Here is a 72,089-nt window from a genome sequence, read left to right on the forward strand (position 1 = left end):
ATCTCAAGTTTATGCCAGTCAGAAGGATCAATATATACTATATTTGGTTCAACTATAGTATAAAATAGCTATTTGAAATATCAGCCATCAACACACCATTGTAAGATAGCAGCAACCTGTCAGGTGTTGCAGGACCGCCCTCAGCTAATAAGGCCATTAGGCTGGTAAGGAGTCATGCTATTCCAATGCCATCACTGGAGTGCATTTCTAAGCAGAAGTGATTGGATTCTGATAAATTAGTGAAATACATTAGCCATAATATGATGCAGATCTTCCTACAGCTTGCCCTTAGCAGATTAGCATTTAGTACAGTGTAGTACAGTACAGGAAGAAAAGAAAAGGTAAAACAGTCTAAGGATAATGAACTTTTTTTAAAAAAAACAGCACAGTGGCATGGATCAGGAAAGTAGAGGGAAAGCCAAGAGAAAAAGACTAGAGGTTCTCCCAAATATGGGTTTGCCTATTAACTTCCAATCCTGATAGCATCACTGCTGCTTTTCTTGAGCATAATAAGCTTGCATTTGAACATATCCAGGTTTTTAGTAGTTGCAAGAAAGTTGTATGAATGTGTAGAATGTGTAGAGCAAGATGATATTTAGCATCTTCTATGATGTGAAAATAACTCTAGCTTGCAAACAGGGAAACCGGGAGCAGATAAAACTTTCTCTTGGGCACTTGTTCTGTAGGTAGAAAAAAAGGGGGTGGGCATTTCTTTATTAGTTCTTCAGTAGCTAAGATTGTAATCCTGTTTATTGAGATCTAACTGGAACTGGGAATAAATATTGACCTACAAGATTAGGGCTACAAAAATTCAGATAACTGGGAGGAAAAAAATACAGAAAACTCTATTCTACCATTTAGTGATTAACAGATTTTTGGAGCATCACTACAGGAGAACTGAAGGCAGGAGAACTTTTTTCTCCCTTTTTAATGTGATTAGAAAGCATTCATACAACCAAAGAGCAAATGACAAAATAATAAATAGTACTCAAAAGCAAAGGAAGTTAACACAATTTTGCACATATTTACTAAAATTAAGATGCAGAATGTTCTATGGTGTTCATTCAAGTTATGTGTTAGTATGATTGCAGGCTAAAACCAAACAATATCCAGGTTTATTGATCATGCCGTTGATTTTAATTCATGACTTATTGAATAAAACATAGTACAGTTACTCAATAGTGGGTTCCACTTACTGGTTCAGAACTGTGAACATGCGCATGCGCAGAGCATCCATGATGACATCCAGCAGGTGGGCGGAGCCTCCCGCCACTGCCACTATCGGTTCTGCCACTATCGGTTCATCCGAACTGGGGTGAACCAGTAGAAACCCACCACTGCAGTTACTGGATCTGCATAATCTGGTAAATACTGGTAAACCATGTTTCACAATCATGGTACCTACATTTATATAACAAAGCTAAAAAAATGAAACTAATTAGATAATTGTTGATCATAATGAGTGAATCTGGCCAGTGTTATCCTAACTGATAACAAGCATAACTTGTCATGCTTATTAAAACATGTTAATCTTTATTACACCAAGGTGTATATGTGAATAAAACTTATTTTGACTATAAATATCATCAGATTTATCAGACCCATTTAATGTGATTGAAATGTAATAATGCTTAAGTAAATATTATGTAGATTAAAGTGGATGTACTCTCTCTCTCTGCTTGGGGTTTGTACTGTGTTTTTAATTTTAATCATTTTAATGCTGATTTTTCTGTTTTATGTATGTTTTTATACATGTATTGTTCTTTACCAATTATTGTACGACACCCAAAGTCACTTTTCATGAGATGGGTAGCTATATAAATTTAATTAATAAATAAAGAGATATTAATTGCACTAAATTGCAACACAGGTGCTTCTAGGCTAATTAAAAGATTTTGTAGGCATCTGTAACCTACAGTAAGACCAATTCTATCTTGCTACTCATGCACTAAAATTATGTCTTATTTAGGATGTTTCAGATCTAGTTATCTTCATTACAAAGGTAATGAAGTTTAAGAAATTATTGCTAACAAATCTCTCTTTTTTTGTCTAGGGTTGTGATGCCATTCATAAGGTCTATCCTTTTGATCTTGCCATCTGTGCAAGCTGTATGGAAGAGCTTGACAGATGTTTTCATTGCACCAGTGTGTCACAGCATGGGACGGTGCTTTTCAGCAATCAACATACATCTTGACCAAGAGTGAACAATTTGGATCCAATGCTATTTTAGTCCTAAGTGCTATTAAAGTCTCCTTATTGGTATAATATAGAGACACATAAGCATTCATTCCAAAGCTACTGCTACTTAAAGGGATGACATTTCTGCCCTTCAGCTGGGTTGCACTTTTTATGGGGAGAAAAGCTTGCTCTGGGGACAGGGAAGATACTTATATTGTAACTAAAAGATAGCAAGTGACATTTAACAATGTTAAGGTAATGGTACTTCTAATGCTTGGTTTCCATAAATGTGTTGTGGATAACTAAGGGAGGTCATCTTGAGGTGTATCAATCAAATTTTCATCTATTGTATTACTCAAATTTCTTAGAAATCATTCCACCAATAGATTTGGTGATCTATTACTGATCCGTTTGGGGGTACACTGTCATAATTTTAAACTGTTTTAACAGGGTTGCTGATTTTAATTTTATTTCATTGTAATTTGTATTGGAATTTGTCACTTTGTAAGCCGCCTTGAGTCCCCAGGGAGAAAGGCTGCATATAAATCGCAATAATAAATAAATAAATAAATAAATGTTAGGCTATACAGCTCTTAGAAATAAGAACATAATGTAAAAGGTTACTTTTGAAGGATTTTCTTATCTAAATTCTGCTGGTCAGCATTTCTAGCCACACAAACAGATAGCTCTGTTTGTATCAGGGGTGAAATCCGACCGGTTCAGACTGGTTCAGGTGAACTGCTGGGAATTATTGGCATTGGTTCGCCGAACCAGTAGTAATCACCCCTCATTAGCCCCACCCACGCCCGGCTGGTCGCCGCTCACCTCTTCCAGCCGCTCGATAGTCCACAGAATTCAATGTTAAATGCAGCAGAGAGAATGCTAACTTTTCTCCCTCCATTCAGATCGGAGCTGCTGCAGCCTGTCCATTTAAGGTAGTCCCCAGAAGGGAGGGGGACTGGGGGAGCAGCTGGAATGGAACTGTTTTCATGAAAGGCAGGAAAATGGGGAAGGGGATTTTCCTGCTTGTCCTCCATTCCTCAATCTCAGCACAGACTGAGGGAAGGATGGTGGGCAGAAATATTCCCCTCCCCATTTTCCTGCCATTCGGAACAAGGAGTGGCTGGGAGGGGAGGGGCCGGTGAGGAGCCCCTCCATGTGAGTGATGTTGAGTTGGCCACGCCCACCCAGTCACATGACCACCACCCCCAACAAGCCACGCCCACAGAACTGGTAGGGGAAATTTTTTAATTTCACCACTGGTTTGTATATAGATTCTATAATATATCAGCTTCTTAAACTGTATAACCTCTTAATATACAGGTAGTCCTTGACTTATGACCACATTGAGCTCAAAATTTCTGTTGCTAAGTGAAATATTTGTTAATTTTGCCCTATTTTGCCTTTCTTGCCATAGTTATTAAATGAATAACTGCAGTTGTTAAATTAGCGACATGATTGTTAAGTGAATCTGGCTTCTCCATTGACTTTGCTTGACAGAAGGTCACAAAAGATTGGGACACTGCAACCATCATAAATATGAGTCAGTCATCAATAATCTTACTTTTGATCACATGACTATGGGGATGCTACAACCGTCATAAGTGTGAAAAATGATTGTAAGTCACTTTTTTCAGTGCCGTTGTAACTTTGAACAGTCACTAAATGAACTGTTGTAAATCGAGGACTACCTGTAATTCATATTTCAAGTATTGACAGTTTCCAAACCCATGGATTTCCAACACAATAGGATCTTAAAACCTGGTAGAACCATGCACATTCATCTTCAGTGAATACTAAAGGTAACATTTCGATGCTTGCTTAGAGAGCAGCAAGTCAGAAATATTTATAGTACAACACAAGCAAAAACAGGTAAATACTTAGGTGGGCACAGCCATTTGAGAAGCTTAATACAGTATTGCCTGCAAGTGATTTTTTTTATTATTTATTATTTATTTTTATTTTTTTTATTTTTTTAAAAAAATTGATTTATGTGCCGCCCTTCTCTGGAGACTCAGGGCGGCTTACAATGTGCTCAGCAATAGCCTTCATCCTTTTGTATACATTGGGGCCTTTTTCTCCGTTTTTATGCTTAAAAATATTTTGGAACATATATACACATATCCTTGGATTATTGATTAGTTCCAGCCCCAGATCATAAAAGCCCCATTTCCAAAGTTGACAGTGAGGTGCTCAGCTGTACAAATGTGCTCCAAGTGCAATTTCTAAATAACAGAAGAATTCATGCAACCATTTGTTTTCATTTGCATGAATGCCTATAGGAAAGCTCTTGCAGGACTTCTGTGAATTAGAGCAGCATGTAAGGACTCCGAGCTGGGTAACCAAGTACATGCCTCATGGGAGGAGGGAGGTTATAAGGGATATATGTTAACAGGATTTGAGGGTTTCCAAAATTCTGTAAAAGTTGTGAATTCAAAAGAGTTGTAGAACAAGTAGACACAAAGCTTAACAGGTAAAGGATACTGGCTGAATACTTTTTATCAGGGGTGAAATGCTCCCTGATCCAGTAGTGATGGCGGCGGGTGGTTCGGAGAACCGGTAGCAAAAATTCCTGCCCCCCCCACAATGCCCAGCTGAGCTGTGCGATCATCAGAGGGTGTTTTTTTAACTTTTAAAAGCATTTTTTCTACAACCTCTTTGACCAAAAAAATGCTTTTAAAAGTTTAAAAAAAAAAAAAAGCCTCTTGATCATCGTGCAGCTCAGCTGGGATTGTCAGAGGCTTCTAAAAGCATTTTTTTCTGCAACCTCTTAAGGTTGTAGAAAAAATGCTTTTAAAAGTAAAAAAAAAAAGTTGGCCACGCCCACCCAGTCACATTACACCCCCCACCAAGCCACGCCCACAGAACCGGTAGTAACAAATTTTAGATTTCACCCCTGCTTTTTATATTGCCCTCTGTGCATATTCCTAAGTATCAGAAGAAAAACAAAACTTTCCCAAATTCACTCTTTAAAATGAGATGTTGATCTGAGAGGAAAGAAAATCTTTATGCTATATTTAATTAAATTTATGACTTTTTTGTATATATTGTGTTTTGTATGTAAATGACAAAGTAAACGGTTATCTTGAAGTATTATTTTTATGATCTTGCCAAATGGTTATTCTAAAAAAAATGGTCTGCTCTAGAGATCTGCCTTGCATGGAAAGACAATTTCATGTATGCAAGATAGAAAGAGCAGGATGTCCAATGAGGTTGAACTCTATACAAAGAACCAATTACAGCATTTACTGTGCTTGGGAACTAAGCATCTGACATAGAACTAAGAAATTTGTAGGTACTCCTTTCTACCCTAGGATGTGCAGATACTTAATCTACAAGCTGTGTTCTTACTTTGTGCAATATTTATATACATTTTAAACACACAAATGTTCAATTAGCTGTATTTATCAAAGAGTCTTTGATTAAGTTACCATATATAAAACTTCCATTGAAATGCTCAGGCTCAATTCCAAACATACACAAGACCTCTTGTAATTTCCCTTTAATGCTTTAAACAACCTAGGCAACAATTCTATAGTATGTATTTTAAAGATTATTTTTATTAAAGTGGTTGATACAACATTCAATTTTTTTCTGTCTTTATGGTTGAATATAAATACTTCTCATAATAAATATATTACTGGTATAGTTAGAAGGATGTTCTCTTGCAAATAACATTTATTTAGTTAAAGTTTATTATAGTCATAGACAAACATTGCAGAAAAAGGTATGTCAATTCAATTGCCAGGTGGACTCATTTTTAACAAAGTTACATTAAACCATCAATAGGCAATATAATGCTCATGACCACCCATACCGAAGTATCAATAGAATCCTGGGCATCTGCCAGGATCCTTTTTACATCTGACTTAAAACAAAACAAAAAAGTGAATGGTTGCAAGAAAAAGACAAAATTTACAAAATTTCATTTTAATGTATTCTGATTAGTACATTCAAAGTGACAATTATTCTAAGTCTAAGACAGTGAGGTATGGGATGACAGGCCAGTCCATACCGCGCTTAGCATATATTAACATAAGAATCTAGATGTCCAGGCAGTCAGGTTTCATGCTTGCAACATGGATTGTTCTTTCTTTTAGGCAGTTAGATGTCCTGGACAATCTTGTCCAGTCCTAGGTTATAGTATTCCTTTTACTGTCACTTGACATCTACTTTGCACATGTTGCATTGAATCAGCTGGCTGTTGATAAAAGCACAGTATAGGCCAAAGGCACCTTGTTTTACAAATGCTCATATATACCTGCATTTACAAATGAAACTCTTGGCACCGAAGACATTTTAAGTTCTTTCAGCACCTGAATCCCCAAGTACCACTCCTTAACAATAAAAAGTATCAATCAGAATAGAGCTGGAAAGGACCTTGGAGGTCTTTTAGTCCAACCGCTGCTAAAGCATGAGAGCCTATATCAGTGTTGGTGAACCTTTTCGGCATCGAGTGCCGAAATGGAGTGTGCGCATGCGTGTGTGGGGGAGCACCAGAAACCAGAAGAGCAGTTCCCCGACATGCATGTGCATACCGGGAAGCTGAGCTTCCAGTTTGAGCCAGGTTTCGTCTATTCTGTACTTGTGCCTTTGGTCTTTCTTGCCTAGGTGTAAAAACTTGCTTTTCTCTACATTAAATTTCAAGTTGTTGGCTAGGACCCATTATTCAAGTCTATCAAGATCTTTTTGGATCCTGACAAAGGATCCAAATCCCCTTGTCTTCTGGGGTGTTGGCTATTCCTGCCAGCTTCGTGTCATCTGCAAATTTGATGAGTTCCCCTTCTATAGTAACACATTAAGTGATTTACCCTTGCCTTTCATGGCACACCAGATTGGTGCTTGAGCAAGAATAATTGGGCAAAAGGACTATGATTCTAGAAAAAAGCAATTCGTGTGGATATCACAAAGCAGTGTATCACAAGGTCTGCTTTGTTCATATGCTGCAAAAAAAAACTCTATACAGAATGTTTTAAAAGGCTTTAGAAAATCAATCAGATTGGATTTGACCTCCACATCTAATGTAGATGTGAAATGTGGAGTAATTTGTATTTTCAAAATCCTTTTAATGAGAATATAAGTTCTCATTAACTGCAATAGAAGGTTTTATTTATATATTCGACAAAGCAGACACCAAGTGAAGTTAAATTTTTAACACAGGACATTTATATCCTATGCATCCTCTCTATGTGTTTGAATAATGTGTATCACCTTCTTTGGTTTCTGGGATAATTTAGGAAATAATGGCATGTCTTCAGAATCATCTCTTTCTGTCAAACTAATCACTGTCATAGAATGATATAAAATGAGACATCACCCCTTTAAGGAAAGTCAAACTGAATTTTTTAAAAAATCAAATGTTGGTATCATTTCTACTTATGGCCCTCTGAATGTTGCTGAACTACAATTCTACAACCTCAGCTAGCAAAAACTACAGTAAGGAATTGTAGGAGATGAAGTTTAGCTATATCTGGCGAGTTATACATTCTTCAATCCTTTGGGGCCCTAAAACTTCACTGAGAGTAAGACTTTCCTACAGCATGGTGGCGATGTAAAGAGATCAGGAGAAATATGGGCATCTGGTATAACATGTTGTCTCCAGGCCATGAGGAGTACAAAATATATCAGTGTAAATTTGCTCTTACAACAATGCTGACAGGCTGCACAGGCTGGGTATCATTTAGCTGAAGCAGGAGGATACTTTCACTTAGCCAATGTTGCTGTCCCCTTCCTGTCCACCGTCTACTGATGCACTTGCCAACATGCCACACACGGAATCTGATATTGTAGCTTCCTTCCAAATCTTCTATGCAAGCCGTTGACTTGACAGAGTTTCTGATTCTCAGTAAGGTACACTTTAACAATATCAAGTGAAAGTGAAGTTTATTTCTGTGTTTATTTATTTATTTGTTCCAAATTGAATAACTGGATAACCTTTCACCAGACAGAATGGAAAGGAAGGGCGACTGCATCCTTGCCACCATTCCCTTCATAGAGCTTTTTTCTTATTTGAACCCCTTCATTCTCTGTTCTAATTTAGTATTATTTTATTAGCCATACCTGTCTGCTGAAAGAATGGTATTCATCAGAGAAGAGAAAAGTTTGGAGGGAGGAACCTGTAAGTGATTTGTTACAGTCTTTTACTAGGAAATTCTTTCAGCTCCAGTCTACCTTATTCTCCTGATATTTCTTGGTGCTCTCCCATCCAACATAACCAGTGCTAATTCTGCTATCTCCAAAGCCCAGATCGGATAATCTAGAATCTATTACATGTTGCAGCTCCATCTAGTAGTCAATGCTATTAGGACTTCTATTAAAATCCTGATCAAAAATGCTTGCCACACCATCTCTACAAGATTCCTAGGCCCACATCACTGTTACCGGACTATCTTCTAAGTGAATGGTGATGTAGAAATGTGGTAAACAAACAAACAAATATGGCACCTCATGACTCTATTGTGTTATCTAGTAGACAAAACCATTCTGTCAACTGCATCTCACAACTCTGTGCAACATATAGCAAAGGGGCTCCAGAGATGGACTTACTATATTGTAGCAATTGTTTGACTTTGCTGGATCCAAAGAAGCTGACACACAGTTTATTGAAGAAAGGACAGTCCATATTCTTAGTCATATTTTATTCTCTTTTCAAGGACGTGTTATATAGCTATTATTTTTCTTTCAGTATATAATTGCTAGAAAAGAATGGAGGCATTTTCATAAAGGTGGCTTTACAGGCATTCCAGCTATTGTATTTGGACATAAATTGAAATTTGCTCCAGTGAGCATTGTGTTGAACATGGAATACATGGAAGCTAAATTCATATCATGGTGCCCGCTCTGTCCATAAATAAGGAAGCTGAAAGGTATCATTTATTTCAGAAGGGAATTTGCTCTACTTCCTAGATATAAAAATGTTGGTTAATTCAACTATAACTGCAACTGCTTTTCTAGGTCTTAGTGATGCATTTCATTTATCACAAATTGTTTCAAATATCTATATTTCTTTTATATCCATATTTCACAACTGACTTTAAGTAGCTATATATGACCTCTTTGCCAGACATCACAATTCCTCCTAGCATGTTCTGGAATTCATCTGACCAAATATAAACTGTGCCAGCATGGAACATTCCATGAACTGTGTCTTGCAATCTTGCATGGTTATTACAAAATAAAAACACACCAAACAAAAAACAGTTACATAGGATTTTAAAGTTCTGACAAATATTAATGTTTACTAAAGAAACAGACAGCATTTTTATGCCTAATGCAAATAGCAAATAAGGAAGGAAGGAAGGAAGGAAGGAAGGAAGGAAGGAAGGAAGGAAGGAAGGACAGACAGAAATTCAATGATTTGAGATTAGGATGAATGAAGGTTTGCCTGCCATCACATTTTGCCAGTGACCCATCAAGCTCTTCAGGGAAAGCACTGCTTCAGATGCTCCCTGTAAACTAAGGATCAGGTAGCTTTTAAGGAGGAAAAAAGACATTTAAATATTATTTTCATAAAGAGCTTATCTGGCAGCAACTTTCTGGAGCCAAATCTTGGCCATTTCATCCTCCTAGCTCTTGGTTTTTAACTATGGTAAACTATTTCATACAGCTCTTTTAACAAACTTTGCTGTTCATGGATTATATGTAGGTCTTTTTAAGGTATCCTTGCCCATGGGAAAGGACTTGAAATGTTTATGATAAATAATTTTTCAGTATTTATTACTGAATATTTGCATCTGAGATGTGGCAAAATTCTCCTGCTTAGGAGTCTAGAAGAGATCAAGTTATAAGGGCGCTGTCCTCTGGACAATTCTGATAACTTTTTGGGCTAAAACTCTTCAAGTATGAACCTGCCTTTAGAAGTTATTTAAAGATTACCAGAAAGGCTTTGCAAACACAGTTTTACTCCCTGCTCCCATGATTTATGCAGCCTTATCCTTTGGGGGTGGGTGGGAAGGATGAGCATAGCAGGGCTGGGTTCAATTGAGGTTGGCTACTGTTGAAATACTGTTGAAATTCACAATCCTTCTGTATCCACTCACTGGATTCAATCTTGACACAAAGAAAAGGGAGCAGTGAATCTGAAATACCAACACTGGAACAAAGGAAAGGGGTGGTCTTCTAAAGAATGAGACTACTGGAACACATTGAACGAATGAAATAGAGATACAAAATAATTAGTGAGATCTAATGTTAGTCTTATTATCAGCAGACCATTCAAATCAATGGTGCATGTGTGTTGTTTTGTATGATTTCTGTTCAATTTTGACTCCTGGTGACTATAAGTGTATCCATGTAGTTTTCTTGGCAACATTTTCAGGCATTGCCTTTTTCCTGGAATTGAAAGAGAAGGGACTGACTCCCAAATCACCCAGCTGGCTTCTCCATGCAGGACTAGAATTCACAGTCTCCCATTTTTACCCCAATGCTTTTAAGACCTGTACCAAAGCAGCTCTCATTACAGCCAGTAGAATGACTGAATCCTGAGCAGCTTGTTTATCCTAAGCAAGATCAAATCATTGTCCAATCTATATGCTGGACAACCAGATATTTGATTAAATTTCCAGGATTTGGCTGGAGGATTGGATCCAGTGCCCCAACTGTCCCATTCTAAGTCTCTATTTATTTTGACTCTCTGCCTACTTTACTTTCTTGAAGCTCCTTCTTACACTTTTTATTTTGCTGCCAGCAACCACACCCTGGATTCCATGCTTTCAATATGAGCAAAACAATTTGGAGCCTCTCTTTCTTTTTTCTCTGCCATTAATGCCCTTTAAAATACCTGTGCATTACCAGCCAACCCCATATGCCCTTTAAATCATCATTTCCAATGCCAATGCAATCCAGGTGGCAATACCTTTGTAGGCAACACATTTGCTATTTCTATTTATGGTACCATGAATAGGTTATGTTTTATGAAACACCATGAAGAACAAACCAGCTCTTTAATATAATTATATGCATACTGTACTAATTATGACACAGTTTTGGGGGGGATGGGGAGGGAGAGAGAACCAAGCAAATAAAAACATTTTGAAATGTAGCAGCCGGGAACAAAAGGTCCTCACTTAGCACAGAGGGAAGCCCAAGTTTCCAAAGCTTGGAAGGTTTTTCATGCAGAAGCTTCGTAATGACCATCAGTTTTGATCCGGCTCGATGGCCAACTCTTTCAATCGTTCCGCATGATTCCTCGTCTTGAGGCAGAACCCCAAGGCAGCCCCGTGACTTTTGCATCACAGCTTTGACAGTAGGAAAGAGGCAGAACAGTAGAAGCCTCTCTTTTTTTATATTGATTTAACTGTTAAAGAAAGACCGCAATCCCAGCGACGAGCAATTGCAACCGGTGTTCGGTTTTTTGTTTTCTCTTTAGCTGGAGCAACAAGACCGCTCAAGAGGTAGTGCCAACGCATGGACCCGGGGCCTTTCAGGGTTGCTGGCCTAAAAACAGGCATCGCCTCCGGCTTTCAACTGGGGAATAAAGAGGCCGGTGGTGGACGTGGTTAGGGTGTCCTGTAGTGGGTGGCATTCCCCCGCCCCTCGCGTCCCTGCCTCCTTAGGGATGTGCCTCAAGACCTATCAACTCTGCCCCAGAGATAGCAGCAGAAGGAAACTCTGGCGGGCGGCCAACCCGGCCACTTGGAGATACCTCCCACTCGGCAGCCGTCTCTGTGTGTGCGTGCGGGTGCGGGGGGGAGGGGGGAAATCCTGTGTTCTGCCAGCCTCAGGTCCCGTCCTTCGGATCCTGCCATTTATCCATCAGAAAGATTTCTGCAGCGCCTCAAGCCAGCCCAAGACAGCATGTCTGGGAGCAAATACGTAGATTCAGAGGTAGGAGCTGCTTTGCATTTTTAAAAACTGCTTGACATTCCTGGCAGCCGGTACCTGCTCCAGCCGTCTCGCGAACCCTCTTGGCTAGCCTCTTATCTCGTTCTCTCCACCTCGGAGCCCCTTCCCGAGAGGGGAGGAAATCCGGACTTTTCCGGGCAAGGGGAGGGTATTCTCTCGGTGGTGGCCGGTAACTCGATCTCCTTGGCAGGGCACTTCTCTTTCCTTCCCCCTCCCCCCCCGCCCCGAGCTGGGTTGCTCAGTTTCTTTCGCCCCGCAGCAGTCGAAAGACCGCACCAGTTCGGGCATCTCCACCCTGAGGCCAGCAGGCAAACGACTCTCGGCGCGTAAGTGTGGGGCGGGTGGGGGAGGCTTTGCCCTCTGCAAAATCTCTCGGGTGCAGGACCCCAGGCACACACACACACACACACACACACACACGCAGCCCGCGTTGTGGTTATTAATCAAGGCGGGAGAGAGGATTTCTGGAGAACGCTGTCCCAAGTCCAGCGGCCACACGTTCGTAGATGGATCTTTCGCTCTTAGGAGGAGCAGATCTGTTGCACCCATCCAGAAGAGGGAAGCGAGGTTGGGATTGCCTTAGCAGAATGCCTCGGGTTGGGCCTCCGCCCGAGAGTTTTCATGGCTGACTACTGAGGTTTCGGGACTTGTTTTTTTTAATCCTTTGAAGTAAAACCGACCGGGCATCGGAAAAGCCGATTTCCCGTTCATTTTAGGAGCATCTCCCCCAAACTCAGCAAGGTTACAAAGCTGGTTTCCTTTTTCCCGGGCACCATCACCCCAGGCAGCCTTTCCGACGCGGTCCAGTCTAGATGCAATGACCACGCTGGCTGCGGGCTGGGTATTAGAGTGCCAAGATTTTTGACATGCTCCAAGTTGGAGAAGGCTTGAAACTTTACTTTTCATTGTCACTTTACTTCAAATTAAATCTTTTGAAGTCTCCTTCATCGTTCCGCGATTTAATAGTAATGAATAGTTAGCTATCGCCCTCTTCGTCCCAAACGTCCCTGAGGGCCAAAACTGTTGCAATTTTAATGATCGCTGCGTGGCCTCTTTCCCACCTACCCCAATTCCTTGGGATGCTCAACTAAGGCGGGCGAAGAGCTTTTATGCCAACATCAGATCCTGCCTGGATAGTCCAAGGAGCCACTTTTGTAGCAGATCCTAGAACGAAATAAAAGGAGACTTTAGGCGATGCACCCGTGGAGAGCAACTCTATTAAAGGGGAGCTCATGCAATGCGCAAATTATCGTGGGCACTGAAGTCAAGAACCTCCGTCTAACCAAAGGATCTGTGAAGTTTTGTCTGGTTTTCTCCCGCGGAGGGTGGGTAATTCTGGCAGCGATGACATTTATCGGCGATTTCGGCGCCCGGAGCTGGAAGCGCCGGAATTCAAGGGCGAGGTAGCCGCTCCCTGCTCCGCGGAGCTCGCCTCGCCCTATTTCTGCCTATAGAGGCCACCTGGCGGCGCGAGGTGGAATTGCAACTCAGGCCGGTTCCCAGAGGGGTGTGTTGGAGGTACTTTTTAAAAAGCCGAGCCTTGAGGAACAGTGGCCGGATGAAGTTCCTCCTGGCTTGATCTGCTCCCCGATTCAGCCAGCAGGTCTGAATCGTCGCGGGAATCTTTTTCCCACCCCTCCCTCCCTTTCTTTTCCTAGGGACGCTCAGTTCGGGCAGTGCGGCGGACTGATCGTTTTCCCACCCATCTCCGCTTCCCTCTCTAGGATTTTCTCTATACGGGGCCTATCCGGGAGCAAGGCAACATCTACAAGCCCAACAACAAGGTCATGGCTGACGAACTTAGCGAGAAGGAATTCCAGGACGTCCACACCAAAGAAATCGACTTAGTTAACCGGGACCCCAAACATCTCAACGACGAAGTGGTGAAGGTAGGAGTCGGAGATCCGTTTCTATGCCCCCCGCTCCCCCCCCGGTATCGGAATGGATTGAGGGAGTAAGAAAATCCACGGAAGGTGCGCAGGAATTTCCCCCAGGGAAACTCATGACAGTTTCTTTCTTAAATTCGGGCAGTGTTCTTAAGCTTCTACAGTGCTAGACGTTTGCATAATGTCGCTCAGTACTCACTTTTTTAAGGACGGTGGGTAAAATCTGATACACGAACTAGCTGAGAGATGAAGGATATACACCTTTATCTCGGTTAAGCAATTTTGGTGGCCGAATGGTTATCAAATGGTCAGTTAACATGTTTAGAACGAGAAAAGCACTCTACTGCACGCATGAAGCTTTTTAATGTTTACCTTCGTAATGGATTTTTTGAATATATTATTACCTTTTACAAATGTGACTTGTTCTGTAAATAACCATCCGGCAAAGCTGCATGCAGCTGAATGTGGGTCTCTGTTTCCCAACAAGATAATATTTGAATAACTTGTTGATCACCTGTAAAATGAAACCCTGCTTGTGACAAGAGTGCTAAAACTGTGAAAAAGTAAACTATCACAAGATACATAAAATAGAAGAACAGTAGATCTTGTAGAAAAGTGTTTTGGCTTTGGAGTTTTGGAGGGGGGGTTGGCCATCCTCCATAAAGTTTTTGATTTTCTACATGTGTTTATGTTTAAGATGCCATGTGATTCTGGATTTTTTTTTTTTTAATACTGGGTAATTTTAATTCTACACTCACTTCTCACTGTTGAATAACCATTGCATTATTTTGCAACTTCTGATCATAGAAGAGAAAACAAGTTGCTACCTAGAATAAGTTTGGGAGGTTGTGTGATTAAGAGGAAACATGCATTTGAATATTTTCTCATTAAACATAACACTGTTCACAAGAACCTGCCTTCAGAAGATTGGAAGAGTTACAAAAGGGAGGAGGAGGGGAGAACCACAAATCATTACTTGGTAAGCTAAACAAAAGAGTAGGTCTGCAATGTTTAATCTCTTTTGGATTATTTAATTCTAAAATGATGAAATTGGGCTAATTGTTTTTCAAATAGATAGGTATTTTCAACAACTGCTAATATGAAGTGCCGCTTTAGAAACTTATTCCCCCTTTTCTGTGTCACAGAAGGAAATGTCAGTTCTAAAATGATGTTTATTAAAGGAGGGAAAGCATGGATGTTGGGAAGTGTATGTAGACTTTTATTTATTTATGAAATTTCTGTACTGTCCATCATACTTGCATGAATGAGTGCTTTACAAATAAAACAATAAAATCATACAAAAGCCACAGTCAAAAACAAAGTTAAAAACAAGGTAAAATATAGGAGTTAAAAAGAACAATTGCAAAACTGAAAGACATACTTTGAGATGGGTACTGGAGGCCACACATAAAGTAGACAGGGCCTGCCAAGTCAAAAACAAAATTTGAATTAAGTTAATTCTCAGGACACCTTTCACTTCTTCACCCTTTCCATCTGGTGGCAACTTCTGGAGATGGTCTAGAAGTTTCATATAAGTTTTGGGGGATTGCATATGGCCTCACATTGAAAGCCATAAATGTAACAGTGGTGACATTTTGTTCTGAACTATTGCCCAGTACAAGTAAATTTAGAATGTAATTGCATGCAGATTGGCTTTAGAATAAATCTCACCAATTCTGGATGCACAGTACTAGACTTCGATTCAGAGTTTTTCAAAAGGTTTTTTTAAAAAACTTCACTCAAATGCAGTTAGCAACAACCATATTAAATTTTCTTTAAGCATAAAGTGGGACTTGTATTCCCACAAAAAAAAAATGCCATGGCCTCCATTTTGTGCTCAGAGATTTCATTAAGTTTGTTGATGATTAAGAGGTTATGCAGTTTGAAAAAAAATTGCAAGCCCATGCTCTAAATCATTAAAGGATGGTCCAGATTTCTGTCACTGAAAAAAAATAACTAAAATAATGGAGAGAGAGTAAAAACAATGAGAAAAGCAGGGTTTCCCAAAACGTGGTTCTAAAGGAGTGTCAAACTGGCAGCCTGCAGGCCAGATGTGTCACACGCAGGCCACGCCCACCATAGCTCCAATGGGAAAAACATCGCAAAATGTCACGTGATGGCAATATGATGCCGCAAGTTTGACACCTGTGTTCAATACTAATGCCCATTAAAAATGGCAGCGGTAAACATTTGCACTCAGTAGAGTAAGTCAGAGGAATGGTGTCATTGTAATAGCTGCATGGTCTGTGGAGGAAGCAACCAATATGGTAGGGGTGGGGGAAGATAGAAAATAAGGACAATAAGGATAAGGTCCAATCTGCCCTTCTTCCTCACTTTTCCCCCTCTGATACCTGAAGCAGCCAATGTACTATAGGCCTACAATAATGTCCAGGTCAGCCCTGGGACCATGCAGTAGAGAAGGCTGGAAAGGGTCTGGCTGGATTCCATACTGTCAATTTGTGCTGTAAGTCCCATCTGGCCTGCACTGCTTCCATTATGTTGACCTGGATTTCATGCAAGAGGTTTTGCAAAAGAACCATTTCCAGTTTCATCTCCCATCAGTACTGACACCTTTTGCCTGTTAAAAATGTCTCCCCCCAAAAAAGAAAAATTACAAGTAATTATGAAATAGATGGACTCTTTTGAATCTCTTGTTGCCTTGTTAGTCAGACTTGATCCATTCCAACAAATGGAATGGCCAAGGGAAATTACTTGGGGGGAGGGGATTATCAAAGAGAATCCTGGGTATTTGCATTTGGAGATATGTCTATTGAGGGAGAAGGGAATATAATTGAAATCTTGGGACCCTGTCCTTCTGAAGTATACTTGACTTAAAACCGAGACATGTAGTAACTGAAAGTTGCACTTGGCTTTTCGGTGGAATGCCAGAGACTGTATGCTGAAGAACAGACCAAAAGTGAGGAAAGCTAGAATAAAAATGGTTTGGTTTCTATTTAATGTAATTAATTAAAACACATTGAAACTAATTAAATACAGTTAAAGTGATTCCTCTTAGTGTATTGTACCATTTTAATCTTTTTCCTATGAGAAATTGCCATTTGGTGGCAAATTTGGGAAGAACTTGGAAGTCTCAGTTAAGGTTGTACAGCACTATCAGGCCTGAAACTTATAAGAGAGAGAAATCCATGCTACACACCAGTGTTGCCTAGTGGAAGTTTTGTAAGAGGAAAAAAACTGAGTTTAACACTATTGTTAGAATATTGGAGTGGGCAAGATTTTTCTAGTATTTCTGAGGAAGGTTGATAAACACGAGAAAGCTTTGTTGAATACTGCCCAGAGTCACTTTTTTTGTGAAATGGGCAGCTATGTAAATTTGACAAATAAATAAAATAAAATGTTTTTTAGCCAACAAGCAACTGAATTTGTGCTTCTGGAATTTAAATTTCCAAGTTTCTATGAAGGACTTTTATGAAATTGAAGGGGACTCAAGTTGATTCTGATTATTTATGTATAGAATAGAATAGAATAGAATAGAATAGAATAGAATAGAATAATTGAATTGAATTGAATTGAATTTTTTATTGGCCACGTGTGATTGGACACACAAGGAATTTGTCTTGGTGCATATGCTCTCAGTGTACATAAAAGAAAAGATACAACACTTAATGATAGTCATAGGATACAAATAAGCAATCAGGAAACAATATCTTTTTAGTTTTAGTTAGCTTTATAAAATTATAGGTAATTTGTAATAGAACAAGAGTATATAGATACTGACATCTATGAGGAAGTCAAATAATCAAATGGTGGTTATGACTACATGACAGAAGCGCCACCACATTTGACATGCATGTCACATCAACACATATACCAAAACCTCAGGGCTTTGATTGCACAGTTGTGACCTTCATCTTGACTTCTTTGACTCATCCCTGCAAACACTCCTGGTGCCTGGGTATATACAGTATATGGAGCATCCATTACAATTGAATAAACAGATGGTTTATATTTGGGATATATGACTAGAGTTTTCAAAGTAGATTTTTTTCAACTGAGGTTCAAAATCTAGTATACTCATATTTCATAGGCTTGAAGCAGTTCTTAAGCTACTTCATATCCTGAAAGGAAATTATATCATTCACAGTGTTTTGCTTACAATGTTTTGCTCACAGTGTCTTGCTTGCTTTATTAACATTTCTTTTGTCTCAAAGCTAATTCAGATGTTTATAGCACAAGTGGTTCAGTGAACCTGGTTAGGAACATATATTACTTAAGAGATTGTATATTTGGATGTTTCTGCCTGTTGTATATTTTCTAATGCCAGAACTCACTTCCCCGAGATTCTCTCAAGGATTTTCTTTTAATTGATTGCCAAATGAGGAATCATCACTGTCTAGTATATCTGTACTCTATAGTGGTGCACTAAAGTGAGCATTGTCACATTTCTCCTGTGGGTTTCCATTAGTTCTTAATTTTTACCAAAAGGATAGGAAACTTTCACTTTCTCCATTAAAGAATCATTGTTAGGCTAGACCAAAGGGCCTTCTAATCTAGACCCTTCCATCAGTCACTACTATGTAGGTACCTCTTCTAAACCCAACAATCATCCAGCAGAATTTTTCCCACAAGTCAAATATTCTGATTTCAGCCATTGCAAATACAAATTGAGAGATAGACTTAATTTTGAGACTCTAATATACTTTTAGGTAGAACTAAGCACTACTAAATACTGAATTTCTTTTGAGGAACAACACACTGAATTGGATTTGCATAGGCAATGTTGTCCCACAGTACATAAAGTTAAGATTTCTTGCAGAACAATGCATGAGAAAGTAGTTTAATACTGCAACATAACTTTCTTTTAATTTGGGAAGAGAAAATAGGCTTGGGGTGTTTGGGGAGCATTTGGGGAATTCAGAGAATATATTTCTTAGCTTGTTCTTCAGAGCAGCTGAAGGTCGCAAAGCAAAAACATCTTACAAGGCTTAGTGATATAAAGAAGGCAGAATGGAATCTACATTGCTCTCTAACAACATATCCAAACAGAAAGAGATGGATATACTGGGAATAAAAGGCAGCTCACAAGAAAGAAAAATAAGGGCAAAAATGCATATTTTAGAGGAAATGTTTGCGAACTTTCCTCTAGAGAGAAATCAAACATGTCAGTTACATCCAGTGTCCTAAAGAAAAATGGGAATGCTACATTGTTACAAACAGGCTCAAATTATGGACCCATTAAATACAAAAGATTTTTCTCTCCCATCTCCATGTTCCCACATGCTACTGGTGAGGCATTTCAAAAGTATAGATTCATCTGCTGCTTTTTTAAAAAAGCTATCATGTTGGGGGATGGAGGTTTGCAGCGTTTTATTTTGAAGATAATTGTTGTTCTTTCATTCAGATAAAACAGCAGGCAACTTTTCATCACTTCCAAGAATACTTTAGAGACAGACCAAGTTACAAGTATAAACTGGGTGATGTTATATAAAGGTTATCTCAGACTGCAGTGACTAGGGGACAGATCTAATTTGTAGTAAAGTTTTGCATCCAAATTGAAAGTTGCCATTCTATGCAATTGCATCCGGGGCAGGGGAAACTTCAAAACCAGCAAGACGTTAGACAGAAATAGAAGGCTGGCCACATTTGCACAGGCAACAAAAAGGGCACAACTTGAGTCCAAATGCTCTGTTTGCTATCTTGCTGATACACACACACACACACACACACACACACACAGAGAGAGAGAGAGAGAGAGAGAGAGAGAGAGAGAGAGAGAGAGAGAGAGAGAGAGAGAGAGAGCAATGCAACTGGTTCTGCACAAGCAATTGATGAATTATGGCTAGACATAACATTTGCAGGTTGTACTTTGACTTTTCCTAAATTTTAAGTCCTTCTGGCCAGAATCTGGTGCAAAAGATGCCTATGTAAAATTAAATTTTGGATCTCTTTAGAATTCATTGAACTGAACTGGATGTTATATCTTTATTACATTTTTTAAAAAAGATTACAGCTTTCCTTTGTTGATTTGTATTCTTTTGTTGCTTCTTTTAGGAAGATCCATTTTTTTTACTGTTAAACAGCTTAAGAGCAGAAATCCATGCTGATTTAGAACAGATCACCAAAGATCTACAGGTGGTTGCAGACTTACTTTCTGCCCAGTCTAATAGGGATCTTGAAGTAAATGTTACATTTGAACTGCAATTGTTTAGAATACCAATAAATCAGGGGTGGAATCCAGCAGATTCTGACAGGTTCTGGAGAACCGGTAGTGGAAATTTTGAGCAGTTCGGAGAACCGGCAAATACCACCTCTGGCTGGCCTCAGAGTGGGGTGGGAATGGACATTTTGCAATATCCTTCCCCTGCCATGCCCACCAAGCCACACCATGCCCACCAAGCCATGCCCACAGAACCAGTAGTAAAAAAATTTGGATTTCACCACTGCAATAAATACTTTCAGTCCTTATGTGAAGGACAGAGAAAAAATTCTCCTACCAAAGTCTGGAACAATAATAGGGCAAATTTGCTTTCTTTTCAAATGTATTTCAGTTTCTCAGTTTAGCCATAGCTATGGTTTTTTCTGGTTGTCTCCTATCCTACCAGCAGATGCCATCTTTAAACATTTACCCTGTAATAGTTTAACTCATGCTGTAACTGACCAGGCACAATCCTGCTTCGCTTTCAAGCCCAGACAAGTTAGTTGGGTGTGGCCCATAGCTAAGTAGCTGAATGTGCATAATTTTCTGCAAATATACCCATTTATCTATCTATTTATTTATTTTGTCGCATTTCTATGCCGCCCAACTCCCAAGGGACTCTAGGATTAAGTTTCTGTGAAATGTGTTCCAGTTTTAAATGAGCATGCATGGGATTGTTAATTAAGCAAAGTGATAATACAATACATAATTTTCAAAAATAAAGTTCTAGCAATTGTCACATATCTCATTGACTTGAAAGGAACAATTCCTTTCTTGTGAGAAGTTTCTATCTATATACCTGTGTCTTTTTTTATGCAAGTACACTTCTTTTAAATAAACATGGATCTTTAAGACACAGAGTAGACTCTTATGTGTTTTCTTGTGATGTTCTTGATTTCCTTGAATGTTTGATTCACCACAGCCATTTTAGGGTTTTCATCCCAGTTATAGGGGCAGCTTTTGAAGGTATTCCTGTCAATTCATTCTTCATGTTTCTTTCATAGGCGTCCATTATAAGCTGCAAAGTTGTTTCATATAATGACACACACATTATAATGTCATGATGAGAAATGATGCAAGTACATTTATTTATTTGTGTCCTGTCTTTATTATTTTTATAAACAACTCAAGGCAGCAAACATCTAATTCTCCTTTCTCCTCCTTTTCCAACAGTCCTGTGAAGTGAGTTGGGCTAAGAGAGTGTGACTGGCACAAGGTCCAGCAGCTGGATTTCATGGCTAAGACAGGATTAGAACTCACAATCCCTTGGCTTGTAGCCTCTCTCCCTCCCTCCCTCCCTCTCCTCCTCCTTTGCAAGATGACATAAGCATGCTTGTAATATTATTTGCTATCGCTGCTCTCCTACCAGTAGATGCCTCATTTCAGCAAGTGATAGCTCATAAGGTGTGGGTACCCACAGCTTCTAAACTGAAAGTAGGGGCCCAATGATGACAAGTTAGAGAGCTTGTCGAAACATTGCCAAAAAGAAAACTTTTAAAGTGTTGGTTAGGATTTTAGCCAGAGTTTCAAAAGACCTTACAAAGTGTTTTGTTGGGATTTTGGAGGATTTTAAACTGGGATTTTAGCCAGGATTTTAAGTATTTCAATTAACAGACTTTTAATGACGCAGGAAAATACCCGAGATTTTAACTTTTTACATACACACACCCGCGAAAACTTGAGAAGATATATATATATATATATATATATGTCTTTGGTTATTCGGGTTTTCTCCCGCGTAAAATTGGAGGTTTCTTGGCAACGTTTCGATGAAGTCTCATTCGTCATCTTCAGGCTGGTGTCTTCGGCTTCATGCTTCTAGGAGCAATGTGTGTGATCACAGCTGTTTCTTCCTTTTAACTGCCAGTGGGGTGTGAACTGGCAGTTAAAAAGAAGAAACAGCTGCGATCACACACATTGCTCCTAGAAGCACGAAGCCGAAGACACCAGCCTGAAGATGACGAATGAGACTTCGTCAAAATGTTGCCAAGAAACCTCCAATTTTACGCGGGAGAAAACCCGAATAACCAAAGACCTACAAACACCCGCGAAAACCTCAGAAAACATATATATTCTGCAGCCCTAGCTCAGTAGAATCACATCCACTCGATTCTGGGCTTTTTTCTTTTCTGGCAGCCAGCAAGTTCCTCTCACCTGGCAGCTGGAACTTGCTGGCTGCCAGAAAAGAAAAAAGCCCAGAATCGAGTGGATGTGATTCTACTGAGCTAGGGCTGCAGAAAAACCTTGGTTATGTAGGAAAAACCTGGCTAGAGGAAAAACACACACACACACACACACACACACATATATGTGTGTGTGTGTGTGTATGTATGTATATGTATATATATAAAAAGCCATACAGCATGGTGAGAATTATAAAATAGCAGTCCCACACCTACCTGCCTCCTACCAATGACCGATGGTTACTGTCAATAATTGAGTGCTTGTGAGCCAATGTTTTCTCTAAGATGCCTGGTGGGGGTGCAAGGTCTTTTTCCATGCAAGTAAGTTTCTTAGAGTAGAAACCTGTTTCCAGGTTTCCTTGTATGCATACAGGGGAAATAAATTGAGTAATGAAGAATACATTGAATACTGCTAATAGATGTACACTATTCAGAGTCACCTTTTTGCATGTATGAGATCCCTGGTTTATTCCAATTATTTGGTTTATTTTTATTCTGTGCATTGTAGCCATTGTTTAGGATTTTTGCATTGTGTTTCCCTAATGCCAACATCTACACAAAAGCACAGCCGAACACGGACAGATGATTAAGCAAAGGCCAAGGAATCTGCCCTGTAAGCAATTACTTGCAGGGCCTCAGTATTGTTTCACAAAGTGCCTCATAATGTTATGTATTGGTTCATTATTTGGGGCTGTCAGTGTGTCATGTGCCAAGTGCATAAACTTCATACCAAAGGGGACAGAGATATTTACAAGGCAGAAAGTAACAACCACGCAGAGGGAAGTCTCAGAAGGACTAAATTTCATGTTGCTGGATAAATGTTGCTAGTTTGCATGGACAATGTTGAGTTGCTGACACTGCCTAAGCTCCTTGACCTTCCAATGGAATAACACAAGAATAATTCACGCAAAATAAAACAAGTAAGCAATTCTTCAGATGACATCAGTATTGCTTCCAAAAATCTTTTGCAATCTGTGAAAAACAATAGGTTTTTATAATTGTATTATTTGCATCCTCTGTATAAATAGAACAGATATTGGATATGAAGTTTTGTTATGGTAAACCAGCAATAAGAAACTTAAAAGCAAGTCAGAAGATGCTCTGAGCTAGTTTATGGTAAAATCACTGACTTGGGCTTAGAATTGTATTAATTTACTACATTTGACCTATAAAAGTCCAGTCAGTGATAGTGGAGTTAGAATTTTCTGTTTCACTTGGTTGCCATCTAGCAATTATCTGGATTCTTACAGACCTCAATAAACCCGAATTGGGAAAGTTTCAGTGACCAGATTGAGAAACCCTAGCATAGATAATTGGCAATGGAGTGTGGGTTCTGAGATGGTAAAGAGAAATTTGAGCTGCATGCAGCCCTTAAATCTTAAATTTCCATATATGCACTAAGCTATATCTTAATAAGAAACCATTTATTTCTACAGTATTTTGCATTTAGCAATATGTCAAAGCAAATTGGCATTTTTAATCCTGCTTTTTATGGACAGTTACCTTTAACAAATTATACAGGCATGAATATAATTGGAGAAAACAGCTTGGAGAAATAAAAAGACAATGAATTAAAACATTTTTTCCAATATTCCCTCTCCTTTATTGCTTTTCCATATTACCAATGAATGTTATCTAGTTCACATTTAAAGATGCTCTTTGAAAAAGTTATATAACTTTAAGAAATGTGGACTTCAACTTGTAGAATTCCCCAGCTGGGTGGAGAATTCTGGGAGTTGAAGTTCACACATTTTACAGTTGCTTTGAGACACACTACTTTAAAAGAGAGGCTTATCACAACTATGCTGTAATAACTCAGTATAGCCCAAATGGAATCCAGGATCAAAGACAGCTACTTGTAAATAATCAGAAATTTGAGATAGAGGGTAGGAAAGGCTGTTAATTTTAAGCAATTTTTGGAAACCCTGGAATGATCTGGCTGACAGGGTTGGAAGCAGGTATTTGATCAGTCACTGTACAAATAGCTCATGCTGAGAAGTTTTCCTTTGCTGTTCAAAACTCTTAAGAGAATTTGAAAGCTTGCTCAATTATAAGATGATGGTTAGTTCCCCCATAAGTAAGTCTACTGACAGTGCATTTGCCTTATAAAGCAGCATAGCCACTTCACTTTTTATATATTTTACACAATCATAATATACAGTCCCTAGACCCACAGACCTGCTTTAGAATTGGAGAAAATGAATATTTGTTTATTTTTGTCTGAACTTTTTAGCATCTAATGCCAGCATGAATAGTTGAAAGCTGCTGTTTAAAATTTTTAAAAAATCTAAAACAGACATGATCTAATGAGTAACATGGGAATTTTTTTTTAAAAAAAACAGCATTAAAATTGTAGTATGAAATATGTAAAGAGTACACAGCAGAGAGAGAGTGAGGGGAGTTAGTTAGTTAATTAGTTAGTTAGTTAGTTGCTGGAAGAATCTCATTACACAGCATCTAGAAGCTATGTGCCATCTCACATGTATAAAACAGTTGTGAAGTTTATGCACATAATTCTATATGTTAGGGTGGATGAATCCAGCTTTTCCCCCAATGCTTTTTTGTTTCTTCCCCAAGTGCAGTCTCTCTTTACACCCACTCATGGCCTTTCTCTGAATCGGTAAATATTGCCACAGATGCACTAACGGATTATTGTTTTCAGCCTGCTTGAGCACAGCCAGTTAAATTATGCTGCTTCTGAAAGGGTGCGGCCGAGAGAAAAGGGCCTTGTATATGTGTGTGCCCTTTGCCAACTCCTACTCATGGTTGTCTATAACTTGTTTCTTCTTAGTTGCTTTTTAAACTAAAGTTATAATCTTATGCATCTTACTGGGAAATAAATGCCTTGCCAATTGGTTCATATTAACTTGCAGAGAAGACCAGGATCTGGCTATTAGACCCTTCACACATTTGTTTTCATCAGAAGCAATCAAGCCATTAAAAGCATGTGTGGAATGGCTTGGTATTACTGAGCAAAGATCAGCAACATTAAGCCGTTGCACAAGGGCAGTTTTGTTATTCAGGTCATTCACTTTAGCAACTCTTTCAGCAGTCTGGTATTAACTCTCATCAGGATTAGACATAGTCCAGATACTTAGTTTGGAGATTAACAAACTCTTGCCAGCCCCAGCTAGATATGTTGGCTTCTGGAATGATGATATTAGTTATACTTCAGTGCTGATCAGAAATGTTGGATTATACATTTTAAGAGAATAACTGCTGAAGATGAGTAAAGTCAGGTTGAATGGTTCAACTGAAGGCATTACTCACATTAAAATAATGCCCAGAAATACCGTTTCACATACATTGGGAATGTAGAGCTGGTTTATTATTGCTGTTGGAATTACTGATGGGAGTACCTTCAAAGTTAGCCTTTGCATTTAACTGATGGGCATTTTCTCAAGATAATCTCTTGGAAAATAATAAATTAGTTGGATTGCTATAGCTCTGGCCTTACATATGGGCTAATAAAACTAATCTGCTGCACCAAGAGCCCATTCAGTTTCAAACTCCTTTGCAATGCACCGTAAATCCAGCCAGCTTTTCTTTCCCTTTGCTGTCATCTACTGCAGATCACAAAAACTTTCAGGCTCCTTCTGCCATGACTGAATGACAATCAAATCAAATTAAATCTTAATTACATTCATAGTTGACATAAATAACTAAGAATCATGAGTTGGGCAGGCATGGATGTGGCAGGCAGGCAGTGTTTCCAATGAAAAACAGCACACTGGAGAAACATGCTAGAATGTGCATTCCATCTGAGACAGCAGCACGGGATGCAGGAAAACACAGTTTCCCATAATAATAAAGTAAGCTATTTATTTATTTGCTGCTTGCATTGTGCCAGTGTTAGAACACTGCTGCACTATTGTTGATGGGGCATATGTTGCAGCAAATAAGGTATAATTCTACATGTGAAAGACACATTTCCCTACTTGGCTTCCCCCTTCAGTCAGATTTTTCTATCCTAAAGCCTCAATTTTAACGATAGAATTCAAAGATGCATTATCCATTGTATATAACTCTAAACCTTACAACCATAATCAAGGCAAAAAATTATGTTGCTAAGCAAGACAGTTAAGTGAATTTTGTCTCATTTTACAACCTTTCTTGCCACAGTTGTTAAGTGAAACATTTCAGCTGTTAAATTAGTAACCTGGTTTTTAAGTGAGTCTGTTTTCCCCATTGACTTTGCTAGTAACAGGGTTGCAAAAGGTGATCACATGACCCAAGATACTTGCAACCATCATAAATATGAGTCAGCTGCCACCTATCCTCTGCCTCAGCATGTCTGTTAGACTTACAGTAAAATAGTGGCAAGAGAAAAGAGAGCTGTGCAGCTCTATGCATTTCTGCTTCTCTGGGATATCAGTAATCTCCCACAATCAGATTCTGGATTGTATAGATCCGTGATGGCGAACCTATGGCACATGTGCCCAAAGTGGCATACGAAGCCATGTCACCCGGCACACGCAGCCTTGCTTGTTTGTCTTCCAGGTTTCTAGTGCACATATGCGTGCAAAGATCAGCTGTCTGTGCACACGGCAGTACCGAAAACCAGCCTGCGCATGCGCACTGGCTAGCTGATTGTCGGGCGTGCATACGCACTGGAACCCAGAAGTTCGGCTTTTCTGGAGTGCAAGCCCGATGAGCCCACGTACACATGACATTTCCGGGAGACCTTTTTGGCACTCGGTACTGAGAAGGTTTGCCATCACTGGGATAGATGAAAATATATACAGCTGAGCCTGTACTTTTATTCAACCTTGGGAGTGAAGGAATACGTAAATTTACATTTCCTTTCTCTACATTTGATTTGGCATACTGGCTCACCAACCTCATTTAGACAGGGTCTATGGAATATGTGTAGGGCAGACCAAATAGATGTAATAGAACATAGAATAATAGAATTGGAAGGCACCTTGGAGGTCTTCTAGTCCAACCCCCTGCATGAGCAGGAGACCCTATACCATTCCAGATAAGTAGCTGTCCAGTTGTGGGGAACACCCACAATTATTGAAGGCAAGCTGTTCCATTGGTTGATTGCTTCTATCATTAGGCAATTTCTCCTTAGTTCTAGGTTGCTTCTCTCCTTGGTTAGTTTCAATCCATTGTTTCTCGTCTTCCTTTTGGTGCTTTGGAAAATAGTTTGACCTCCTCATCTGTGTAGGAGCCCCTCAAATATTGGAGCACTGCTATCATGTCACCCTCTAGTCCTTATTAGTCTAAAGAAACTGAGACTGATTAGTCTAATGAAAAGTCCTTCTTTTCATTAGTCCTTCACTAATGAAGCTAAATTTTCGCTAACTTTTCACTAGTCCTTTTTTTCATTAAACTGATCTCAAAATGCACAGATTATGAGTATGTATTCCACTCTCTTCTAATTCACAGATATAAATAGATATCCTTCAAAACGGTAGGGAAACAATATATGAGATGAACACATGTCCGATGGAAGGGGATTTTGTAACCATTAGCACATTATTTTCTGATATCAGAAAAAAAAGATTAAAAAAGTAATTTAAAAGTTACAGGACAGTACATCAAGCAGTGTACATCAGTTTGCTCTTCCTTTCAGGATATTTCTGTTCACAGATTTAAACTGTGACTTTGCTTGAGTAAAGACCAAATTCATTCATGTTGTAGAATTACATGAATTTGGTAAGAATTACATGAGAGATGAAATGATCCAAAGCTCTATTTATATCTGATGCACTTGCTTCATTTTCAACAAAGTGGGACTGATAAGGTCAGTTCCTGAAATAGGAAAGAGAAAGATTCCATCACAGCTAAGAGTGAAATTGCTGCATTCTTTAGTAAGCCTGCTTCCTACATAAGCAAAGATTTTTAAAGGACTTCTCCCCCCCCCCTTTTTTTTCTCTCTCTCTCTCTCTATGCAAACTCTATGGCAAAAGTATACATTTGCAGCAGGCTCTGGATAATGCATCCTTTGAAATGACAGCATATACGCAATTTTGGCTGATCACAAAAAAAAGAGAGCGGAGATGGACTTGTCCTTACAAATTTCAGGGCTTCAGGCTAAACTGCAAAGTCAAACAAACTATACTGGAAAAAAGCAGTGGCTTTTGTACTGTTGCTAAGAAACAAGATGGGCGTGTCCATGAAGTCACCACGCATCAGACTCAGTTGGAAGGAAATTTACTTACTTACTTTATTTACAGAAGAAAAAAAGAGAAAGAAACCATTGACATACAGCTCTTGAATCAAGCCCTATCCTCAAATGTGCACCTAAGATCTTCTTGTAAGATCTAAGATCTTTATGACTGCTGTGCTTGCTTCTGATTTAACACTGCCCATCAACTGAAGCTAGCATAGTCTCATTGTTTGTAAAAATGAGATTAAAAGGACTGGAAAAAGATTAGTGATGTAATAAGATGTCTATAAAACATTTTTGGGAGATGTTGATGTCTATTTATGGTAGTTAAAACTTCCATTTTAACAATAAATGATTACTCAGCAAATAAATGTCCACATAATGAAAACTATAGAGCGAAAATTGGATGTAGGATAATCCATCTTCTCTGCTGTGACCTTCTAAATCCAATTTAATATTATGATTTGTTCTAGCTTAGTGTGATGTGCATACAGTACTTGAATCTATAAGGCTAAATTGTGTTATATGCAAATTATATCACTCAAACCTTGATTTAAAAATCCTACTCATCAGTGTAATGTGAACAGAACAGAACAGAACAGAATAAAATAGGATTCTTTATTGGCCAAATATGATTGGATATACAAGGAATTTGTCTTTGGTGCAGAGTGATGGCATTTGGGAAAAAACTGTCCATGTGTCTAGTTGTTCTGATGTGCAGTGCTCTATAGTATCGTTTTGAGGGTAGGAGTTGAAACAATTTATGTCCAGGATGTGAGGGGGCTGTAAGTATTTTCACAGCCCTCTTTTTGCCTTGTGCAGTATACAGGTCCTCAATGGAAGGCAGGTTGGTAGCAATTGTTCTTTCTGCAGTTCTAATTATCCTTTGAAGTCTGTGTCTGTCTTGTTTGGTTGCAGAGCCAAATCAAACAGTTATGGAGGTGCAGATGACAGACTCAATAATTCCTCTGTAGAACTGAATCAGCAGCTCCTTGAACAGTTTGAGCTTTCTGAGTTGGCACAGAAAGAACATTATTTGTTGTGCTTTTTTGATGACATTTTTGATGATAGGTGTCCATTTTAAGGCTTGAGATATGATAGAACCTAGAAATTTGAAGGTCTCTACTGTTGATATTGTGTTGTCTGGTATTTTAAGAGGTGGTACTATAGGAGGGTTTCTCCTAAAATCCACCACCATTTCTATGGTTTTGAGTGTATTTAGTTCAAGATTGTTCCGGTCGCACTACAATGCTAGTTGTTCAACCCCCCCAGCTGTATGTAGATTCACTGTTGTCTTGAATAAGACCAATCACTGTTGTATCATCTGCAAATTTCAATACTTTAACAAAGGGACCTTTTGAGATGCAGTCATTGGTATATAGAGAGAAATGACGAGAGCAGGGGGGAGGGCTGTGCTAATTGTACAGGTATCTGGTGTGATTTTGCCTAGTTTACCTGCTGCTTCCTGTCTGTTAGGAAGCTTATGATCCATTTACAAATGTGGTCAGGTACAGCTAGCTGATTTAGTTTAGTTAGAAGAATAATTGGAATGATGGTATTGAATGCTGAGCTGAAGTCTACAAAGAGGACCCTTGCATAAATCCTTGGAGATTCAAGGATTTAAGGAGATTCAAGATGTAGGATATAGTGCAGAGCCATATTAACAGCATCATTTGTCGATCTATTTGCTCAGTAGGCAAATTGCAAGGGATTTGCCTACAGTGGATCTGTGATGGTTTTCAGGTGGACCAGCACTAACCTTTCAAAGATTTTCAAAAGTATGGATGTCAGAGCAACCATTAGAGCAAGTCATTCGGTTCCTTGATGAGGATTTTCTTTGTTACTGGGATGATAATAGAACGTTTAAAGCAAGAAGGAACATAGTACATCTCTAGTGATTTATTAAAGATGCAGACCAGTTGGTCAGCACAAGCTTTTAAGCAAGAAGGAGTTATCTTGTCTGAGCCTGGTGCTTTTCCTGGCTTTTATCTGTGAAATAGACCTTGCACCTCATTTTCTGTAATCACCAGAGGTGGTGGGCCCAGTGGGATGGGATTAGTTGTAGGAGGCTTGGCTGTTGTTGGTGTGTCTGAGATGGGGATTTTGGAGATAGGTGGCAGTAGTTTTCTCTCAAACCTACAGTAAAACACATTCAGGTCATCTGCCAGTTGTTGATTTCCTTCTGCATGGGAAGGAGGTTTGCTGTAATCAGTGATATTTTTAAGAGTTTTCCACATGTTTACTGGTTCACTTGTTGAGAACTCATTGCTTAACTTTTCAGAGTAGCTTCTTTTTGCTGCTCTGATCTCCCTTGTTAATACGTTTCTGGCATGATTGTACAGCATTCCATCGCCTTTTCTGCAGGCTTCCTCTTTGGTACAATATAGCTGCTTAAGTTTAGCTGTGAACCAAGGTTTGTTGTTACTGGATATTCACATAGGTCTTCACAAAAACTGACATAGGATGTTACAGTATCTGTGAGTTTATATAAGTATTAATTAGTATCAGATGAGCAAAACCATTTCCAGGAGCAACTATGACTGGGATCAAGAATATTTAGATATGGCTGCTCAGTGTGTTGAGCTCCTAGAACAGTGTTTCTCAACCTTGACGATTTTAAGATGTGTGGACTTCAATTCCCAGAATTCTCCAGCCAGCCTTTCATGTCTTCCTATTGGTTAATATTATGTCAATTGGATCCATCCACTCAGAAAGAGTACACAAGGTTTCCTTGTGCAAGAAAATTTTCATGGCCTCTGTATATTCTTTCTATCTTAATCCCTTGAATCTGTTCCTGGCACTGCTTCAGCTTCCTGATACTGAGAGTTGTCTGTACAACTTCACATCCACTTCTAAAAGATAAAGGAATTCAAATAGACACTTGTCTTTTTTGTTAGCCACTAAACTATAGAGTAGTATTGCTGACTTGGGAGAGAGGAGAGAGGGAGAGATGTTTTTGTGTGTGTGTGCGCACGCGTGCGCGCAAGCATATCTACTTGCATACATATACGCAGAGAGAAAGGTATGTGAGAGATATTGTGCAGAGATTTACAAGGCTCAGTAATATTTGCCTGCCCCAAATTATTTTCATCAGATAGTTTAGCACTAAATGTTTTAGACACAATCAGACCTATGTTTGTCCTAAATGTTATCTCTTGCAGCCATGTGGACAGTGACCTATCATGGTTTTCCTCTTCAAATGCAATGTTTCTTTGATATGTGGAGTTAATGTCCGGACGTCTGTGGGTTACATGTATATTCCAAAGGAAGTGGAAAAGTGCTGGTCAGAGAAACTTTGCTGGCTCCGTATTCCTCTATAGCTTTTTGAAAATGGTTTTACAAGTTAGGTCCAACTTGCAAGGTTCTCCAAATATTTTAATGTCGTCATCATCGTCATCACCTCAGAGTTTATGGATGAATGTAGTGTCCATTTGCCTCTTTTAATCTGGCAAAATTAATTGTTTGGCATAATTGTATATTTGGTGTTTTCCTCTCCTCCACAAATGTAGCTTTGTAAGAGTTACTCATGATCATTTTATGAGCATTGTGTATTTGAACCCTTTTAATTGTTAAAAAAAAGGGAAATAGAGCTATGTGAGAACATGACTATGCTAACAAACTTTCTCTATTGTGATAAACCTATTTGTTTTCAGCTGTACTGTTGGGACATTCAGCATTCAAAGATACTGGCCTTGACGTGACCTATTTGTATGATTTCCAAAAACAAGTTTGTGTCAAGTCTTTAGATAGATTCTCATTGATACGCAAAAATGAATATTTAAACAATTTACATGATCATGTCAGTAAAGAGTTGGATACTCATTTATGAACAATATCAGTCCTCTGAACATGCTTATTAAGCACTTTAATAATGTCAATATAACATTACATAACCTTTGTGTTTTCTCAAACACATGTCCCAAAAGGCAAATGGTGTTATTCCAAGATAAGTAGATACAGGATTGGAGGCATAAAACTGATTAACTTCCCTTAGTCAAATTTACTAGGGACTTCATGTTGCCTCAAAAAAGTCATATTGACTTGATAACATATAACTATCTAATTATATGTTATCAAATCAATATGATTTTTTTGAGACAACATAGATCTTCTGCACAATTTCATGATTCCCAGTCTGCCCCTTCAGGTTTTCCAAAGGTTTACCCATTGCCACTATAATCAAGTTCATCCCATTCTCTTTCCCTTCACATTTCCTACAGTAGCTATATGGACTTCACAAGGGAACTAAAATTGTGCACAATATGTTCAAAAGATTATAATTTCAGCCAGATCATTTGGGCCTTAATTGAGATCTATAGGATGATTTGTTTTTTGATTTATTCATTTTATTTCTATTTGTGGTATTATCAAGTCTCTCTCCACCACCAGCGTACAAAGGCATCAATCTTTCTTCTATTGGGCATCTTTAATGTTCAACTTTGTTTTCTATAGGGTTTTATGGAGAAAATAATTGTCACCCCTATTCTGATCCCTCTCTCTCTCTCTCTCTCTCTCTCTCTCTCTCTCTCTCTCTCTCTCTCTCTCTCTCTCTCTCTGTGTGTGTGTGTGTGTGTGTGTGTGTGTGTATGAGAAGATCAGAATATATCCTTCTATGACTGGGGCCTTGATGAGGTGAAGGAGCTTGTGTGGGCTATGTCATCAGACATGTATATGTGCAGAAGGGTTTCCCAAGGCAAACAGACCATGATGGATAAACCAGACTAACACTGATCACATCTGCCAACCCGCATTAGACCAGTGTGGCAGATTATGGTCTATTTCTTCTACATGCCAATACAATCTCAAAAACGGCTCACATTCTCCAGAGGCCCTAGGGCAACTGTCCACAGCAGCAGGAAGACCTGCCTGAAGGCAAAGGGTGCTAAGAATCACTGGGTTAAATCAGGCTGCCTTTGGACATAGGAACAGTCAACATTTGAAAGTATATCACAAAGAATAGCCCAATGCATCATTCAGTTGAACAAGCAATATAAGCTTACGTGCCAACAATAAACTATAGTGATGATGTGGTCAAAAGAGTTTTATGATGATGTGGCCTGCCTTCAAGATGAAGAAAACTGCCAATACAAAATATTAATTGGTGACTTTAATGCAAGAATAGGAAGAACAATGCCTGGAGAAAAAGTGACTGGCCTGTATGGAAGTGATGAAGAAGATAATAGAGGCAACAGACTAATAGATTTTGCTGAAGGATAGGAACTTTATATCATGAACTCATCTTACAAGAAAAAAGCTAGCAGAAAATGGACATGGAAGAGTCCATCTGGGTACACAAGTGAAATTGACTACATCATGTCAAATGATAAAACCATATTCTGCAATTGTACTGTCATCAATCATTTTAACATTGGAAGTGACCATAGAATGGTACAAGCTAAAGTGAAGATAGATTGACAAAAAGAGTGTATGAAAATGATAAAGACGTCACAAAAAAACATAAAAAAGAGAGTGATAAACTGTTAGAGGAGAGCACTGATTTTGAGATTAATCTATCAAATCACTTTGCTCTATTGCAAGATTTGGAAGAGATTAACATTATGGACCAAAATGAACAAATAGTCAAAAATGTCCTTGAATCTGCTACATCTATAGCACCACCAGAAAAATACTTTTTACAGTGAAAATTCTCTGATGAAACTATTGATTTAATGGAAAAACAATGGACAATGAAGAATACCAGAAGTTTCACTAACTGGAGAATGTTGAACTTTGCAAGACGATAAGAAAAGGTATCCAAGAAAAAATGCATCAGTTGAATGTGAAGCTTGTGAAAAAGGCAATTGAAAAAAACAAAGGGATTAATAGAGAAAAATGCAAGCTTATAAATACAAAAAAGAAGGTTTTTGCATTAAAACATGAACAAAACAGGAAATGTTAGAAATAATTTGAAAATTCTATTCAGAGATAAACAAAGATCAAGATCACTCAAAAGTAACAACACCCATGAAAGAAGAAATGCCAGATACCCTAGTGGAGGAAGTATCAATGCCACAAAATCAGGGGTGAAATGCTCCCGGTTCGGACCAGATCCACCCGATCCAGTAGTGATGGCGGCGGGTGGTTTGGAGAACCAGTAGCAAAAATCCCTGCACCCACCCCCACCATGCCCAGCTGAGCCGCATGATCATCAGAGGCTTTTTTTTTTACTTTTAAAAGCATTTTTTCTACAACCTCTTCCGACGAAAAAATGCTTTAAAAAGTTATTTTTAAAAAGCCTCTGATGATTGCGTGGCTCAGCTGGGATTGTCGAAGGCTTTTCAAAGCATTTTTTTCTGCAACTCTTGGCCAAAGAGGTGGTAAAAAAAATGCTTTGAAAAGTCTCTGATGATCCCAGCTGAGTTGCCTGAGGCTTGCAGAGAGGCTTTTCAAAGCATTAGAAAAAATGCTTTGAAAAGTTTTTTTTTAAAAAAGTTGGCCACGCCCACCCAGTCACATTACCCCCACCACCACCAAGCCACGCCCACAGAACCGGTAGTAACAAATTTTACATTTCACCCCTGCACAAAATCAATGAAAAATGGCAAAGCTTCAGGAAATAACTGTGTTACAAGTTGAAATGCTGAAAGCTGATGGTCACAGTTTACACAAGATACCAGCAAAATTATACTCGAGATGCCTCAGAGAAGAAAAAAATACCCGATTCATGGAAAAATGCTGAAGTGATTCTTATACACAAGAAAGGGACCCAAGATAATTTAAAGAACTATTGCCCGATAAGCCGCCTTTCAGTCATCTATAAGGTTTTTACCAGTGGTGGGTTCCTCCCGGTTTGGCCCGGTTCTGCCAAGCTGGTAGCGGTGACGATATGACGTCACTGAACCGGTTCTCCCACCCACCCCACCCCACCCACCCCTGCGTTATTCTTACCTTTTATTTGGCCCCACCTCCAATCTATTGCTGCCTCCTGAGTCCCAGCTGATGGCTAGAGGGAAAAAAAACTATTTAAACTCTTCAAAGGGCTTCAAAGGGCCGCCCTACAGCTGATCAGTGTTAAAAGAAAACAAATGCGTAGACCGGTGCCTGAAAAAATACATGAGTAGATCAGTGCCTGCAAAAATAAATGGGTAGATCGGTACAGCTCTTCAAGCAGTTAAAAGCCTGGTAGACCAGTAACTCTGCTAAATCCAAAGAATTGTCACATGACCATCAAGCCACCCCCACAAAATAAGCCATGCCCACAGAACCGGTAGTAAAAAATTTTAGAACCCACCCCTGGTTTTTACCAAGATAATAGAAAAAGAATATTAAGAACATTAAATGATTCACAGCCAAAGGAGCAGGCAAGATTCAGAAGTGGCTACAGCCTAATGGATCACATCCAAATTGTTCATTAAGTCATTGAAAGACACAATGAGTACAACATGCCTCTGTGCATGGTTTTCATTGACTATGAAAAGGTGTTTGACTCAGTATTCCAACAAGCAATAATGAATGCATTGCTCATCCAAAGCATAAACTTATTACAATAAATATACTCCAAAAAGGCAGCAATTTGCTTTAATGATCTTAAAGTGGGAATCAACATAGAACGAGGGCACAACAAGGCAATACAATATCACCTGTCGTTTTCTCAGCCTGCTATAGAAATATTTCACAAAATAGACTGGGCAAAAGATGGAATAAAAATCAGTGGCATCTACTTAAATCACTTAAGATTTGCAAATGATGTTTTCTCACAAGACACAGAAGACACATACAAGAACTGCACAAAGTAGGAGAACTATTTGGCTTTAAAATAAACATGAAAAAGAGTCAGGTTATGTTTAATAAATTCACCAAAGAAAGATTTTTTTTTTAAAATCTAGAGATGAACTAGACATAGTAGATACATCCACATATACCTTGGCCAATGGATCTCAATGGAAGGCAATTCAATAAAAGAAATTGAACATGTTAAATGTGCAAAGCATCTTCCCTTCTTGGAGGGTTTCATGCTGTGGCTTTTTGGTAGTGGAATTCCAATTTGTTTTCTCTAGAGGCAGTGGTGGCTCAGGAATTCATGGCTACCATGGCAACCATGGAACTGATGTTCTAGAGTTGTGTGATGACCCAGTGTGTGGCACGAAAGCAACACAGCCAGAGAATAGATCTAACTCCCCTTTATTGATCCAACTTTGCTCCCAAATGTCCTCACATTTACTACACGTCCTGGAGCAAAGCTCTCACATGTGCCTTCAGCAGCCTCTGGCTGCGAGTAGTCCAGTAAGCAAGGTTAGCCAAACAGTAACCAGGGCCAGCAGTCCAGTAAGCCAGGTTAGCCAAACAGTAGTCTTCAGGCGGCAGCAAGTGCACACAAGGCTCCACAGATTCAATGCTTGTTCCCAACAAATGTCCCTCCCACTAGCACCTTTTTACATCTCAGTCCCTAGGTGTGCCTTGTGAAGGGGGGCGGGGCACTCTCCTCCCTTGTAGCCAGCTCAGTCTGCATTGTTCTCGCCTTCTCTCTTCTCTGCATGCTCTAGGAGCAGGAGTGGATGGTCCTTGCTGTTCGTCTGAGCTCTGTCTCTCCTTCTCCTCCCTGTTTGCAAGCCTTTCTAATCCTGAAAAGCCTTGCCCAGACTGACTCTGCCCTTTCCCAGTTTCCTCCAAGGCCAACAGAGCTGCCCTCTCACTCTCTGTCGGCTCTTGCTTAACTTCCCCCGCAGATTCAGACTCCAATGGGAGCATGACAAGTTGGGTGATGTTATCATTACCGTATTTTTTGGACTATAAAATGCTCTGGACTATAAGATGCACCTAGCTTTTGGGAAGGAAAACAAGAAAAAAAATCTGCCTCTGCCCCCCAGCAATTTGCCTCTTGCATCAAACAGCAAACAGCTTGGTTAGATTCAGCACAGCCTGATTTAGCACAAGCAGCTGATTGGCAATTGGATCCGCCTCCCAGAATACCATTTATCAGCTGTTCCAGGCTGTGGGGATCATCGCCACCGTTGCCGCCCATCACCACCGCCACCTATCGCTGCCTCCACGTGCCCCATTTTCAGCCTCTGCACGTCCTGTTTTCAGCCCTTTCCAGATGGCAGGCATCACTGCCACTGCTGCCTATCCCAGCCGCCTGGAACAGGCTGAAAACAGGACGTGTGGAGGCCGAAAATGGGATGCAAGGAGGCCGAAAATGGGACGTGTGGAGGTTGAAAATGGGGCATGTGGAGGCGGTGATAGAAGCAGTGGCGATGGATGGCGATGGTGATCCCCGCAGCCTGGAACAGCTGATAGGCGGTATTCCGGGAGGCAGATCCAACCGCCCATCAGCTGCTTGTGCTAAATCAGGCTGTGCTGAAGTTGACTAGGCTGTTTGCTGTTTGCTGCAAGGAGGCAAATTGCTGGGAGGCAGAGGTTGGGGGCTGGTGGGTGGGTGGGGCTTCAGCAACATTCACTCTATAAGACGCACAGACATTTCCACCCACTTTTGGGGTGGGGGGGGAAATGCATCTTATACACCGAAAAATACAGTACTTAATATCAAGTATTGTCATGATCAGATTAGTGGTGGGTTTCTACCAGTTTGCCCCAGTTCGGGCGAACCAGTAGTGGTGGCGGCGGGAGGCTCTGCCCACCCACCCGGATGTCATCACAGGCGCTCTGCGCATGCGCAGAAGGTTCTGTATGTGCAGAAGTACTGCACATGAGTGAAGCAAGCACACATGCACGCACACTCCTGGTTCTGAACTGGTAGCAAAGGTAAATGGAACCCACTACTGGATCAGATCACCTTCTGGTAGTTGGGAGTTTTCTGTAACTGCTCCTTGCCACACAGGGAAGAATGGTGGCTAGGACTGGTGCTCAGAGTTCTATTCACTGCAGCCCCCCCCCCATCACATGATTGTGATCAGGGTGCTTGGCAACCCATTTGTTCTTACAACAAGTTGCCAAGCACCTCATGGTCATGTGATTGCCATTTGGAACCTTCCCTATTGGTTATAATGGTATGTGGGAATTATCTCAGGAGATGGGAAAGAGATGCTGCCTTGGGAATGATCAGATAATGAGAAATACACCTTTCTTGACCCTCCCTTGTGCAGCCCTATCCATTCCCTGACTCTGTTTCCCATCCATACTAGCCATATACTTGCTTGTAGACCTGGGGTTGTGGGAAGCCAGCAGGAAGTTGCTTCCCTAACAATTATAGGATTCAGAGAATGAAGGTAACCAGAACTACAGGAATTGCCATCAATGTGGTTACACTTTATAACCACATCACTTAGTGACAGAAATTCAAGTCCCAATTGCCTATAAGTTGCGGTCTAGCTGAATATAACTAGGCAATGGCCCCAGTAGAGGGTTCCACTTACCTTCACTACCAGTTCGGAACTCTGCATGCGCAGAGCGTCCGTGATGACGGCCAGGCGGGTGGGCAGAGCCTCCCACCACCACCACTACTGGTTCGCCTGAACTGGGGTGAACAGGTAGAAACCCACCAGTGGATGGCCCCCTAATGAATGCTACATGCTGTAAATTAGGTATTGCTTTATGTTTTTATGGCTTTTACTCTCAGTTTTTGAATGTAGGGATCTTTGCAGAGTTTATAGTCTACAAGTGCTTCTGATAAATACATAAGCTGCATACTCAAACTGTCCATCATGTGATATTACAAGAGGGATAGTAATCTCATTTATTTAACAGTGTGCACTGCAGTGTGATTGCTAAAACTGTATATTGCCAATCAAAATGCCTTGTTAATTGATTTTCTTCAAGGAGAGGTGATGATCTTTGTGACAAAATTGTGCATAGCCACAGATATTCTTCTGTTTACTTTGGTATATGCAGTGCCACCAGTATGGTATCTATTTAGCTAGAAACATATTTTGACATCAAATCCCTGTTTTCTACACACATTTCTTGGCTGAGAGTCTAAACTTCAATTTTCACGCAAGAATGCTTGTTTGAAACTGCCCTGATTAAAATACCAGAATTCACTGCATCTATTTTTTAAAAAAGGTAAATCATGACCCAAATACAACACTAGCTTTTAGTATTTTTATGGCAAAAATGAACAAAAGACATTGTAAAAATAACATGCCCAAATTGAATAGTAGGAAACAAAGAAGCACTGAGATCAGGATGTGGGTTGCAAATGAAAAAGGGAAGCTGTTGCAATTTAAAACCTTTTGCCCCAAACAAATGGTTTTTACAAAGCTTATTGGCTCTAGTCAAAATGTATTTTCTTTACTTCCTGTAATTTACTATAGTATCATTAGCATTTTAAATGTCAGGGTCACTTCACAACATGCCTTGATAACTTATATAATTGTGTAATTTATAGAGGTTGTATATAATTTATATATTATAGGAATCAGCCTATAGGAATTTATGAGTTTGACCAAGGTATATCATAAATAAATTATTAATTGATATTGGCAAATCTGGTAAGCTGAATTGGTCAAACTATAGGAAAAAATATATTACATTTCTGTGATGCTAAACAGCCTCTTCAATCTGAAAATCTTCTAGTGATTATTGCACTTCAATTTCATCATCATCATGCTGGTTGTGGAATAGATCATCTAATTTGTTTTTAATCTTGTTTGCTTGCTTGCTTGTTTGTTTGTTTGCTGCTTTTATTATTTTTACAAATAACTCAAGGTGGCGAACATATCCAACGTACCTTCCTCCTCCTATTTTCCCCACAACAACCCTCTGAGGTGGTGTTGGACTGAGAGAGTGAACTAAAGGTCTTCTAATCTGGTACCTTAACCACTAGACCAAACTAAAAAACTCCAAATTAAAGAGTTTATCAGTGTAAACTAGAGAGATGTTGGTTTAAATCCTTATTCAACTGCAGGACTTTCTGTGTAATCTTGGGCTATTTATTGAGATCAAACCTAAGACTAAAATACAATGTGGTGGTTTAATTTTTGCTTAGTGTGTTTAGTAGCCCTGTTAATTTCCTCTGGTAAAATAAGCTGTGATGGCACAATGTGTGAACAAAGCCTTTCTCTTCATTTCTCCTCAATGGATTGTCGAAATAGTAAAGCGTAGGAAAGAAGCACATAGACTACGTGGAAATTTTCAGAAGGAAAAAGAATTAAATGTATTTTTAAAAGTATGTCTATAAAACTCTAATAACCAAATTAAGAGTAAAATTATAGAATAGTTATAATAAAATTACTACAGATTTAGCATTGCATTCCTTCAACCTAATGCTATTTTGTTGATATAAATCAAAGATAAGTGAGATTTCCAGTTCAAAATGTGCTGTTCAAGTCTTGGAAGTCTTACCCAGCTGTTTAGATCAGAAATGATTTATTCTGCTAAGTGTTTGGAAACTATTGAAGTAAAGAATGTATCGCTGACTGTATTCTCCCATTTATTTAAAATTTGTGATCCCCAAAGACTTTATCATACATTCATTGTGGATCAATACAACGGAACATACAATCTAATAGTGTGATGCAGACAATGACAATGACATGGAAACTTTTTGAATTCTTGGTCTTGGCCTTCAAAATAAATTATGATGTTATTATGATATTGTAATTTGGGAGGAGGAAGGAATACAAATAAGCCTTACTCAATGTTAGACAAAGCATTTTGCAGGACCTGATCTATCTCTTAGCAAGAATGATCAACATTTATTAAAGTCAGTCTATAATCTGAAATACTTAGCCTATAATTTTGGTTTTTGTAGATTCTGGTACAAAATGTAACTGGTACAAAATTTGTAGTACATATAACAGATGCAATGTTTAACATAAAATTTTCTAAAGCAGACTCTCTTTCTTATACACATACTGCCTTGAGTTTTATGCTTACTAGACTTGTATATTACCAGTAATTTAGTCTTCAACCTTGCATTCACTATAAATTCATTTGATTTTTCCACATTTCCTAAATATGGAAACTTTAAACTTCTTGACTCAATATCCAGCATTCTGACTTACATGTATTCATTCATTCATTCATTCATTCATTCATTCATTCATTCATTCATTCATTCCCTGTCCTTTGCATATTCTTTTTATTCTTTCCAACACAACAACATTTTAGGAAAAGAGGGTCAGAACTCTATCTATCATCTATCCATTCATCCATCCACAGAATAGCATTTTGGGAGTTAAAAAAACAGGTAAGGGATATATGAAATGATGCGAAAAGCCAGCAAAAGAACTAAAACTGAGGTAGAAGGGGCTTAGATCTGCAGAAAAATGTCATTCAGAAAATATCCTAATGATAGAAACAATTAAGAAGCAGCTTAGAATATTATTGACTGTTTCATTCTAAATTTGCCTCCTTTCTGGTCCTGTGACATAAAATGGAATATATGTAGCCTGTCCTATGTTTTCCAATGTACATGTATACATATAAGCATAGATACAACACGAAAGAAAAACAGACACATACAAAAAGAAATGCAATATATTATTCTACTAGACCCATGATGGAGAACCTATGGCACGCATGCCAGAGGTGGCACGCAGAGCCCTCTCTGTGGGCATGCGCCCCGTTGCCAGCTACTCTTCTGGTTTACAGCACAGGCATACATACCGGACAGCTGGTCTTCGCACGTGCTGGATCACCAGAAACCCAAAGACCAGCTGGCCGGCACACACATGTGCTCCAGCTAGCTGGTCTTTGGGTTTCTGGTGCTCCGGCGAGCATGCATGCATTCCAGTTTGGGCCCTCTGTGCTGAAAAGGTTCGCCATCACTGTAGTTGACAGAAGAAAGGAGAGGCCACTTCCCTCTACCACAACATTATGATAATTCATTGATGCCTTCATGTTGGTGTTGATTCTTAGCAACCACATAGATATTATCCATAAAAATACATACATATGTAGATTTTACCCTCTTCTCTTCTCTCCTCTTCTCTCCTCTTCTCTCCTCTCCTCTCCTCTCCTCTCCTCTTCTCGTATAATGTTATGTTATGTTATATATTATACTATAATTTTATAATGTTATAAAATAATTTTACAAATATATATAATATTGTAATTTGCTATTGATTAATCTGCCTTCTATAAAAATATTTCTCTGAGAAAAAATTACCTACTGTAACAGCATGCTTCCTATTATGCTAGCAAAGCAGGTTATTATGAAATAGATGGTAGAAATATCTAAGTATCAGGCAATATGTGGATTGATTGTTTAAAGAAAAGTGATAAAGCAGGTGCAGTAAATAATTCCAGAAATACTGCTTCCTTCCAGTTCTTCAGGTCATTTGGGGTAATTCTTTATGAAATACATAATTCCAAAGAGAGGCTTCCTGAAAACATTTGCTACACAAAATCTTATCTTCAACAGTCACAGTTATAGATTGGTGGCCTGACAAGCATTATCTATAGGCAGAGACATTCTCTGATTCATGTGGTGTGCAGAACAAGGCATTCTGTTTGCGACATGATACTGCTAGGCCTTATATAGTGTAAAACTGAAAGATATCCTTATATGAAACTACTTGTCAGCTTCTGCTTTCTAATTACTGAAAAGAAACTTAACCTCATAGTTTAACACACATTCATATATTGACAGATTTAACTGAAGCTTATTTGAATATTGAAAAAGAACTATCAATACTATAATAATGCATGTCAGGATCCACCTCGAATCTCCCTATCTTCCTGAAGAAAACTAAAATATCATCAGTGGATACACAAGATTTTAGAAAATATCATATAATTCTAGTGCCAGTGTATCTGATATCTGTTCTTTCCCTGAATCAGTTTTACTGTTGAACATATTAAAAATGCTTTCTGGGGATGTGGAAGATCTGCTATGAAGCAATATAGAATACGGGAGCCCAATCCCCGGTCCATGGCCCTGTATCGGTCCGCAGCCCATTGGGAACCAAGCCACACAAGTGGTGGATGAGCACAACACAAAGCTCCATTTGCACAAGCAGTGTGTGTGTGTGTGAAACCATCCCCTCCCTCTACTGTTGCCACCAGTTTCCAAACTGGACCACTGATGTAGAATGTTTCAGACAAATCTAACATATCATACCACTTGTAAAGAACAATAAAACAATCTGGTAAATTCCAGATGCTTAATCAAGCATAACAGATTATGAAAATTGTCATGTTCTCAAACAGCTACTACTCTATTGTCTTATTTAATTGCAGTAGGTTCCCTAGCGATCTGTAGCTCCTTCTCAGGAATCTGAGAAACTTTGACTGAAGAGTTTCTCAGAAGGACTATTGTGCGCGTTTAGTGTATAGCTCATTAAATTCAAGATACTGTATTATGTTTTTCCTGTGGACTTGACATACCTCTATTATTTGGTTATTTTAGCTGCAATAAATATCCTGTGCTGTGGATTATATCAAAGACATGGTCATGTGATACATAGAGGAGATCTTTTGTCTCAAGTTGTTTCTGTTAATTTTCTATTTTGAAATGTTATGACAAACCTCCTGGGATATTTTGGCATTTTATTTGAATAAATAAGAACTTCCTTGGATAATATTTTTCCTTTTCATGGGATACCAACATTCAAACTCCCAAAATTAAAAAAAACCCTGATATTTCTTCTTAATAGTCAAATTACATGTTAACCTTTCAAATCAAGATCCGGCATTGCATACAGAAATATATTAATACTTCCATAATAGCATGAATCACACAAATTATTTAGATTATGTTTATGTGTGACATTATTTCCACATATAATGCTAAAATAGTAACAGAGTTTCTAAAAGGATCATCTAGAAATTTGGAATTCCAAGTTATTAGCACACTGATGGACCTTAGCTCTTCTGTCTTTCTTTCCACCTGTAGCTTCTTGACAGGTGCCTCGACTTGATTAGGGTCCAGAAATTAAAACTGAATGCAGATAAGAAAGAGGTGGTGTAAAATGGGTGGTTGTCAGCCTAAGAAATTAGAAGGCGGCCTCTGTATGGCTGTGTGTATAACAAGTGGATAAGGTTAGGGTTCTACCGGTTTCCTATGTATCACTAGAGGCATGGGTATACTCTGTGACAAGGAAAGTCTTGAGCTGCTTCACTGAAGTTGTGCAGTATTCAGATATGAAGTAGTAAAGTGCTTCAGAATTGTCTTGGACCTGCCAGCAGCTCCATAAAGAAGTCTTACTTTTTCTTAGATATTCACAGTATCCATACAGATTCAGGAAAAGAATTGTCTGTATTCAGTTGGCATTTATGGTTTCTCATACCAAGAGAATTCATTAAAGGAATTCTTGGGAAATGTGTTCAAAATTGTACCTTAACCAGGTTAACCAGCAGTGTGCCAAAAAAGCCAACACAGTTCTAGGATGCATAAACAGAGGAATAGAATCAATATTACATGAAGTGTTAATACCACTTTATAATGCCTTGGTAAGGCCACACTTGGAATACTGCATCCAGTTTTGGTCACCACAATGTAAAAAGACTCTAGAAAGATTGCAGAGAAGAGCAACAAAGATGATTAGGGGACTAGAGTTTAAAACGGTTGCTGGAACTGGGTATGTCTAGTCTTATGAAAAGAAGGACTAGAGGTGACATGATAGAATTGTTCCAATCTCTCAGGGACTGCCACAAAGAAGAGGGAGTCAAGCTATTCTCCAAAGCACCTGAGGGTAGCAATGGATGGAAACTAATCAAGGAGAGAAGCAACTTAGAACTAAGGAGAAATTTCCTGACAGAACAATTAATCAGTGGAACAACTTGCCTGCAGAAGTTGTAAATGCTCCAACGCTGGAAGTTTTTAAGAAGAAATTGGATAACTATTTGTCTGAAATACTGTAGGGTATCCTGTCTAAGCAGGGGGTTAGACTAGAAGACCTCCAAGGTCCCTTCCAATTCTATTCTATTCTATTCTATTCTATTCTATTCTATTCTATTCTATTCTATTCTAACAATTAGTAGAAGAATCCTGCTCTGCCATCTTTACTGGCTTGGCAGACGTTATGACAGCCATCCACCACCAACACCATGGTCAGATGACCTCATTTTGGGGACTCAGCAATCAGCCTGTTTTTACATTGTTTTGCAGCATCCCGCAGTCACATGACCACAGTTTGCAATGTTTTTGCCAAAAATCAGCATTTACTTCCAGTTTTCAGCAAAAACATCCCATAGTGAACAATTCACTTAATAATTAAGTACAGATAGCCCTGACGTTATAACCACAGTTGAGCCCAAAAATTATATTGCTAAGTGAAACATTTGTTAAGTGAGTTTGCCCAGGGGTAAAATGTTCCCAGTTCGCCTGATCTGGTAGCCTGATCTGGTAGCGACGGCGGTGGGTGATTCAGAGAACCGGTAGCAAAACTCCCTGCCCCCCCCATTGCCCAGCTGAGTCGTGCAATCATCAGAGGCTTTTTTTAAAAAATTTTAAAAAGCATTTTTTCCACCGAAGAGGTTGTAGAAAAAATGCTTTTAAAAGCCTCTGACAATCCCAGCTGAGTTGCCTGATTGGCAGAAGCTTTTAAAAGCATCAGCCGAAGAGGTTGTAGAAAAAATGCTTTTAAAAGAAAAAAAAGTCTCTGATGATTAACTCTGTTAAGTTAGTAATATGGTTGCTAAGTGAATCTGGCTTCCTCATTGATTTGGCTTGTCAGAAGGTTTCAAAAGCTGATCACATGATCCCAGGACACTGGAACCATCATAAATATGAAGCAGTTGCCAGGCATCTGAATTTTGATCATGAAAAACTGTCATAAGTCACTTTTTTCAGTGCCGTTGTAACTTTGAACAGTTATTAAATGAACTGTTGTAAGTCAAGGACTACCTGTATTTGCTTTACACCTGCTGAAAAAAAATATTGTAAAATTGGGTCAGTTATGTGATGACCAATTTTATGGCTGTCATGACCTATGAGTGTAATTAGCCAGCTTTGTTACTGTTGAAGTTGAGGACTACCTATATTTTTTTGGTTGGCCTGCTGAGCTCACAGAATTGTACTCTAAGCATGTTCTTGGCTCCTGCTGGTATTGAGATTCAAGATCCCTTTATAAATTCAGCAAGTCTTCCTATTCAGAACTATTTTAAAAGTTCAAAATGTGCAGAATGCACTTGCTCGCTTGAATTTGTTAAGGTTTCAGTGGAGGATCTTTTTTTCTCCCTAGAGTTGTCAATGCAGAAATCTAAGATGTGTGGCACTCTATTCATCCTCTTATTCATTGCTGATGTAGTGCATAGAAATTTTGCTGAAAAGCATAATTGAACTTACTGGTTTGATCTTTCTACTATAGTTCCATTCCTTTAGCATTTCAAGTGTAAAAAGTGTGAATAACTCATGATTGCTATTTTGCTCTGCATGCTGCAGAAGATGTAAATGTAAATAGCTTTTAGGATGTAGGTAAAAATTCTGGTGTGGAAGACAAAAGATTTGAAAAGGAATATGGAATGTTGGTTACTTTTTCATATGTAGCATGTTGTCCATTTATTTAGCTTGTGGCCAGGGGCAACCTCAGCAGAGCTGAAAAATGTCCGTACTATGCAACATTCATAAAAAAGGAATGGGACTTCAACCTCATGCTGGGAGCTGCCACCTTGATGTTTTTGGCCTCCACTTGTGGATACCACTGATTGTGACTTAAAAGTGCATGTGTTGGAGCATCTATTATGAGTTTCATTCTAATTTATGTCATCTTTTGTGTATAGATTGACTTTGAAGATGTGATTGCCGAACCTGCAGGAACCCACAGTTTCGATGGGATCTGGAAGGCCAGTTTCACCACCTTCACTGTGACGAAATACTGGTTTTATCGCTTATTGTCTGCAATCTTTGGCATTCCCATGGCTCTTATCTGGGGCATTTTTTTTGCCATTTTGTCATTCTTCCACATCTGGGCCGTGGTGCCTTGTATCAGAAGCTACCTAATTGAGATCCAGTGCATTGGCCGAGTTTATTCTATCTTTATCCATACTTTCTGTGATCCATTCTATGAGGCTGTTGGCAAAATGCTGAGCTCTATCAGAGCAACAGTACGAAAGGAAGCATAAATGACACTTCAAGGAGTTGAAGAATGAGGTTTTTTTCCCCTTCCTTCATAGTTTGGTGCCAGTCTCAAGGCTGCCATAAATTAATAAAGTGACTGGCACTTTATGCAGCATCACTCAAAAAACAACAACAACAACAACAACCAACTTGAATGCAGCAAATAATTCCTTTTTAACTTTCTTTGCTATTTAATCCCTCCTGGGTTTATGCTATTTATTCTTTTCAGGAGGAAAGTCAATTTGCATTAAACAAACACAAACAAATTAAATAGCTGCTCGTCCATTTCACCTGCTTGCTGTTTTGCTGACCTTTGATGAATTGACTTCTGTTCTGCATACCCCTTCCATTCATTTGTTGCAAATTAAACTCACATTGATTATAATGCAGAATTGCAAATACGCTTTCCAGCACTATCATATTGCTCTGCATTTTACTGTGAGTAAAAGAAGTATAAAAGCTACTGCAGCATAATGCACATGGCAACAAGCTGGCAGATGTCAACAGAATGTTCCTTTTATAGATGTATTGTCAGATGACTGTAGCGCTTTACTGTAGTGACCATATCTACACACAGATTTAAAGAAATGACTACTGTAACATATGTGCTGAGAAAAGGAGATCAAGTGTCTTTAAAAAGACAAAGCTTTCAATTCAAATAACTGGGCATGTTGACAAAAAGCTAATAGTATTGCTTCTGTCTTATTTTGTAATCCCCATGACAGAGTATTTGGATTATAAATATATAATATATGTCACTAAGAGAAAATGTAAGGGGTGACCTTAGTGTTTTTCTTTAACCAAATAATTTATGAAACCCTGATGACACTTGCATGCAAAGCTTCATGCAAAGAATGGACCCTTTTCACTGAAATCTTCTTAACTAGAAATGGCAGGATCTGAACAAACAGCTTTTTAGAAATACAACACAATTTTATCTCTGAACAAATACTTCTAAAAATTTCAATATATAAAGCAAAAGTCAAGGTAGGAATATAGTTGGATTTATTTTCTGAAAATGCTTCCATCAAGAAAATCCTTATGGCGTGCACATATTGAAAGTTAATTTATCCCTAGATTAAAATAACACTATTGTATTTAATTTTTTTAGCTTCATTCCTAAGAACAGATGTTCTAATTAATTTAAATAAAACTTACTACAAAGGGACTAATTGTTCTCTTAAAAGTAGACAGCAAGGTATGTACAAATTGTGTTGAATCATGCCAACTATAAACTGGGTTTTAAGAGTGATTTGGCTGTTTTCTATGAGAACAGCTTTAAGAATCTTTAAAACAAAGTTATTAAATCCAAGCAGGTTCCCCAGTCTGCTAGTCCTGTTTACACATTGCTAACTTTTTCCCAGTCATCCATACAAGTGGTTTGGGCAGCACTATGTTATGGTTCACCTTCCCCACCCAGCCACCCCATTCTAAACTGAGCTATACATAATTCAAGGAGTCTTCCAGGTGCATAAAACTGTATGAAAGATACAGAAATAAAGCAATTATAGTGTTATTTAATATTGTGTTACAGAATCTTTACTGTCCCCACAGTGACAATGAAGTGAGAGAATAGCTTCATTGGTTTTGCATGAATATGCTGCTTTCCTTATAGCTATTAAACCAGATCAGCTTTCTTAGATATAAACTGAAGAATTTCAAAGTGTGTTCTGCTTTGTTAGAAACTAGTTACAAAGATGGCTTACTTGGATCTTGAGTATCTAGAATAGGTTCTGGGTACAGCCCTAGCATAATTAACTAGCCCTGGCTAGTTTTTTTAATTATCTGATTGCTTCAACCTGTCTATTTTTTTTTAGTGTAAGCCTAAGCCTATTCACTAAGAGATTGGTCTCCATCAACTGAGGCAGGCAAGTGCTGATCCCAAACATGTTGCTTATCTGAACTGGAGCTCAAATGGCACTTCTCTTCTCCTACACCAACCTAAAGTTGCCCCTGTAAAATAAAAATAAAAATCCACTCATATCCACTCAATACTTCATCCTTCTATATGACAGGACCAGTCCTGAAGGGGACATCTTCATGGTAATTGAAACTTAACATTATACCAAAATTGCTTGGATGGTCTGTAAATGTCTTGCTTTTTGCAAATACAGGTTTTACTAAGAGTAATCTTGGTGTCCTTCATTAAATTACATTTCTACTACATTAGATAATTAGTTGATTAGACTTATCTTTCATGTCCACATGCATTGATACAGGATCATAGCAGCTTATTATTTTGAATAAAGGATGAGCATTTTATTGACAATAGGCAATGTTTGCAGTAGATACAGGTGTAGTATCATTTTTTCTTTTATTACCCTCCTATACTAATAGTTTGTGTATATGAATGCATGTGTGTGTACACGTGTGCGCACACACGCACACACACACAAATGCAAGTAGATAAATAGGTATCACTTCGTGATGTCATGCAGGCCACATGACCATGGAAATGTCTTCAGACAGCGCTGGCTCAATAGCCTTGAATCGGAGATGAACAACACCCCCTATAGACAACGATTAGCAGAGTAAAATCCATAGGGACTCCTTCACTTATGCTAATAGTATAGTAAAATACTAAATTGAGAGGCTGAAAAAAATCCAGAAGAGAACAATTATATACCACATTATTGTCAAGAAAAATGTGGGCATATGAAGCTGAACTTCAGAATGTCTTTATTTGTACAATATAAGATATACATTCAACTATATTTTGACTAATATTTTATTGCTTGAAAAGTGCAATGTGCCAATTATTGCATTTATTTATTGGCTTCATAGGGGACAAAAGTCTGCCCCATCTTTTGGATTACCTTTTCATAAATCACATTAATTTACTACAAGGAGCTATTGACAACAGTAATTTAGTGAAGGAAACAAATAGTGAGCACAGCAGACTGACCTCCATTCTCCCTTATGATTTCATTTAAGTTTGTTCTCCCAATGCTTTAGTCAGTTCTTTCTAGTGTGTGATCTACACTTAACAAAGTTTATCTCCCAACTAAACTTTGTCGTGAGTGGAATAATCTTTCTCAAACTAGTACGCTCCACATGTTTTGAACTCTACTTCCCATGAATTCCATCCCCTAGAATGCTGGTTAGGAATTATGGAAACTGAAGTCCAGGAGTTGAGGACATCAAGCTATGGAATGCTGGTATGGAATATGGAAGTAGTATTTATTCTTATATTTTGCTCAAAAATGGTTAATATAAAATGCATTCATTTTATGACAGAGAAAAAGGATGTGGTTGTATATGTAATCCAGACCATTGAAATGAGCTTGAAATCACTTGAAGTAATGAGAATGTAGTTATATACAATTTGCTCAATAAATGTAAAATTGGAAAAATCTTGTTGGCCAAGAAATTAGTGCAGGAGCCCTGGTAGTGCAGTGGTTAAAATATGAGTATTGGAAGCAAACTCTCTGCACAGCCTAGAGTTTGATCCTGATGGGGCTCAAGATTGACTCAGCCTTCCATCTGACTTCGAAGTCATAAAATGAGGACCCAGATTGTTGGGGCTAATATGCTGACATTTTAAACTGCCCAGAGAGTGCTGTAAAGCACTATGGTGTGGTATATAAGTCTGAGTGCTATTGCTACAAGTGCTGTAGAATATTACCCACAAATATCAGTTTTACTAGGGAGCAAATCTCTATAAAATTTCATTCAGCTTTCAGTACTGTAACTCTAAACACTAGAAGTAGACATTTTATAAAAGTGCTTTTTTTGTGTTCTGAACACCAGTTTTTGAAATATAAATAACTTTATATGTTTTCCTTTTGCATTTAGAACATACACTGGTCTGGCATAATTTTTATAATGTATATAAATAAGATATATTATTTAGATATATATCTATATAAATTGTAATACAGCAACAACACACTTTTTATGAGAATGTAAACATATTTTAGTTTTATATAATTAAAAAAAAACTTTGAAATATATTGCCTAGAACAGTATATTCAGAAAATGCATCCCAAAGCAAATAACATTATTGATCCAAGATATTCACATATGCTTATAAGATGTAACTGCCATTTTTTTTATTCTGCATGTTCAATAGCCATGGTTACAATCTGCACAATAAAAGCTGTTTTAATACAAACACTTGTCTAAATCATTCTTCTCTTTAAAAATAAGTTCTAGCTACTAGTACAAGATTTTGGATAGTTTCGAGAAACTATAGTCTCTTCATTGCATCTTCCATATGGTAGTTTGTCAAAGTCTGAATAATGATGCAGATTGATTTGGTTTACTCTTTGATGTAGAATGGCCAGGTTCACATATTACACTAAGCCATGGTCTGTTTAACTATGGTTTACTCCATAAACCATACTTATGGCTTATGTGGTATGTTGGGTCCGATTGACCCAACATACCACAATTGCCAGTGGTGGGATCCTCCTGGTCTAACAACCGGTTTGGTGATTGTGCGCTTCATGTGCACAGTTTGAAGAAATCTTCACTTCTGAGTTTCTTCGGAGGAGGCGCGAAGTTGAGGCGCGGCAATCTGCTCTGCGTGGATCAGTTGAGAAGATCAAGATAAGAAAATAACACAGGCAGGCGGGTGGGCACATCTGATCATCGGGATGAACCGGTTTGCTCCCAGCTGATCATTGGAGCTACCGGTTCGCCTGAACCAGTCCGAACTAGTAGAATCCCACCTCTGACAATTGCTGATTTCATACAAAACTAAGCTAAAACCAACCAGTCCACATCATGACTTAAGACAGTGGCTCAATTTCCCAATTTTGGGGAGCTGGTCAGTACATTTGAAATTTAGAGAATGTGGAATGTTCCATCTTGGAGAATGATTGTGATATTAAAAAAACTCTGCTTGACTTCTGTAATATTCTTGTTCCACAGAGCACTTGAAGGAAATGAACTATCTGGACCCATTCAGTTGGGCTTTAGACTGAAGTACAATACATAGACAGTATTGGCTGCACTTGTTAAGCTGTGACAATAAAAGTAGTGCATACATTTTTGTATTCCTTGATCTTTCAGCAGCTTTCAATACCACCAACCATGATATCTTTCTGGAATGGTTGATTATCTTACAGTGATTCTCATTCCTCTATGGCCAATTGCAGTAGGCATTGACAGGAAAGATGATGTCAAGTCTGCAGTCCATCTATGTCATGGGTGTCAAACTCGCTGTGTCATGTTGCCATCATGTGATGTATCATGATGTTTCTTCCCTTCACAGAGCTGGGGTGGGTGTGGCCTGTATGTGATGCATCTGGCCCACAGGCTGCCAGTTTGACACTCCTGATCTATGGGATGTCTTAGGGCTCAATATTCTCCTCCCTCTTGTTTACCATCTGCATGAAATTGTAGAGTGAGGTCATCTGTCCATTTGGAATCCTCTATCATCAATATAAAGAGAATACCCCAAAATACATTTTAACCCTAGGCTGTCCAGGTGATATTGTGAACATCCTGATTTAGTATCTGAAAGTTATATGGGTCTGGATGGGAGGAAACAAACATGGGCTCTATGTTGACAACACCAAATGACATTTGGCCAGTCCATCTTTGCTTTTGGATAGAGTTGTGCTACCCCATTTAAAAATGGTGGGCAATCTGGGGGGTGTCCAGGACTCACAGATCCTGTTTGAAGAGCAAGTGGCAGCTGTGGCCAGATGAGCCTTTGCACAGGTCCCTCTAGTGCACTAATTATCCCCTTTCCTACAGTAGGAGGCCCTTCTGAAAGTCACTCATGACTATGACTTAGTCAACTTACAAATGGACTACTGTAATATACTCTATATGGGTTATATGTAGTACAGTGCAGTGAGCCATGTGCAGATCTGTACATTGGGGAAACAAAACAACCAATTCATAAATGCATGGCACAACACAGGAGAAAAAAACCCATCAAGACAAGATTCAGCAGTCCATCTGCATTTAAAAGAAAAAGGCCACTCTTTTGAAGACAGCATGAAAACCATAGAACATAAGTTTATTTTTTTCTGTTTAACGCAAGAAGCCCATAAAGGGTTTCCAGACAGCAATAAACATAGATGATATTGTCTTTTCTTTAATCAGCAAGTTCTTTCATCTTCACCAAATATTCCTCCATTTGGATATTGCCAAATTTTTCCAACTTTGTGCCTATAATAACCCAACTGCTGTTTCTGTATATAAAAACAAAGTTCCATGACTTTTTTCCAAGTGTTTATCCATCAGTCCCTTGTATATCAATGTTTAAAATGCTCTGAAACAGTACTATATACTGTATGCACCTGAACCCAAAATAATCTAGCTTTTTTGCATGTCCAACAAGCATAGTAAAAATGACGTTGCTTTTTATTCACATTTCCATCATAGATTTGAATCACTTTTATACAGGGCATTCTAGATAATTTTTCTGGTGGTCATATATCAATGTCAAGGCGGCTTGACAGTCCATAGTCCATTCGAGTGGTTTCGAGGGTCTGGGTTTTACTTCACCTTTTGTTTTTAGAAGGTCTGTAATTGGCAGTGCAATTTTTGCAAACGAGGGGATAAATTGTCTATAAAAATTAGCAAAACCCAGGAAACTCTGTAATTGTTTGCGGGTGCGTGGTGCGGCCCATTCCAATACTGCCCGAACCTTTTCAGGGTCCATCTCTATCCCCTCATGCGATATGCGATATCCAAGATAGTCGATCTTGTCTTGGTGGAATTCACATTCAGAAAGTTTGGCATATAGTTCAGCAGCCCTGAGTTTTTTCAGGACAGTTCGCACCAATTTGACATGGTCAGCCATGTTCTCAGAGTAGATAAGAATGTCATCCAAGTAGACTAGCACCCCCTTATACAGATGCTTATGCAATACTTCGTTGATCAACTGCATGAATACAGCAGGAGCTCCCTGTAACCCAAAAGGGAGTACTCTGAACTGGAAACATCCCAGTGGGCAATTAAATGCTGTTTTCCATTCATCCCCCTCTTTAATTCTCACTTGGTAGTACGCTTCTCTTAAATCAAGTTTGGTGAAGACCTTTCCCTTCCCTAAATGGGCTAACATGTCCTTCATGAGTGGGAGGGGGTAAACATTTTCCACGCAAATAGCGTTTATATTTCTATAGTCGACCACCAAACGGAAGGAGCCATCTTTCTTTTTGCGGAACATCACTGGCGCCGCCACCTTGGGTATGGCTCGTTCGATGAATCCCCGTTCTAGGTTTTTGTCAATAAAGTTTCGCAATTCCCCTAATTCTCGAGGGGTCATGGGGTAGATTTTTGGTTTGGGAAGCTTCGCCCCGGGAAGTATTTCAATGGTGCAGCCGGTAGCCCAGTGGGGAGGCAGCGCATCTGAGGCCCTTTCGCTAAAAACTTCGCTGAGGTCCCAATATTCTTTTGGAATCTTCTCCTGCCCTTCAATATAATCTATTGCTACTTCCGCCCTTTCTGGTTGTATATCATCCTTCAAGGGTAAATTTTCCTTCTCTGGGTTCGGTTTTGCCGTGCGGATGCGCAAGACCCCCGTCTTCCAATTTACCCGTGGGTTCCATTTTCGAAGCCAGAGCAGTCCAAGTATAAGGGGTCTTTCCATGCCAGGGGCCACAATATATCTGAGATTTTCTACATGGTCACCCAACTGCAATTCCAGGGGTTCGGTCATAAAACTAGCTGGGCCCCCTCCTGCAATAGATCCGTCTAACTGACAGAACGCAATGGGTCTTTTTAGCGTTTTTAGTCTTAGTCCCATTTCCTCCACCACTTGGGGGCTAATTATGCATCTGGTGCACCCCGAGTCCAACAGGGCTAACATTTGGGCATGGGTCCCTGTGGATGGCACCCTTACTTCTACGGGGATTAGTAGTTGTTCTTCCGTGTGACTCACCCGATCATCGGTGTCGGAGTCGGAGTCCGTCTCGCTGTCATCATCGTTGGTTGGAGTTCCCAACTCACCCTGGTTTCGGGGAGCGAACTCAACGACTTCTCCTTTCAGGGCAGTGCCGCGGGTCTTAGCGGGTATTTTGTCGCCTTTCTTGGGCCTGGGGCCGGCAACTTTTGGCACTGGTTTGGAGAAGCATTCGGCAGCTCGGTGTCCCTCCTTCCCACATTTGAAACAGGTGAAGGGCTTTGATTTGGGTTTGAATTCTGCTCTCCCACTCGTCATCTTGGGTGCTCCCTTACGGTGGAAGGATAATGACTGATCCCCCGTACGCCCTCCTCGGAGTTTGCTTTGGGTCAATTCGATCTCCACATCCTCAGCTACTATGTACCATCTCTGCAAGTCTTCGGGGACCCCCATACTTCTGCAGTCTCGATATATCTCTTCATTCAGCCCATCTTTGAAGCTCTCCAATAGAGCCATTTCTGACCATCCTGTCATATAGGGTGCCAGCTCGCGAAACTCTTGGATGTACTCTGCCACAGGTCTCCGGCCCTGCTGGATTCCCTTCATCCTGAGTCTCGCCTTACGTTCAGCTAAGTGGTCTTCAAACCGCCTTCTAAGAGCCCGCATGAACTGGTTGTAATTTGTCAGTAAGGGAGAGTTGTTATTGTGGAGAACCACCATCCATTCAGCTGCTAATCCCTCTAAGGAGTTCGTGACACATCTCACTCGGGCAGCATCTGATACGTAGTCTTCCCCCCAGTCCTGCATGTGGTTCCACACTTGGGTCAGGAAAAACCCCAAGGTTTTCGGATTTCCATCATATTTCCCAGGCAGGGGGGGAATTTTTGGCTTTTTACGTCTGTGGGGGCCCCTGCAAGGCTGGGGGTCCCGGGCCGGCTGCATCCCTCCCTTGAGCTGCAGAAGCCTGGGATGTTCTTTCCTCAGCTTCTTCCTCTCCCCCACAGGCTATCTCTTCTGGGGTCTTCTCCTCCTTTCGCCACAGGAAACCCAAAAGACTCACTGCTCTCCCGGCTTCTCCTGCTCTCTTCCACATCACAGATAAGCTGCAAGGCTTGTGCCATCATGAGACGTTCCTTTTGTTCCTGCATCCATACTGCCTCTTTCTTACGGGGTCTGGAGCTGGTCACCCCCCGGGGGGTCTCCCCCCAGTCTGGCAATCTCCCAACTCCTTTCGACCATCTGGCTTCTTCAGGTTCCAGTCTGAGTTTTTCCAACCATTCTGCACTTTCTCTCTCCGCTTGGAGGGTAGCTGCCACGGAACTCGGTGCTCCCATCTGGTCTTCGTCACTCCCTGGGTCTGACATAATTTAGATTCCAGTCTCTCGGGATTTTCCAGGATAACTGGAGGGACTTCCAGCTTAATGTCAGGTATGCTTCCTTCAAAATCCAGGAAAGAAAGACCCAAACTCCATATTTTATAGAGATTAGTACTTTTACTGAATTTGAAATGATCGCAACCCAGGTAAAGCTGGAAGTGAGCAAAACGCGCGAAATAGCATCTAGATAGCATCCCCCCCCCCGTGTTCATCATCCATCATCCAATCCAAAGGTCTCCCAAAGGTCAGGTGGAATCACGTCTGGCAACGTCATCCATCAGGAATGTGTGACGGTTGGTCTAACGGCTCCTTTGGAGAATAGGTTTCGTTTCCTTGAAAGACACCTCCTGCGCTCTTCCCCCCCTCACCCCCCTGACTGGTTCCCCCCACCCTCCGTTTCTTATGGCAGCTGAAGCAGTGAAAGCTGAGGCTGACAGTTACATCATTTAGTTATACTAGCAGTCTTTAAAGATCTGGTTTTGTTCTCAGGCCTGGGGTTGGGGTGGTTGCTGAGCCCCTAAATGTAACTATTTTAGATTTTTTGGTGTGCTGTGTCTATTCCTAAGTGCATACAGTTCTTTTTTATGCTATTGTTTCATGTTTTTAGAAGTAAGCCACCTAGATTCATCTATAGATGAACAGTCTCCATATAAATAAATATAAACATTCAATGGACAATATGCTTGAAGAAGTACTACATCATGGATTTATCTGTACAATTCTGAACTCTGCAAACAAGCATAAAAAGGAATGTGACTAAAAAAATACCTTCAGCTTAAGATGGACACTGGAGACACTGCACACCGAGAAAGCAAAAATGATTTTCATACATGTTTAAAGCTCTGGATTTATTACACAGAGAAACACATACACATAGGCAGAAAATATTGAGTCATTGGAAGAGGAAAAAGGGACCAGAGGAAGCTGACAGGGTAAAGAATGGAATCTGCTGGTGGTGAATAGAATATAATGGCAGAGGCTGACTGAAAGTCTTGCAATAATTGAATAGCTAGCCACAACAGAAAGCAGAGTGCAGAGAGAGTGAAGTAGAATATAATCCAACTGTTCTGTCTATATTTCAGGTATCCTTCTTTATATCTCTTTTTAGTTATAGTTTTTTCTACTTTCTTTCTGAAAGAGGACTGAGCAAAAGAGACAGAATATATAACCTTCAGAGAGAACCAGTCATTGTCTAGAATGGTCATTTATGGTCATTTATAAGCTTTCACTGGGCTGCCATTAGGACATTGGAGAGATGCCCATTAGCTATCAACAGAGAAATCCAGTACAGCTAGGATTGGCCCCAAGAGTATCCATGCCACTATTGCCAAAGTAAAAAAATCCCTCATGCCGTTCAAGTTGAACAAATGCCAATCTCTCACTGTGTCTCCTTTGATCTTCTAAACTGGCTGCATGTAAAAAATGTGTGTTCCATTGATTTGATGCTTTCATTTTTAAAAAAACATTTACACATAAATAAAAGTCAAGATTCAAGATAGGATTTCTTTTTGCTACTACTATTGTTAGCTAAACACATCAGAAGTGCATTCCAATTTTGCATGATCTTACTCGAATATACTAAATCACTACTTAATTCACTGAGTATCCATAGCCAAAATAATACCATCTGTACAGAAGCTGTGAAGGGTGGGGGTGTGGAGAGTTAACGGAAAAACAAATTTCAAAATACATCAATGAAGCTTGCACACTCTTAGTGGCTACATAATTTTATATTTTTGCTGGGAAGTGAATGAAGAAACAAATTCAGGCAATGGTCATGTGTTTATAACAGTTGCAGTGTTCCAGGGTCATGACCATTGCCTGTGTTTTAATCACATGATTGTAGGGATGCTGCAACAATTATATGTGCAAAGACAGGTTGTGAACCACTTTTTTTAGTGCCATTGTAACTTTGAACAATCACTAAAAGAACAGTTGTAAACTGAGGGCTACTTGCATTACACTCATATGTACTGCTCACATTTTGTTAAAATCTAACCATTTCCAGCTATGGGAAAATATTTTTTCAATTCTTCTTACCTTCCCATCTTTGCCTAGCTGTCTTCCCCAATCTAGATTTGGACATACTGCCTCGGAATTAGGGAATTAGGAACTAGGAATTAGGTCCAAAATGTCTCAACAAACCAGGCTGCATTAAATCATTTAGTCATACAGTCCGATATGCTCAAGGAGATAAAATATAACATGCTAAGCTTTTGCAAAAATGATACTCCCTAATAGGCAAGTCTTGATAAACTAAATGCAGATGTTGCCATCTGGTGGTTGTCTGCTAAAAGGGTCTCTAGAAATTTATATATAGAAAAAAGAAGTCTTTGATCTTGAATGACCTAATAGTTTAGGACAAACTTCATCTGCTACTACTGTTTCACTCTACCAGAAGTCATGAAGAGATTCTTGTGTGGAGTGCAATATATTACAACTGTGTAAAATAATCAAACTGATTAAGCCAAAAGTTTTTGAAGGTGCACAGCAAGTTTCCTAACTATTTTATGCACTAATTATGATTTTAATGAATCTAATTTCTGGTACCCAGGAGCTATTTTAATGGTTTAGTTTAATTTAACGGTTTATATAATTTGCTTCATTGTATAATTCACATTTAGGAATGCAACCTATTTTTGTAGATTTTGAAGTATTTGTAAGCCTCTCTTGAGACACACTTGCTTTGAAGCCTATGATTAATTAATTTCAGTAATTTTTTTACCTAGTTGACTGTTGAGCTGAAATAGAGTAGAAATGAAATGAGGGTGGGGGGGATTTGTACTAGAAGCCTTATTTTGACCCAGAAACCATTCAGCAACACAGGCAAAAAGGATTCTTACTATTAGGAAAAGAGAGAGAAAACATTCAAAATGTGCCCAGAATTTTAAAACTGTTTTTCTCCACAAAAAGCTCAGGTTTTGGATATCACTGGGAAACCACTAATGTGAACGCCAGAGATCTCGGCATAAGTGTGTCTAAACCCAGCTCTTCTCCAGCTGTTCTTTAGAAGAGCCATCTAATGTTAACACAGGAGGTTTCACATCCATAACACCTGTGCCTTGACCTCTGCTCCAGGAGGGGGGGGAGGAGCCAGGAAGTGGAAATAAACGCCAGACAGATGTTCAGCATCAAATGATTTCTCTCTTGCAACAAAAACTGACATGGTTATTCTTCTAGAGGTAATTCATTACTGAAGAATTGCAGCACTTGGAGGTTGCACAACTTCAGCCCCATCCCCCACCCTCAGAAGAACCTGAGAACTTGAGGGTCTGATCAAATGGGTCAAGGGCTTGAAGATGATTAAAGGAGTTTTCATGGCATGTAATTTATTGTCATATCAAATGGCTGCACCATATGGACTTATTGCTTATGCATATTAGTTTACAGATTGTTTCAAACATCTCATGTGGAGTAAGCCCTGTCAAGGTGCTTTTATAAAACTCCATATGTTACACATTTTTCACCAGCATAGCAGTAATTTTTCCAGTCTCCTTGAATTGTGAACTTTTAATCAAGAATAAACCCATTTTCACCCACAGACTTCCAAAAGAGCTTGACGTTATAGCACCTTCTTAGCATTACAGGTTCCTTCAGTGATCTCTTATATTTTTTGCATCTCACCTTTTACAATAAAACGCTAGGAAAGACTGAAACATACTAAGATATTATTCCAGGTGGTATAAGTTTCATCTAAGTGGGATCAAACCAGACTAAATTCTTTAGCAAACTAGCCTTGGAATTCCAAGGTATATTAATATTATGTTACACTATATCTGCTGGGTTTAGAATTGATTGTTATATCAGATAACTGCAGTGAACAAGCTAACTATATTTTAGATAGGCACTATTTGTTTTCTGGCCAATAGTAACACTGGCTTCAACCAAGGATGCTAAAAGGCTTATCTGGAATAAAAATAATAGAACTTCTGTTGCAATAACTGGAAAAGCTATCCTTTCCTCATGGCTGTTGTGAATTGCAATGCAAGAACTCTAGATTGGCATGTAAATAATGTATTATTATTATATTACACTAAAGCATTATTATTATATTACACTAAACCTTTTGGGCACCAGGTGTTATATATTTTATTTTATTTTATTTTATTTTATTTTATTTTATATGTTACGTTATCACAAATATAAGTTATGAATATAAAGGGTCTTTTCATGAATTCACTGGGAAACTCACATTACTGGAATGTGTGTACTAATGATAAGGAAAGATTCTGAGTGTGTGTATGAATGATTTATTGTTGGTGATACCAGGTAGAACATTAGTGGGGGTAAGGAATCTAGTGGATTCATGGATCAGGGAGTAAGAATGTGAAATTCCTGAGAAGATCAGGGCAATATATAACAGGCACATGGATTCAGAGTAAACAATCTAGGTATAAAGAGAAGACTGTTCGAGACGACTCTTGATGGAGTAGGGGATGCCCTCAGTCTGCTTCCCAGCCCATTCTAACGCAGCTTGATCACCTGTGTTGAGGGTGTGAGTATTGTGTGAACGTGCAGCCTGATTGGGCAAACAATAATTACAGCAACTTGAGTAGCCTTGTTGGGCAAACAATAGTTACAGCAACTTGAGTAGCCTTGTTGAGCATAGTTTTTTTAATAGCCTTGTTGGGCATAGCAACCTGAATAGACTTGTTGGACAAATAACTTGAATAGCCTTGTTGGGCATAGCTTATTGTAATAAGATAACTTTGAAATTAGACAAGTACATGTACAAATATAAAGGAATTAATTAAGCTTAGTTGCACACTTGCTTTGCTTTTTGTCCGAATAACAAGAATAAAAGAACTATTGAAAAACACTATTTTGAATGGCGTGAACTCAAATTTATGATGCAGGGACCCGTTCTGTGGAGAAAGTTTTTTCCTTGGACCAAAGGAGGTGTGGTTTCGTGTGCTGCCTGCATCCCACTGATAGGACTTCGCTTGTTTGCTTTCTTGTTTTACAGAAATGATGCTCTCATTTCAGGATTTTCTCCTTATGCACACAGCAATAGGCAACATACCTAGATTAATCCGAGGCATTAAAGGTCAATAATGCAATAGTATCAATATTTAATCATTTGGACTAAAATCAAAAACAATATATGAAATTGACATGTCAAAGGAGCCAAGGTGGCACAGTGATTAGAATGTAGTATTGCCAGCTAACTCTGCCAATTGCAAGGAATTCAATCCTGACCAGCTCAGAGTGGAAGTTCACACATCTTAAAGTTACCAGATTTGAAAACACTGCTTTAAAATGAGAAGAGAGTATACTATAAAGCAAAGCGCCACCCCACAATGTGAACTTTCCAGCTTGTATTAGCAGTTTATTGATATTTGTTCCTATTTGTTTCAGTTTCTATTGGCACACTGTTTTTGTTGGCCTCAATCAGCTCCCAGCACTGAAGAAGCTTGTTTGTCTTCTGGATAAGCCAAGAAGTTGGGTTCCATCTTATTCTCCTTCTATCTGGAACTTTAAGTGGTAAGACATGCTTCCCAGCTATGTTCCATATCTATGTTAAAGCATTTTTAAACAACTTCTTGGTTATTCTTTTTTTTTTTTTTTTTTTTTGCAGGTTGGGGGGGAGATGACAATATTATCTACCTAGTAAGGATACATGCCCATCTGTTGCTTTTGAATCTGGAATAAAACCATACACAAACCTTCCCTAGACAAGCACCAGCTTTAGTTTCTCATTCCAGGCTGCCTTGCTGCTTGCCTTAGGCCTTAATCTTTCTTGTGAAGCTTGCATACCAAGTCTTTCTTTCCTGGTTTTAATAAGTCAGATAGCAGCTGCATGTGGATATCTTCTTTGATTTCTCTGTGCAGGAAGGCAATCTTTACAACAAGATGAAGAACACCCATGTTCCTTACAGCTAAGCTGAGCTGTATTCTTACTGAAGCATGCTTTATCACTGGCAAAAGTCTTCTACTTTCTTTGCCTTTTTCTTTGCCTTTTTGGAGGGAATTATAACTACCAGTCTAGCTCCATAGCACTGGAGATTCCTTTCTACATCTTAGTTGATCTTGAGATGTAAACCCATTTACATCCCATAGTTGCCTTCCCTGTGGGTAGATTAATGGGTAGTTAGTTAATGAATTCCTGATGTTATTCTTATGGACTGCTTTAATTTCTTATTCTGCAGCTTTTCTCATTCCATAGATTCAACAGCTGACATTCTCTCAATGTCTTTTCATGAACTTCTTTTTTTTGTTATTCTTGGTAAAGTAGGAAAAATGGAATGGAAACCCATTGTTGAATCTCTTTGGGCACTTTAGCTTCAGTGCTCCATTTTTTTCCTCCTAGCTCTAGCTTGCTGTTGAATTTCAGGTCCACGGTGAATGCCCCATTGAAGGCTATGGACTGAATTCATTGCTCATCTGAACATGGATGACAAGATATTCAGGGTTATTCTCTTTTTTTTTTTTTGTCATCACAATAAGCAACATTGCATGTTTTAAGAATCCTAGAATTTGGCATATTTTGCAGTATAGGTAGTCCTCAATTTATTATCACAATTGGAACCAGAATTTCTGTTGCTTAGCGAGGCGGTTGTTAAATGAGTCATGGCTGATTTTATAATCACTTTTCCCTTGGTTGTTAAATGAATCACTGCAGTTGTTAAGGAATCATGTGGTCATTAAGTGAATCCAGCTTCCCTCATTGACTTTGCTTGAAAGAAGATGGCTGGGAAGATTGCAAATGGTGATCACATGATTCTGCAACTGTTGTAAATACACACCTGTTGCCAAGTGTCTGGATTTTGGTCATGTGACTGGGAATGCTGCAATGGTTGTAATTGTAAGGACTGGTCATACATCACTTTTTCAGTGTCACTCTAATTTTGAACAGTCACTAAACAAATGCTTGCAAGTTGAGGACTAGCTGTATTAGATGTATTTAAAAAGGCCTCTTCCTGACATCTGCACTTGAGATGTTCAGTTGAGATTCTCTTCTATTCCTGAAAGGTAAGCATAAACTGCTAAGTCCTCATGGTTACGATGCGATGGCGAGGAAGTTCCTGATTGACTAAGATGCATGGTACTCGCGGCGGAAGAATGAAGCCCCACAACTGGTTAAGCGCATCTGACAGCTTCTATATAAAAAGCTGTCAGACGGGAAAGTGGTTGTTGCCATTTGGAAATTATTCCTGCTTGATAGTTGTTAAGCCAAATAAAGGCTTGTTAATTCTAACCTGACTCACCTCAGTCCTTTCCACCCTGCTGTTAGCAACCAGAGCCCCGGCGATGAAGGTGGGATTGGAGCTGAGGTGACAGGGCAGCGAAGTCACTAACAAGAGCTAAGGCGAGAGGAGCCAAACACTGCCTTCAGACACTGGTTACAATACATCACACTGAGAGCACTTAGTCCTACATACAGGACTGCCTGTCCTTGTAAGGATGGCACCTCTGACGTTTGCCCCATTTAACCTGGCAACCAAAACCTGGGATTCTTATGAGGAATGGTTTGAGTGTTTCCTTGAAGCCAATGATACACCAAACTGTCAAGCAGCTGGAAACTGTCAAGCATTTTCTAAACTTGTGTGGGCCTGAAATGTTTGCGATTGCCAGAGCTCTGATGGCACCTCAGCCCATCCATACGGTGCCCTGGGACGCCTTGCAGGATAAACTGCAGAATCATTATGCCCCGACTTCCTCCCGCATAGCCCGCTGATTCATGTTCCACCAGTGAATCCAGGAGAGAGAAACCATTAATCAATATATGGCCTCCCTCAGGACAGCCATCTTGAACTAAACTCTAAGTTCTTAGAAGACTAACTCCTTGAACAATTTGTGTGTGGGGTAAGAGACATGAGGGTGCAAAGGCATCTACTAGAAAAGGAAGACATTAATCTCAAGTCAGCACTGGAGGAAGCTCAGGCTTGCGAGCTATCCAATAAGTCCAAGGCGGAGATAAGGAAATCAAATCACAACCAACGACCCCTGTCAGCCGATCAACCACTGTCTATCATGAAGAGATGGACCCAGGGGAGGTGACCGATGATGAGGACGAAGTCAGCCGCCTCAAAATGTTGCAAATAAAGAAATGGCCCTCAGAGAAGACAACGTCCCTATCACCTTGTTTGGGGTGTGGCAAGAATAATCCAAGATTGTCATGCCATTTAAAACTGTCATCTGCCAGCGATGCAGCAAGAAAGGCCATTTGGCATGGGTTTGCTGGGCCAACCTACAAATGAAACACTATCAGCCTAACAGGCAACTGAATAGCAAGTCAGCCAAACCTGGCGAAGATTGCTTCACCATACTCCATGTTCGAAGATTTCCTGAGGTAGCCATCGGCCACTCCTCTACTGCTGACAGCCACAAGATTTACTTCACTATCAGCATAGAAAGTGTCCCATGCAGGATGGAAGTTGACACTGGGTTGTCAAAATCACTAGTTTCGTGGGATACTCTTAAGAAACTAGTACCCACCGTCATGAAAAAACCCTTGAAGCCCTGTTAAGTTCGGCTTCGTGACTATCAGGGAAATTACATTCCCATTTTAGGGTGCAGCCAGCTCTTGGTAGAATTCAAAAATTTCACTGGACGCCTTCTGTTAATCATCATAAATGGCCACTTCCCAATTTTGCTGGGGCTGGACTGGTTTGACTCCTTGGGGCTCAGCATTACTGGCATCCATTCGACTCTTTCTGACGACTGCGGGGATGTGACCAAAGAATTTGCAGAGGTCTTCAGTGACACCCTGGGTAAATATACCGGCATCCCTATCTCTCTTAGCTTAGATCCCCAGATAGCTCCTATCAGATTTAAGCCTCAATGCGTCCCTTTTTCCCTCCATCCCAAGGTGGACGAAGAGCTAGACAAATTGCCCAGGGCATCTTAGAGCCCGTCGATCACACCAGAGGAAAACCCCCATCGTGATCCCAATCAAGCCAGATGAGTCAATTCACATCTGTGCGGATTATAAAAGTACCCTTAACTGAGCCCTTCAGGCCCTATCCAGTGCCAGTAGTCCAGCACCTGCTCCATTCCCTTGGCCATGGCACAATCTTCACCAAATTGGATATGGCTCAAGCTTATCAACAGCTCCTGATGCCACAGCTGAGGCACAGACTACTGTCACCCACCAGGGAGCTTTCAAGTACCGGCGCCTCCAATTTGGTGTAAGCGTAGCTCCTGGCTTGTTCCAGGGTCTCATGCAGTGACTGCTGCAAGGGTTACCCGGAATCGTCCCTTATTTTGATGACATGCTCATCTCATCCACCAGTCCGGCACAACTTAAGCAATCACTGCGAGCCATTTTAAGCCATTTTAAAATGGTCAGCCTTAAACTAAAGAAGCAAAAATGCAGGTTCGGGGTACCTAGAGTAGAATTCTTAGGCTGCCTCATCAACTCCACAGGCATCCATCCAACACCTTCTAAAGTGGAGGCTATAAAAAAGGTGCCAACCTCAACTAACAAGACCGAATTACAGGCCTTTTGGGACTGCTAAACTTCTACAGTGTCTTTTTACCCCACAAAGCCTCTGTGGCAGAACCTCTCCACAGGCTTTTGGATAAAAAGACACTATGGTCCTGGGGCAAGCGTGAGGCCATGGCATTTTCCAACATGAAAACCCTTTTGACATCTGAGGCAGTCCTAGTTCAATACAACAACTGCCTTCCCCTCATTCTGGTGCAGACGCCTTGCCGTATGGCATAGGCACGGTCCTTAGCCATAAACTCCCTAATGGAACCGAAGCACCTATCGCTTTTTATTCATGTACCCTTTAGGCAATTGAAAGAAATTATAGCCAAATCGACAAAGAAGCCCTAGCTGCCGTTGCCGCAATTAAACGTTTCCACGATTATGTATATGGCGGTTTTTTTAACCTCATAATGGACCACAAGCCTCTCCTGGGGCTTTTGGCGGGTGACCGGCAACTCCCCCAAATTTTGTCCCTGTGCATGTCATGGTGGACTGAATTCTTGGCTGCATACTCTTACCAACTTCTCTACCGCCCTGGAAAAAATCTTTCTAACGCAGATGTCCTTAGCTGCTGCCTGCTACCAGCCACAGTGCTGGACCCTGCCCCTGCTCCTTTGGTCCTTTTAGTTGAGACTTGTCTCTTCCCCATAACAGTTGCCGAGATTGCAGCTCACTCTGCCAAAGGCCACATCCTTCTTAAAGTTTTAGACTGGGTGCACAGGGGGTGGCCATTGGGGCAAGTGCCTCCCAAGTACATGCCATACCAAACCAGACAGCATGAGCTGTCTGTCGAAAGGGGGTGCCTCTTGTGGGGTAATAGGGGGGTGGTCCCAACCCAAACTGCAATGGCACGTCTTAGACAAACTGCATGATGGTCATCCTGGCATTGTCAGGATGAAGGCCTTGGGCGCAGCTACGTGTGGTGGCAAAAATTTGACAACACCGTCTCTGAGCGGGTTGCTGGATGCCAGGAATGCCAACAGTCCCGAGCAGCTGCATCTGCTGCCCAGTTAGGGAATGGGAGACACCAAAAAGCCCCTGGTCCCGCATCTATGTGTATTTTGCAGGGCCCTTCCAAGGGCAGACCTTCTTGGTGGTTGTGGATGCCTACTCTACATGGGTAGAGGTGGCTACCATGGCATCCACCACCTCGGGCGCTGTTATCAGAGTTCTGCAAAAGCTATTTGCCACCCACAGTTTACCTGATGTCTTAGTTTCCGACAATGGGCCCCAGTTAACATCTGCCCAATTCCAAATCTTCCTTGCTGAGTACAGAATTCACCATGCCCAGGTGGCCCTGTTCTGCCCAGAGAGCAATAGCCTGGCTGAACAAGTTGTCAGATCAGCCAAAGAAGCCCTAGCAAGGTTCAGGATGGGAGACTGGCAGGAAAAGATGACCGGATACCCAATGGCCCACCATGTAACTCCATGTACATCCACTAACCGAAGCCCTGCAGTGTTACTAATGGGCCAACGGCTCCGAACCGACCTCGATCGCCTGCACCCCAGCTATTTGCCTGATAACCCCACAGACTCGACCAGCGGCACCAGAGGCTTTAATGTGGGGGTTCAGGTATATACCCAGAACTATGGGGGTGAGCCTAGATGGCTACCAGGACATATAATTCAAGTCACTGGGCCCTGTTCCTACAGGGTCGAGCTGGACGACGGGAGGACCTGGTAGCACCATATCAACCAACTGTGGGGAAGGTCAACCACCATCCTGCAAACACACCAGGGAGAATGCGAACTAACCAATGAGGAAACATTAAACAACGGTCCAACACACCCCAACAAGTTCATCTTCCCCCTTGTCAATGCGCCCCCAGTGTACAACTCACCTAGAGAAACAGGCCTTTCGTCTGAGGTGGAGCCCGATGCCTTAGTTCCAGAATAGTCTCAGGGAATTCCGCAGTCTGAGCAACAACTTCCTCCTCTGCCAGAAGCCGCCCCTGAACTGCGTAGATCTGCACGAACCCATCAGCACCCTGCATATTTGGACGACTATGCATGCGCTATCAAGGAGGAAATGGGTGCTAAGTCCTCATGGTTATGATGCAACAGCGAGGAAGTTCCTGATTGGCTAAGACACATGGTACTCGCGGTGGGAGAATGAAGCCCCACAATTGGTTAAGCTGACAGCTTCTATATAAAGAGCTGTCAGACAGTAAAGTGGTTGTTGCCATTTGGGAGTTATACCTGCTTGTTAGTTGTTAAACCAAATAAAGACTTGTTAATTCTAACCCTGACTCGCCTCAGTCCTTTCCATCCTGCTGTTAGCAACCAGACCTCAAACTTTAATACCAACATTCTGATGTGCCTGAAGCTTCCTTTGTTGTTATACTTCATAGGACGTTATGTGGGATCTTGGTTGATAACCTATTTTAGAAGTAATTGCCAGTATTGACTACTTTTTTTTTAAATTTATAAATTCGGCATCTTGCAGAATACATCTCATGATTTTTGTTAGAGAGTAATTTTTCTACCCTTCCATATCATTCTGTTCTGAGATATAGAGTATTCTACTTTGCGTACAGTGTCATGCTCATTAAAGTCCTTCTTCATTTTATCTGTCATACATTCATCTCCAATACATATGCATAACTGGGACCTTCTGCCAAATGTATTCCTCACCAAAGCTGCATATTCCTTTAATATATTTTTTTGTATTTGATTCTTCACTAAAACAAGTACTAAAGCACCATCTATAAAAATCAATAAGTATTTGTCTATGCATGATGTTACTTGTATTGACCCACACATATTACTATGGAACAATTCTAGGGACTGCTTTGTCTCTTTTCTTCCAGGAAGTAAGGGACATTTTTTTTCTTTTCATTGTTGGGGTCAATTGGATTAAGTTGCGTATGGCTTTTACCTCAATCCTTTTTTTCTATAATTTATGAACAGCATCTGGATTTTTATGCTCCATCATTCTGTGCCATAGTCTTAAATGAATTCTGTGATTGCATTTTTTCCAGCTTATTCTCTGCAATACATAATCCATTGCAATTTCTTGAAGGATGATGATTTTAAGTCCCATAACAATGATTGTCTTTAAATGTTACTTTATATTCTTTTGTGTCATATTTTATTGGAAGCTAACTGTATTTGTTCTAAATTTGGCACATTCAATACATCCAAAAGAATGTAAGAAAACCTTACTGGTATTCTCCTTGTTAAAATAACTTACCCATCTGCTAAATAAATTGCTGATTACTGTGTCTAATTGAATAAATCGCCTTTTTCTTAACAAGGTTATTTGTAGGACCAGAATCAATGTGCATTTCATCTTTGAACCAGGAAAGCAAGGTTGAGACTGATCTCTCTTACTTTCATTATTTATTTACAGTCCATTTTTCCCCCTTGTGGTATGATGATTCATTCTCTCTGAAATTTTATTGAGCTGGATTTCATGACTTAGATTTCTTAGGACAATAAGCTTGCAAATAACTAAGGCCATTACAATGAAAGCACTGCTTCTCCCTGAACCAAAAGTAATACTGTAGATGAACAAGTATAGCATTACTCATCCATAAGCAGATGATTCATTTGTAGCATCTCAGGTTTTGATGCTGCCCTGCACCTGTGCATCTTTCTTTGATTAAAGGGGGATGCAAATATAATTAGTCATTCAATCCATTGAAGTTTCAGAAGCATTTTTATTAAATTCTGCTCCTTTCAGCTTTTCTATTCTGAGAGTTGTCCACTTTCCCCCACCCCCAAGTTTTTTCTTCAGTGACTGAAGATGACCTTTCTCTTTTTTTTTTTCACAGAACATTTTATTCATTCCTTTGGGCCCATAACTTTATTGGAGGAAGCAATCAGAGTGTTTTTAGAGAGACCAGGAAACTAACCTGAGCAAGAACCCGCAGGGCCACCCTGGAAATGCTGAGGGGCTAGCCCCCACCACCTTGGCCCCGTCCCACAGGACTTTATTCATGTAGATCATTTTTTTTTTACCTAAAAGACATTATGAGATTATATTAGAAATGTTTCCTGGAAGAAAAAGAGCATGGAGGGCCTGGCGGTGCCTGGAAGCAGCCGCAACTCTTTGGCTTCACCTGGCTTCACCTTGCCCTACCCAGCCTCATCATGCCCCACCTGGCCTTGTCTTGCCTTGCCACGCCCAGCTTCACTTCACTCCACCTGGTCTCAACATTCCACACCTCACCCCACCCCATCCCACCGTGCCCCACCTGGCCTCACCCCACCTGACGTCACCCTGCCCTGCCTGCCCTGCCACGCCCTGCCTGGCCTCACCTTGCTCAGTTCCGCCTGGTCTTGCCCCACCCCGCCTCACCCGGTCTCGCCACACCTCACCCGGCCTCATCTCATCAGGCTTGCAGTAACCTCTAGGAGGAGGTAAGCGTGGCCGGGCACCCCCTCAGGGAAGTGGGGCTGGGCTGGGCTGTGGATTCCCAGTACCCTGGGAGCTCAAGGCCGGGCTGGGCACTTGCCTTCCACTCTCAGGGCTCTTGGAAGCCTGCATTGTTCTGGTGTGCAATGCCCTATAGTGTCATTTTGAGGGTAGAAAGCAACACTATGGGGCATTGCACACCCGAACAACTAGACACAAGGTCAGTTTTTCCCCCATGCCATCTCTTTGCTAAACAACTAATTCCCACAACACTGTCAAACTATTTAGTAAGGCTTTATTACTATTATTCTTTTCATCTTTCCTATTCCCTATCTCCTTTTCTATTTATGACTATAATCTTATTGCTTGTATCTTTATGATTTATATTGTTTTATTTATTTAGTTTCCTAGTATGATTTATGTTGATTACTTATTTAGTATCCTATGGCTAAGTGTTGTATCTTATGATTTCTAAGATACAACATAAGATTTATAAGATCTTTTAGAATGCTTCTAAATGCTGATTCTATTTTATTATCATAAACATTTTGTATAATCACCAAACATGTCCACTTCACTGTTCAGCCGTAACACCAAATCATTCATATAAAAGTTGAAAAGCAAAGGCCCCAGTCCAGATTCTTAGAAGACCCTAACCCAGTATGAGAACTGTATATTTATTCCTACCCTATTTTCACTTTTTAAATCAGTTGCTAGTCTGCAGAAATGTTTCTTATATGACTGTAATTAAGTTTGCTCAAGAACCTTTAGTGAGGAATTTTGTCAAAGGCTTTTGGAAAGCTAAATATATAATATCTATAAGACCATTTTTGTATACACGCTCACTGACACTTTCAAAGTTTACAGTTAGATTGCAAAATCATGTTTGATTCTTTTCAACAAGTGTTCTATTTTTGGGATTCTTTTTGCTTTAATAATACTTTAGCATCTGTTCAAGTACTTATTTAAAGTAACACATTCTCCTTTGATACTTTTTTTTAAAAAAATCAGAGTCACATTGGCTATTTTCCAGTACTCTTTTCATTTGGTTTTTTTCTCTCTCTCCCCTATCTATCCTAATAGGTGGTCTTGACCTTTAGCCCTCTGCCATCTTTAAAACCATCTCGCTATTATTAGTATCTCTGATACTTCCTGCTAATCACTCTAATATTTGCTTGGACTTGTGGTATCTTTCCTGATCTGAAGTATGTATTCTACTTGGATGTTCAGTAAACTCTGCACATTGGCCCCATCAAAGTTGGGAGGTTGCCGACATAGTAAATAGCCTCCAAATCAATTAAGTTTCTATCATATCCAAAATATGTGGATATAAATAAGGATAAAGATTTTATTTGGAGCCTAAATAAACTATATTAAACAAACAAACAGGTTTAGCTTCTAGAAGAGAAGAATTAATGATGGATGCTTTGGGCACTATGATGGATATTTGCAGACTGAGAACAGTAGAGAAATAATCTTTTCCACATCAATAATAAAGATCTTTAATTCTGTGCTTCCACTTGAGATGATCAATAGAGGTTACAAACGTTCAACATAAAGCAATATATTCTGGTCTAAGTTTACATTTAAAATGCCAAACGATTGGGCACCAAGCCAAGTTTAATAAAATAAAATGCTTGTGTGAATGATAAATCATTCTTTGGAATTCTTCGCCAGCATGCTAAAGTTTTAACACTTGAGGGGATTATTCATTGTGTTGTTCTCATTTTACATCCATTTAATTTACAGGAATCAATAGATTACTCAGGGCTTCAAACCTAATGAAATCAGAAGCATTTAAAATATACAAATGATGTTAGATTTATGCTAAATATTATTGGAATTAG

General features: G+C 39.7%; 2 protein-coding genes across 5 annotated transcripts in view; both read left to right on the top strand.

Annotated features, from left to right (window-relative positions):
* The window catches only part of CAV2 (caveolin 2), a 14,706-nt gene extending 11,943 nt beyond the window's left edge, over window positions 1-2,763 (top strand). Inside the window, exon 3 of the mRNA XM_034431022.3 lies at window positions 2,054-2,763. Coding sequence (XP_034286913.1) covers window positions 2,054-2,204 — 151 coding nt within the window. The 3' untranslated portion in view covers window positions 2,205-2,763. The remainder of the gene's footprint in view (window positions 1-2,053) is intronic.
* Window positions 2,764-11,224: 8,461 nt separating this feature from the next.
* On the top strand, window positions 11,225-49,239 carry CAV1 (caveolin 1). Of its 4 annotated transcripts, none has more exons than XM_034431023.3 (3): window positions 11,225-12,003; window positions 13,746-13,910; window positions 46,930-49,239. In XM_034431023.3, the coding sequence occupies exons 1-3, from the start codon at window positions 11,974-11,976 to the stop codon at window positions 47,269-47,271; spliced, it is 537 nt and encodes a 178-aa protein (XP_034286914.1). In that variant the 5' UTR covers window positions 11,225-11,973; the 3' UTR covers window positions 47,272-49,239. The 4 variants fall into 4 exon arrangements, with proteins under 4 accessions (XP_034286914.1, XP_087730309.1, XP_034286915.1 ...); XM_087874183.1 differs by having other exon boundaries at window positions 11,436-11,570; XM_034431024.3 differs by lacking the exon at window positions 11,225-12,003 and adding an exon at window positions 12,069-12,347.
* Window positions 49,240-72,089: the final 22,850 nt, after the last annotated feature.

This window comes from Pantherophis guttatus, chromosome 7, assembly GCF_059756535.1.
Source record: "Pantherophis guttatus breed Tessera chromosome 7, ASM5975653v1, whole genome shotgun sequence".
Classification (NCBI taxonomy): domain Eukaryota; kingdom Metazoa; phylum Chordata; class Lepidosauria; order Squamata; family Colubridae; genus Pantherophis; species Pantherophis guttatus.

Excerpts from the sequence above, each read along its gene's own strand:
- CAV1 (XM_034431023.3), top strand. The coding sequence starts at position 11,974 with ATGTCTGGGAGCAAATACGTAGATTCAGAG. Across the intron at positions 12,004-13,745 it reads GCAAATACGTAGATTCAGAG|GATTTTCTCTATACGGGGCC; the intron begins GTAGGAGCTGCT and ends TTCCCTCTCTAG. Across the intron at positions 13,911-46,929 it reads TCAACGACGAAGTGGTGAAG|ATTGACTTTGAAGATGTGAT; the intron begins GTAGGAGTCGGA and ends TTTTGTGTATAG.